At 38.8% G+C, this 71637-nt stretch overlaps 5 protein-coding genes across 9 annotated transcripts; 1 reads left to right on the forward strand and 4 right to left on the reverse strand.

The window, feature by feature from the left end:
* The first annotated feature begins 25685 nt into the window (after positions 1 to 25685).
* On the forward strand, positions 25686 to 27244 carry LOC115976320. Of its 3 annotated transcripts, none has more exons than XM_031097528.1 (3): positions 25686 to 26020; positions 26093 to 26496; positions 26576 to 27244. In XM_031097528.1, exons 2-3 carry the CDS (start codon positions 26095 to 26097, stop codon positions 27098 to 27100), a joined length of 927 nt encoding a protein of 308 aa, XP_030953388.1. In that variant the 5' UTR covers positions 25686 to 26020; positions 26093 to 26094; the 3' UTR covers positions 27101 to 27244. The 3 variants fall into 3 exon arrangements, with proteins under 3 accessions (XP_030953388.1, XP_030953390.1, XP_030953387.1); XM_031097530.1 differs by having other exon boundaries at positions 25686 to 26016; XM_031097527.1 differs by having other exon boundaries at positions 25686 to 26496.
* A 7576-nt stretch (positions 27245 to 34820) lies between these two features.
* On the reverse strand, positions 34821 to 38739 carry LOC115969262 (F-box protein At3g07870-like). Its single transcript, XM_031088876.1, has 2 exons — positions 38734 to 38739; positions 34821 to 35909 (listed from the first exon to the last, which is right to left on the reverse strand). Exons 1-2 carry the CDS (start codon positions 38737 to 38739, stop codon positions 34821 to 34823), a joined length of 1095 nt encoding a protein of 364 aa, XP_030944736.1.
* Positions 38356 to 47610, reverse strand: LOC115976319 (ATP-dependent DNA helicase At3g02060, chloroplastic). 3 transcript variants are annotated; one of them, XM_031097525.1, is made up of 14 exons: positions 46896 to 47610; positions 46188 to 46413; positions 45695 to 45940; positions 45323 to 45457; positions 44798 to 44922; positions 43934 to 44073; positions 43397 to 43467; positions 42479 to 42640; positions 41860 to 41946; positions 41520 to 41693; positions 41103 to 41147; positions 39817 to 40173; positions 38758 to 39163; positions 38356 to 38661 (listed from the first exon to the last, which is right to left on the reverse strand). In XM_031097525.1, exons 1-13 carry the CDS (start codon positions 47477 to 47479, stop codon positions 39062 to 39064), a joined length of 2454 nt encoding a protein of 817 aa, XP_030953385.1. In that variant the 5' UTR covers positions 47480 to 47610; the 3' UTR covers positions 38356 to 38661; positions 38758 to 39061. The 3 variants fall into 3 exon arrangements, with proteins under 3 accessions (XP_030953385.1, XP_030953383.1, XP_030953386.1); XM_031097523.1 differs by having other exon boundaries at positions 38734 to 39163; XM_031097526.1 differs by lacking the exon at positions 41103 to 41147 and having other exon boundaries at positions 38734 to 39163.
* Positions 47611 to 49525: 1915 nt separating this feature from the next.
* On the reverse strand, positions 49526 to 50359 carry LOC115956686 (lipid transfer-like protein VAS). Its single transcript, XM_031074997.1, has 2 exons — positions 50019 to 50359; positions 49526 to 49932 (listed from the first exon to the last, which is right to left on the reverse strand). The coding sequence occupies exons 1-2, from the start codon at positions 50344 to 50346 to the stop codon at positions 49799 to 49801; spliced, it is 462 nt and encodes a 153-aa protein (XP_030930857.1). The 5' UTR covers positions 50347 to 50359; the 3' UTR covers positions 49526 to 49798.
* A 1126-nt stretch (positions 50360 to 51485) lies between these two features.
* Positions 51486 to 57700, reverse strand: LOC115976321 (potassium transporter 4). The gene is made up of 9 exons (XM_031097531.1): positions 57421 to 57700; positions 56243 to 56483; positions 55887 to 56132; positions 55155 to 55205; positions 54775 to 55035; positions 54495 to 54547; positions 54065 to 54179; positions 53713 to 53967; positions 51486 to 52910 (listed from the first exon to the last, which is right to left on the reverse strand). The coding sequence occupies exons 1-9, from the start codon at positions 57463 to 57465 to the stop codon at positions 51823 to 51825; spliced, it is 2355 nt and encodes a 784-aa protein (XP_030953391.1). The 5' UTR covers positions 57466 to 57700; the 3' UTR covers positions 51486 to 51822.
* Positions 57701 to 71637: the final 13937 nt, after the last annotated feature.

A 71637-nucleotide genomic window follows, 5' to 3' on the forward strand; every position in this document is an offset into this window, starting at 1 on the left:
GGATCGGGTTTATACTTTCCTTGACGGACTAGATTACAGATTGGATAAAACTCGGAGTGATGTGCTCTAAATTGAACCATTCCCTATAGTGGAACAGGCCTACGCTTTTGTCCGTAGGGAAGAGGTCAAGTAGACGGTGATGATCTCGGGTGCAGATACTACTCCAGGAGCAGTTATGGCTTCCAAAGGGATCAAGGGAAGTCACCACCATATGCCACCGAAACTAGGGGCTCTTTCTCTGAGTAGCAGAAAATCCAACTCCTCATACAAAACCAAACCACCATCTGATGGCATGAAGTGTACCCATTGTGGCAACTCCAAACACACCCATGACACCTACTTCAAACTACATGGGTATCCAGATTGGTGGAATGACTTTCAAGCACAGAAAAAGCGTGAAACCTCTACTAATGATGACCACACTGGGAGAGCTGCTGTGGTTACTTGTGATCCTTCGTTATTCCTCATCCCTCAAGTAGAATCTTCACATGAACCAGGTACTTCTAGTAAGGCATTTCATATCTCTACTCACAATGATGATGATGACTGGATTCTCGACTCTGGAGCTACAGACCACATGACATTTGATTGAAAGGATTTCTCCAACACAACTCAGCCGAGACGGAGCTATGTTGCAAATGCCAATGGGGTCACTTATCTGGTTATAGGGGCTGGAACAGTGACTTTATCTCCTTCCCTTTCATTATCTAATACATTACTTGTACCCTCTCTTTCAAATAGACTGATGTCTGTAAGTCAAGTTACTGTAGATCTTAATTGTGTGGTATTGATGTATTCTACCTTTTGCCTTCTTCATGATATTCTCACCAAGGAGATAATTGGGTGTGGTACTAAGAGGGGGGGATTATACTACGTGGATGACTTCAGTTCGGGAAGAGCAAATCACATGCACCACATAGTTGGTAACAAGGAAAGACAGATTTGGTTATGGCACCATCGACTTAGGCATCCATCATTTGGGTATTTGAAGCACTTACTGCCTGGTTTATTTTCCAATGTAACACACTTAGATTTTAAATGTGATACTTGTATCTTAGCCAAAAGTCATAGGGCTTCTTATCCCCTGAGTATGAATAAAAGTGTGATTCTTTTTTATTTAATCCATTCTGATACTATGTCTTCTAGTCATCGTTGGTTTGTAATTTTTGTTGATGATTGCACACGAATGACATGGCTTTACCTCCTAAAACACAAAGATGAAGTATTTGCTATATTTCAATCATTTCATACCATGGTTCAAACACAGTTTTCTGCAAAAATTAAGATCCTTTGCTTTGACAATGGAGGGGAATATGTTAATCAACAATTCCAGACATACTTCAACACTCATGGTATTCTCCATGAAACCTTATGTTCACAAACCCCACAATAGAATGGTACTGTTGAAAGAAAGAATAGACATATCTTAGAAACTGCCCGTGCTCTATTGATCAATGCACATGTGCCGAATAGATACTGGAGTGATGTTGTTGCCACAACCATGCATCTACTAAACCGTATGCCCACCAAAGTTTTGCAATTTCAGACTCCATTAAAGGTGCTTTCCGATCATGTCTCATTACCTACTGTTTTGATGATTCCTCCCCGAATTTTTGGTTGTGTTGCTTTTGTTCACCTCCATAAGAATCAACAAACTAAGTTGGATCCATGTGCTGTCCGGTGTTTATTTTTGGAGTATGGAGTACACAAAAAGGGATATAGATGCTACAATCCCATTGCTAAAAGAACCTACATTACCATGGATGTCACTTTCCTAGAATCTGAAAAAAAAATTCCATCATTGGTATCCAATTCCCCTCTTCAGGGGGAGATCTATGGTGAAGAACGGAATTGGTCTGATGTTGAAGTGCTAGACGTTGGTGACAATCTAGCACATCCGAATGATGACAACGACATGGTGGAACCTGTACCTAGAACTGAAGCTGAACCTGTACCTGAACCTCTAAGAACTGAAGCTGAACCAATACCTGAATCATCAGAAGATGCAGAATCTGATGAATCCCTTCACTCTTTAGTACCCGACAACCCTCTTGTAGAGAATATCCTTGAGGTAAGCTCTTCTATCACACCTTTACAAACTAATGCTATAGATACATCTGCGGGTTATGTTCTACCTTTCAAACACAATTGAGGCAAGCCACCAAATCGATACTCCCCAAACATAGAGGAACGGCGATCCAAGTATCCAATAGCCAATTATATGTCTACTCAAAGATTATTTGAACCTCTCAGGGCTTTTGCATATACACTTTCCTCATGTCAGATTCCGAGTAGTGTGAAGAAGCCTTATCAGATTCGAAATGGGCTTAAGCTATAAAAGAAGAATTGGAGGCGTTGCAGAAAAATAACACATGGGTTCTAAGTGTGTTGCCTGAAGGAAGGAAGACAGTGGGGTGCAAGTGGATTTTATCCATTAAATATAAAGCAGATGGGTCTATTGATCGATACAAGGCGAGGTTGGTAGCAAAGGGTTACACACAGAAATACGGTATAGATTATTAGGAAACTTTCTCACCTATAGCCAAACTAAAAACTGTTAGAGTTTTGTTATCTCTTGCAGCAAACTTAGATTGGCCATTGCACCAACAGGACGTGAAAAATGCCTTCCTCCATGGTGATCTTGAAGAGGAGATTTACATGGATATTCCACCAGGTTATACTACTACCTCAGAGGCAAAAATTGCATGTAGTTTACAACGAGCATTGTATGGACTAAAGCAATCACCTTGAGCATGGTTTGGTAGGTTGAGTTTAGCAATGAGGAAATATGGGTTTCAACAAAGCAATTCTGATCGTACTCTCTTCCTAAAATATCGAGTGGGAAAAATAACAGCCCTCATAATATATGTAGACGACATGATCATTACAGGGGATGATGTAGAAGAAATATCCAGGCTTCAATAGCAATTATCAACTGAGTTTGAGATGAAGAACTTAGGAGGGCTTAAGTATTTCTTGGGCATTGAAGTGGCAAGGTCAAGACAAGGCATATTTCTTTCCTAAAGGAAATATATACTAGACTTGCTGGCAGAGGTAGGATTACTAGAGTGTAAGCCTGCTGATATTCCAATTGTCTAAAATCATAAACTTGGAGAATATGTAGACCAGGTACCAGCGGACAAACAGAGGTATCAATGGTTAGTGGGTAAACTCATCTATATATCTCATACTCGGCCAGATATTGCTTATGCTGTGAGTGTAGTGAGTCAGTTCATGCATTGCCCGAGTGAAGACCATATGGATGCCGTAATGTGGATCCTTCGTTATTTGAAGTCCTCTCCTAGGAAAGGGCTTATGTTCTTGAAGAATGGTCATTTGAATGTTGTTGGCTACACAGATGTGGACTGGGCAGGGAACATCACGGACAGGAAATCTACTGCTGGGTACTTTACTTTTGTGGGAGGCAACCTGGTTACATGGAGGAGCAAGAAATAGAAGGTAGTTGCCTTGTCTAGTGCTGAAGCTGAATTTCGAGGAATGGTCAACAGAATATGTGAGCTCTTTTGGCTGAAAAAGTTGCTAGCTGAGATTAGTGTTGCTCCTAGTTTTGAAATGAACTTGTTCTATGATAACAAGGTGGCCATTGCTATCTCCCACAATCCGGTCCAACATGATCGCACTAAGCACGTTGAGGTGGATCAGAACTTCATCAAACAGAACCTTGAAGAAAAGATTATTCAGCTTCCATTTGTTAAATCAGACGACCAGTTGGCTGATATACTTACAAAAGCAGTGTCTGTAAGGAACTTCTACAACTCACTTGACAAATTGGGCATAAGAGATATCTATGCACCAACTTAAGGGGGAGTGTTGGCGTGAGCTGTCTAATTAGATAAGTAGAGAAATCTGTTTTATGTAAATCCCATACTTCAAGGGCCATCCTTATTTTTAGCCACAAAATGTGTATAGGCTAGAATAGGTTCCAAAAATTCCTCTGGCTTTGTATCTATATACGATTGTATTCAACTCTAAATGAATATACAGAAAAATACTTCCTTTTGACATTAACAATGTTCGTTAAACATAAGTTGACAATTATTGTTAAACAATGGTTAACAATTTTCGTCAACAATATGTTATTGTAAATTGGCTAATTTTTTGACAAAATACACTTTATTTGTAATTGGGTAAATCTAGGATGGTTTAGTACTTCAAGGAACAAGAGTTCAAGTCTAGTGTTAAAACCATGCAAGTTTGTCCAAGAAATAATTGAAGAAGTGCTATTCATTAAAGCTCGACAAATAGATATCTATCGAGGTTTAATGTTGTTAGGTTCTAAGAAATTAGGAACTAATGTATTAGAACTTCAATATGTATATGTTGGCAAACCATGATCAAAACGTTTAGTTTAGATTTAGGCTGCTCAATGTGTGTGTTTGTGTAAAGTTGGAATCGAGTAACTAGAGGAAATTAATGTTCAATTTTTGCAAGGCTCAATTGATCGAAAATTAGACTCGATCGATTGAAGTTTGTGCGGATTGTTTTTCTGTAGAATTTTCCAACTCAGCCCAAGCCCATATGACGTGTAGGCTTTTATGTTTTGCCTTAAGTATAAAAAGAAAAACCCTAACCATGTTTTAGAGGTTGTTGATATGCTGTGTGTGCGAATCTCTTATGAGATCTAGAGGTGTTTGCCCTCATACACACTTAGGGTTATCAAGATCAAGATTGATGTCAAGAGCTTGGTGATCACTTCAGTTGCTGTTTAAAGAGCTTAAAGAAAACATAGGTAGGAGTACTTGTGGTCACTGTGGATCAAAGAAAGAAGTAGTTCGTGGACTCAGAGCTGTCACGTGGTCGTGGTAGTAAGTTTTCTACTCGAAGTAGCAATAGGATGTTAGTGGTCTAAGTCACTATTGTAAAACTTCAATTCTTTCATGGTGGATCTGTTTTACCTTGAAGATAGCTAGGTTAAATCCTCCCCAGTTTTTTACCAGTTTGGTTTTTCTGGGTTATCATATCGTTGTATTCTTTATTTTTTGCATTGTTTACTTGATATGATTTACTTGTGTTAACCTAGATTTGAATAATTTACCTAAGTAATCACTTGGCTAAATAACTAGGTTAAACAACTTGTTTTTTAAGGGGTCTAAAAACGAACAAATTGCTTATGCTCGACAAAAAATCTATCGAGATCTACAAAATCAGAATTTTCAAATTTGATTTTCGGCTCATGCTGACATGTATGTGTAGAGTTTCTTTTCTCACAATCCTAGACATATATATATACAAGATTTATTTTAAAGGCTGTCACATATGTATTGAGTGACTATACATGGAGAACACATACAGAAAGTGACCTAGTGCCTTATTCTCCTAGAAAGAAGCTATTGCATCTTTGCACCTAGGGTTTTGTAACCAAGTGCTTCTTGATCTTCATTGTTGATGAAGTGAAGAACTTTGCAGCTAACAACATCTTCAAGTTGCTAGAGTTAATCACGTACTAGGAGCCGTGGATCATTCGTTAGTCATGTACTGGGATTTGTGCAAAAGGGCAGCGTTCATAAATTGAAGAGTTCAGAGATTCTGAAGCGGTAAAAGGTTTCTATTGTAAGTTCATCTATGAGGATTGTAGAGTCTAGGGACAAAAGTTTTGTACTAGATTTGAAACTTTTCTTTATTATAGTGGATTGCTTTTCGGGAAGGTTTCATCCCAGGTTTTTTACTGTGAAACTAGTTTGTTTTATTGGTTTTCCTAGGTCATCATATCTAATCTTATTTACTTTTCCGTTGTGCATGATTTTTACATGATATTGATGTTTGTTTGTTTTAACAAAATTTATTCATAATAAATCTAATTGGATTTAAAACTTGTTAATTATATCAACCAGGGTCTAAATTTCCTAACAGGTGGTATCAGAGCGGGTACACTCTGATTGGATTAATTTACTAAGTCTGATCCTTGATCCCCATTGTCATGGATTGTGGAAAATCTCTTTTGATTCCTCCTTTATTTGATGGCACTAATTGTGCGTATTGGAAAGTTCGTATGAAAGTTTTTTTGTAGGCTCTAGGTGAAAAAGTATGGCACGTTGTTGAAGTTGGCTGGATTAAGCCAAAGGAAGCGACAGTGGATTGGGATGAAGCAACAATCAAAGTGGAAAATTTCAACAGTAGGGCCTTGAATGCTTTGTTTAATGGGGTGACCAATGAGGAATTCAAGAAAATATCATCCACGGAAGTTGCCAAGGAAGCGTGGACCATTCTTGAGACCACCTATGAAGGTACTAAGGCAATAAAGACCGTGAAGTTTCAAAGACTCACTAGTAGTTTTGAAGAAATAAGGATGGAGGAGGATGAGAACTTTGATGAGTTCTATGCTAAACTCAAGAATATTGTGAATTCTACCTTCAACCTTGGAGAATCTATAGCAGAATTCAAAATTGTTAGGAAAATCCTTAGGTCCTTACCTGAAAGATTCCATGCCAAGATCACTACTATTGAAGAAGAAAAGGACATTGATCAAATTCCTTTAATTGAGCTTGTAAGGAACCTCCAAACTTATGAGATGGGATTAGGTTTAATGGGAAAAGGTGGAAAGAGTAGAAACTTGGCTCTTAAAGGTATAGAGGGAGAGATTGATGACTCTGAAGATGAAGATGAAGATGATGATGATGATGAGGATCTAATCTTCATAGCTAATGAGATTATCAAGCTTCTTCAATATAGGAAAAAGGATAAGGACAAACCTCCTAGGAAATCTAAATCCTCTAGGAAGGGTAAGAGTGAGAAATCCCTTATCCAGTGCCATGAGTGCAAAGGTTTTGGTCATATGAGGATAGAGTGCCCAAACTATCTTATGAAGGAAAAGACCAAGAATTCAAAAGATAAAGAATTGGTTGCTACCTGGAGTGATATTGAGAATGAATCTTCTAATGAGTATGTGGATGAATGTGGTCACATTATGGCTTTTGCTACCAAAACCAATAAGGTGATTGTGGAGGGTGCCAGTGACAGTGAGGATTCTTCTAACGATGAAGTACCCAAGAAGTTGACCCTTTAGGAAGCCTATGATAAGCTATGCACTGAATTTATAAAATTTGAAAAGACTTCTCATCTTTGTAGAAAAGAGCTTAATGAGGTAAAAATTGAAAAAGTTGAACTGTTAGTCAAACTAGATGAGACTACCAGGTTAGTTGAAACTCTTGTTGTGGAGAACACCTCATTAGAAGAGAAGGTCAAAAATCTTGAGGTTGAGCTTAGTCAAGGTAGAACTCAAATAAAGAGGATGTCTAGTGCAAAACTTGATGAGGTATTGAGTGCTCAAAAGTCTAGTTCTAATACGACTGGCTTAGGATATGCTATTTCCTCCAACCTCTCCTCTTCCATGGTTTCTGGATCAAAGGCTGTCTTTGAGCCCTAATTTGAGAAAGGTGATAAAGGTATGAAATCCAAAACTGATTTGGCTAATTCTAAATCCTTTGTTAGACCTCTTATTTGTCACCATTGTGGTGTTTTTGGACACATTTGTCCTCATTGCTTTAAGTTGTATCCTCAAAAGCAAGTGTCTAAACGATCATAGGTTTCCTTTCAAGGACCTACACCATTGTTTGGAGAGTTATTAAAAGTTTTGGGCTTTTTAACTCAATTTCAGGAGAATTCAAATTCTTCTATGTCCTTTAGTAGACATACTAGGACATGTGCATTTTTATCTTCACGGCCAAAGACTAGTGCTATGTGGGTGAGAAATGAGCCCGTGACTTAATTGTCTTTTCTGTTTGTCCTCTACTTTATTTCTTTCTATCTAAAGTAGGACTCGCTTTGCTTGATTTCTTATCTGCTTTTGGAATCATGCTTTCATGCATTTGCACCTTTCTTTCATGCTTTCATGTTGTTTGTCTGTTTTTGTTTGGTTGTTTAGTCTTTATATTGTTTGTTTTTCATAAAAAAAGGGGGGAAAAAACAAAAATAGTGTGTTTGTGTATGTTGGTACTTGTGTACCTTGGATGGCTATTGAAACAAAGTTTTCTAAACTTTGTATTTCTTGTATCTTAAATGAGTATCTCAATCCATAACTAAGCAAATGAGCTTTGTGGCTTGTGTTTGTGATGAGTACGATTAAGTAATCTCTTATACTTAATACTCATATCACTCTTTTTGATGGGAAGGACCAAACAATTCTAAGAGAAAGGCATAACTAATCATCTCACCACTAAAGCCTGCCAATCATGTATAACATCTGTATGCTTCAGCATTGCAAAATTGTGATGTTTAAGCTTAACAAAATTGGGTATTTCTTCTCTCTCTTATATGCCTATGCATGATATGCACAAAAGAAAAAAATATGCAAAGAATATCAAAAGCAAAAAGAATCAAAATGCTTTTAAATATGGTTGCAAGCGTGTTTCTAGGAGATGTGGAAGTTATAGGATGTATCTCGAAGGTGATAGTCTCCATCAAGCAGTTATGATTATGTGTGAGTTAAATTGATTTTCTCATATCTCAAATCGTCATAACATGAGACACTTATGTACTCTTGCTATGTTTTCAACACCCAAAATTCTTTGCTACTTTTGATACATGTGCAGGTACAATGTGATTTGGCCATCACAAAAAATACATGTGTTAATGTATACTTACTAAATTGTCTTAACTTGTTTTTGAAATATAAAATTGGTTAGACTTGTTTAGTGTGTGTGTCTGTGTGTGTGTGATTTGGATCATGAATGCTTCGTGCTTCTTTTTTTTTTTTTCTTTTTTTTAATTTTAATTTTTTAATGCTAAGAGATGTGTTGAGAACTTAATATGTTGATTGGATCTTTGGTTGAGTTGCTTGCTTGTTGCATTCATCTCTTTGTGTTTTTCCTCTCTTTGAAAAACCTCTTTTCTTCAAGCTCGATAGCTTCTCGACAGATTCATTTCTATCGAGTCCCTCTTTCTTCTCTTCTCGACAGAAGTTAATGTGATCTCAATCCATCGAGGCTTCTAGATTTCTTCTTGATAGAATCTCGACAACTTCTTTGATCCATCGAGAAACTTTCTGTCTGGTCGATAGATTCTTAACAGATTCTCAATCCATCGAGGTTGGCTTCTGCTTGATAGTAGCTCGACAGCTTCTCGATCTGTCAGGACCCTTTTGCATGCATTGTTTTTCACATGTTTTGCATCTTTCTATTATCTTGTCATCCATAGCATCTTGTTTCATTACATTCATGCATTTATATGGATTCCTTGTGCCCCCTTGATAATCTTTGGTCATCTTTATGTTTCTTGGGTGAAGTTTTACAACTTCTTGTACCCTTTGTCAATCATGACAAAAGGGGGAGAAAATGTGGTTTCTTTTTAAGATTCTATATGTTAAGGGGAGAAATACATGACTTTGTAGGGGGGGGGGGGGGTTGTGTTTCATCTTGTTAGGGGGGAGTGCTTACCTCCTTGTTGTTTTAGTAGCTTCTTGTACACCGGTCTTGTGACCATTTTTACATACATTGTGCTTATCATTCTTTATATACATGATGATGACGATGATGTATGTTTTCTTCACCTACCTTTACATGTGTTGTTTCTTTTCTCTCTTTATACACATGTTTCTTTATGTACGCAATCTTTATTTCTGTTTAACACATGATGCCTTGATGAGTTTTGTTTAAGTGTTTCAGAAAGACAGGTTGTAAAAGTTTGCTGTGCCATGAACCCTCTTCTTGCAAAGTTTTTCAAGAGTTTGTGTTAGGATTAGATTTTATTGTATTTGACAAGTGATTATGAGTTTAGTGATTTATGACTTCTCTCATACTTCATTTGTTTGTTGTGGTTTTATCACGGATTGTCAAAGGGGGGAGATTGTTAGGACATATGTGGAACTTGTTAGAACATATATTATTGTAAATTGGTTAATCCTTTGACAAAATACACTTTACTTGTAATTACGAAGCTTCATGCAAATTTGTGCAAATTAAGAAACAAGTGAAGAAGTGTTATTCATTAAACCTCAATAGATATCTATCTATCGAGGTTTAATACTTGTGCTCGACAAAAAATCTGTCGATATCTACGAAATCAGAATTTCCAGATCTAACTTTCGGCTCATGCTGACATGTATGTGTAGGGTTTCTTTTCTCACAATTCTAGATATATATATATATATATATATATATATATAAGGCTTATTTTAAACGCCGTTACATATGTATTGAGTGACTATACATAGAGAACATATGCAAAAAGTGACCTAGTGCCTTATTCTTTCTAAAAAAGCTACTGCATTTTTGCGCTTTAGGGTTTTGTAACCAAGTGCTTCTTGATCTTCATTGTTGATGAAGTGAAGAACTTTGTAGCTAACAACATCTTCAAGTTGCTAGAGTTAGTCATGTACTGAGAGACGTGCATCATTGGTTAGTCACGAACTGGGATCCGTGCAAAAGGGTGGCGTTCATATATTGAACAGTTCAGAGGTTTTGAAGCGGTAGAAGGTTTCTATTGTAAGTTCATCTACGAGGATTGTAGAGTTTAGGGAAAAAGGTTTTATACTAGATCTGAACCGTCTCTTTATTATAGTGGATTGCTTTTCGGGAAGGTTTCCTCTCAGTTTTTTTACTATGAAACTAGTTTGTTTCATTGGTTTTCCTGAGTCATCATATCTTGTCTTATTTACTTTTCCGTTGTGCATGATTTCAACATAATATTGATGTTTGTTTGTTTTAACAAGGTTTATTCATAATAAATCTAATTAACAACTTAGGTTTAAAACTTGTTAATTATATCAATTGAGGTCTAAATTTCCTAACAAAGCTGAGGATACACATGAAGAAAAATATCATCTTTCAATATATGCAAACTTGACACTATGTGACCCATAAACAGATGCTTGCAAACACTTCAAGCACAATCATTAAGACTATACAATATAGATCTCAATGATATAAAAATTCAGCATGCAAAGGGTTTTCATGTGTCAAGGTATTTTGAAAACTCAAATCAAGCTTAAGAGTAGAGAAAATATTTGCATATTTATTATCCACCATATCTCAATTTTTTTTTTTTCTTTCCAATTTTAACAATTCACACATCAGGAAAAAGATAGCATATGCTAAAATGTACAGAACTCAAAAATTAATCAATCAATTTTTAAATTAAGTTGAGTACCCAATTTAGCAAAGTGTATGCACGTTATGTGTAAAAACAATAAGAGATATGATTGCAAAAAAGTAATATGGATAAAGAAATTATAATGCATGTGAATCCTAACAAAAATGATGCATGAAAAGATAGATTGATCAAGAAACTAAAAACCGAAAATTTTCCAGTTTCAATTGGTCGAAAGGAATCGAGCATCATTTAAATAAATTTTCTTGGAAATTTTTGATCAGTCGAACATCAATTGGACATCAATCAAAGCAGGCAGTGACTGTTGGCCTAAAATCTAAACATTTTTGGTCGGTTGAAGATATGGTTTGATCGGTTGAACAATGCAATTTAAAACTTTTAAAATTTGAAAATTTTATTCAGAAAACACTTTTAAAAAGAAATTTTTAAGACTCAATGTATATGAACATAATCCAGAAAAGTTTTAAAAACATGATGCATTTTAAATGCAGGTATCAAAACCAATCAAGAAGTTAAAAACAAAGATTTTAAACTTCTAACCACATTTTTCTTCAAATTTTCAACCAAAAAAAAAAAAATTTGCATTTACACATCAGTTCATATGCAATTAAAGATGGTTAGATTAGTTAACACACAATCATATGTATAAAATTTAACAAAGATTTGCGTGTAGTGTGTGCAACTAGTATGTGTATGAGATACATAAAAGGTGATATGTAGATAGAAATTAAACACAATTTCTACATCATCAATCACATTAGTTTGAAGTGACTATCACTTAAAAATTTACCTCATATAACTCCCACATCTCCTAGAAAACATGCTTGCAACCATGCATTTTTTTTCTTTTGAAGCATATTTTTCTTTGTTTTTCTTTTTGATTTTTGTTTCTTTTATTTATTTTGAAAGCAACACCTTAAATATCTTGCCATGCAAGTGCTACACTTCACCAAGCACAGCTTTTATAATTTGTACACAGGTGTTCATGATTGACGAGTAACAGTGGTGAAATGGTTATTTATGCCTTTCTCCTAGGATTTTTTTAGTCCTTACAATCAAAAGAATGTGACTTCAAAACCAAGAGCATGTGTTTAAAGGCCATAAACAAGTCACATAATATAAGCACTATATAACACAAACTAGGAAAGTGTAGAAAAAATAGCTCATTAAAGCTAAACAAGGTGCACAATCATGAAATGCAAATTTCATAGGCCAACTTCAATTATACACTTGGTGATGTGTAATACGCAACAACAAAAAAAAAAAAAAAAAAAGAATTTTCAAAATTTTTATGACCAAAAACAAAAAGCACACATTATGCTAAATGAATAAAATGTAACAACAATGCATGACAATGCTCAACTAAGCTATAGAGGGTACACAAACAAGAAATATCAATTTCTTAATCAACCCTTGAGTACATGTACAATCTAGTACATACTCACACAAAATCAGAAATAACTTATGCACTCAGTCATGCAACATACACTTTCTATGTTTCTCCACAATATCAAGTATGTTCTAAATCAAGAGAGAGATATTATAATTCATGTAATCTTCAAGAAAAATAAAACTAAAAACAAAATAAAATATTTTTTTCTTTTTGAAAACTTTCAATGTTTTTGGATTTTTTTAAAAATAACCAAAACAACCTAAGAAAATAAAACAACCAAAAACTAAAAGAAAACATGTCTACAAATAATTGAAAGAATTAAATCAGAGACAAGTAAACAACACTCACCTCAGCAAGTCTATTCTCACCCATATAGCATGAGTTTTTGGATTTGTAGGTGAAAATCCATGAGAAACAAAGTGTATTTGAGGAAGTACACAATTCTTCTAAGACAGTCCAAAAATCTTGCAATTTCCTTTCACAAGCCAACAAGCTTAAATTTTTCAAAAGAATATGAAACAATTTATCATGACTTATGGCAAGAGAAATAGCATCACATATCCTAGATTGAAACACAAAATGCTTAAATTTTAATATATGACAGTTAGCACGGATGTGACCATAGACACCATAAAAGTGATAGACATGAACAAATTTAGGAACATAAGTATTCCTAGAGGGGTTTCCAATCACAGGCTTTGGTTCTTGCCTCAACAAAGAATAATTTGGTCTAATATAACCAACAACACCACAAAGTGACAAATAGACACAAAAAAAGATTTCTTTTGCACTCTAATAGTAGGTTTAGACTTAGGTTTAGAAACTTCAATGTCTATATCAGACCTTTTACCTTTGTCTAACCTAGCAAAATAAGCCTTTTCTTTTTTATTCCTCTTGAAAGGAGGAATATAAATTTTGTCTTTAGGCTTAAAAGGAATAGAAAAAGAAACAAATTTGTTATCAGTGGCAAGTTTGGTACTAGACAAATTTTCAAGTTTAGCTTCAGACTAAGCTAACTTTTGTTCCAAACTTTTCATCTTTTCATCTTGAGAGGATAATTGATTTATGAAAAATTCATTCTTTTTATTAGATTCATCCAATCTTACAATCAATTCCTCTTTTTCAAGATTTGCCAATTTTAACTCTTCCTTTAATTCCTTAGCAATTTTCATAGATTTAGTTAATTCCCTACAGAGAGTTTCACAAGCATCAACAAGATTAACAGAAACAATAGTGTTCTTTTTATTCAACTCATCACAAATATGAGTAGATAGACACTTAAAATTATCCATGATAGCAGGGATCAAGGATCTTACTCAGGACGTTAATCCAATCAAAGTGAACTCACTTTGATACCACTTGTTTGTTTAGACCCCTTAAAACAGATTTTTTAACCTAATATATTAGCTAAGTGATTACTTAGTTTAATTATTTAGATCTAGGTTAGGCAATAAAAAAACATATCATGCAAAGTAGCAGAAAGTAAATAACACCACAATATGATGACCTAAGAAAACCAATGAAATGAACTGTTTCAAGGTAAAAACCTGGGGAGGATTTGACCTAACTATCCTTAAGGTAAAGTAAATTTACTATAAGAGAATCGAAATTTTTACAATCAGATTTAACCCTAAATCTATTGCTACCTCCAGTAGTAACTTGCTGACACAACCATGTGTAAGCTCCGAAATCACGGACTTTTTCTCTTCTTGGACTTATTACAACACAAGCACTCACGCTTGTGACTTTGAGATCCCACTCAAAGGTTTCAGATCATCACCAGTAGTTGATCTTGTATGCAGCAACTTCTACAACATTGTATCTTGAGATTCTTCAAGGAATATTGCCGGTAAAAGACTTTAGAGAGCTTTAGGTACAAAAATCCTAGATCTACAATTGGAAGCACAAGATGCACTCTTTTCTCTCTAAAAACCCCATCTAGGGTTAGCTTATAATGTCCTTTAAATACTGGGAAAAAACAGATTGCAATTTGGGTTTCAAACGGACAAGTTATGGGCTTTTTATATTTGTTGATTTTTTGCTGATATGCAACTTTTGATCGATTGAAAAATTCTCCTGATTGATCAAAAAATTTCTCTCGATCAATTGAACCAGTCTGATTTTAACTTTCTAAACCTGTAGCTTGTATGTTCTTTGAATTTTGACTTGCAGCACTTTGAGCATTGTCTAATATGACGTCATAGACTCTAAGATCTATATTTAGACAAGTTTATGTTCACGGTTTGCCAATTGTTCTAAACTTTTAGAACCTAACATAACCGAATACTTCTTATAAAGTCAAAACATCTATGGGAGTGGAACATAAATGGGAGGTACCTTGGACAAGTTCTCAAAGAGCATCTCAAAGAAGAGATCAATGCCTACATTTCCAACATCACCTGCCTGTTGCTCGCCAAAGATGGTGCCAAAACCTCTAATACCCATGTCTCTTTCTGCAAGTTGAAAGCCTTGGCCAAGTTCACGGCATTCTTCTAGAGCAGCAAGCCTATCCTAAAGCAAAAGCACGAAGTGAAACTTTAGGCAATTACAAGTCAGGAAGCCTCTCCTAAAGAAAAAGCACAAAGTGAACCTTTAGGCAATTACAAGTCAGGCAACACTATAAATTAGGAACTGGATGATGCGCCTAAAAGATGAAGACAATCATGAAAAAAGATTAAGAACAACCCACAAAGCTGAATTGTATAAGTACAGGTTCAGAACAAAAATCATACCAATGCTTGATCATTCATTAGTGACTTATTTGGGTAAAATAAATGTGCATGAGCTTCCTTATCTGCCCACCCTACTCTTCCACGCAACGATGGGGATTAAACAATTGAGGACAATATTAGTAGATATAAAAGATGATAAAAAAAGACAAATCAAGCAAGCACTAGAAGTCCTATATAAATTTAAATATTCTAGGAGAGAGGAGTATCTTTGGTTTCCTTATACACACACACCCTATTAATATGTTGGGTGCTTAGTGCGGTGGTCACTCCACAAGTATTAATGTTTGTGGGGTGTGGGGGGTAAGGGTCGAGATTCAAGTTTTCAGGAGGGAGCTTTACACACATATACACTTAGATTAGGCTAGAGTAGAAATTTTCTATCTTGTATCAAAAAAAAAAAAAAAAAAATGTTGGGTGCAAGTTTTTAATTATATGGCTAGAAGTAGAATTTAGTGTTTTACTTTTGTAGATATGTTAATGTTATGCTAGATATGAAGGAAAAATAGAGTATTGTAGCACAACTATTTCATTGTAATTTTCATTGTTCTTTTTCGGATGTTACATGCTTCATTTTACAACTCACATCTATATATAGATGTGTTAAGAGTTTAGGATGACTACAATCTTCAAAAATACTACAAAAGTTTGCTTCATTTCTCTTTAATTGACACTTGTCCATGAGGTGTCCATGTTCAATTTTGCTGCTGCTGGCTTCTTCATTTCTTGACACCTAGATTTCAATTGCTTCTTTCTTTGACACTTAGGGAGCCACTTGTCAATTACAAATTACATTTTAACATAATATCATACATACATAGGTTACTTTTTTAAAAAGAAAATACCATGTTTTTTTTGGGTCTTGAAAACTATTAACCTGTCATATTTTTTTGTATAGCATTTCAAGTTATTAAGAAAAATACTGAATTCTTCTTAAAAATAAAAAATAAATAAACATACTGAATTAAGTCTCTAGGCTCATAGCCACACTGAACATGAGGAAAAATTCCCTAAAATTTTTCATTTTAGATTGAAAGGTTCTCACTTAAAATGTTCTGATATCAAGAAACATATACAATATTCAAGGAAAGCAGAAAGAACAAGACCTGATACAACTGTGCTAAGCCAAATTGTTGAATCTCCTGAATTATGATGGTGCTTGCGTTTTGAATTTCAAGCCCACTCTCCACAATATTTGTGCATACAAGAAATTTTTTTGGTCCTATTATTATAGTTTGTATGAGTTTGGAGCTTGTAGTGTGAGTGTTTTGTGCCTTGTATTTGCAATCGATATTGTATTTTTCAAAGGGAAACCAATGAACTTTGTAAAAATTTATAAGTTGTGGCGGGTATTTGTGAGGATGTATAAGCTTCTAAATTCTAATGTGGCAGAAAGTTTTATGTTTTATTCAAATTTTGAATGTTCTTTTTTTTTTTAAAAAATTCTCTGTTTTCAGATGCATTTTATTGTTATAAACATCTCAAATCACTTCCTTCTTTGGAGTGAATGCTCCTTGGTCAAAATGGTAAAATTCCTGTCCGAAATTGCTTGCTAATGAGAATTCTTCACAGATGAGTGTTGATAAGGATGCTGCAGGGTGATAAGATTTTCAAATAAGGATATAAGGCTTGTTGCTGCTGCTCAGTTATTTATTTTGATAAGAATTGTTAGTGATTAGCTTCTTAAGGGTGGCGAAATCTAACACAACCTACAAATCCGACATGACTAATCTGTTTATAAATAGGTCATGGGTTAAGGGTCATAAGGTTGACACAGCTAACCCATTTAATAAATTAGTCGCGTTCGTGTTCGACATGCGAACTCGTTTGACCCGTTTGACTCATTTTGCTTATAAAGTTATTAATTACCTTGATATTATTGCTTCTTTGTTCAACATGCGAAGCCTTCTTTGTTCTTTTTAAATAAAGGATTGATAGGATCCAATTAGCTGCTCACGTGACTTTGCCGTCGGGAATTCAGTTGTTTGTTTAGTTGTATTAATTAATGATTAATTTAACGAAAAGTCCTTCTTTTCTTTTCATCTCCTTCCCTAGCTGACCTGTAAAATTGAATTTAATACAAACAGTCATATCTGAGGCTAACAATGTGGGAAGTGCTTGTAAGGTGTGTGGGGAGTAAGAGCCAAGGTTTAATTCTTCAGGAGGGAGTTTCACACATATATACACTTAGATTAGGCTAGAGTAGAATTTCTATCTTGTAAAAAAAAAAAAAAAAAAAAAAAAAAAAAAAAAAAAAAAACAGGGAAGTAGGCCTCTAGTCAAGTTAATGGCTACTTTTTTTCTCTTTTGATTTTTTTTTCTTCCTAAAGATGAAGACTCTGCGGGGATTTTTTTTTTTTTTAAATAATACTAAAACTCAAAAAATTTCGTTAGTTAGCACATTTTCAAAACTATTTAGTAAAATAACATCTCGAGTGTATGGGACTCGATTTTGTTGTGCGAAATCAAGTATAATGAACTCGAGTTCCATGGAACTCAAACTTCAAAGACTCGACTTCCAGGAAACCTAGACAGACGAACGAAGAGGAAGAACAAACCAGAAGACAAAGAAGAAACCCAAACCAGAAAATACGAAGAAGAAACCCAAATAGAAACAGGAAGAAACAACAAACCATAAAGAAGGAACAAACCGGAGAGATCAAACCCAAATAAAAACCACGAAGAAGGTGCCCACGAACCCAGATCTCCCTAACCCAAACCGTTTGGCTTAGACTGAACCCAAGTAGTGATGGCAAAGGTTCCAGAGGCGGCGGTGGCAAAGCTCAAAGCGAAGGTTTGCCGAATTCCTTCATTTTCTTATCTGGGTCTTTGAGTTTGATGATGTTTCATTGTTTTTCTTGTCTGAGTCTTTGGTTTGATGATGTTTTCATCTCTGGGTTTGTTGGAAATTGAGTCTTAAAGACTCAATGGAAAACGAGTTTATTACACTCGATTTAGCACAACAAAATTGAGTCTTTCATACTCGAGATGTTAGTTTGCTAAATAGTATTGAAAACGTGCTAACTAACAAAATTGTTTGAGTTTTAATGTTATTTTGAAAAAAAAAAAATCCATTCTGTGGCCCATGCAATTACAAGTTTGCAACCCACTGACCACTTGTTGACAATCTCTCCTTCCCCTCATGGCTCATAAAAAAGCAACCTTAGAGCATTAGAGTTCTAGCATTGGGTGTAAACACTCTCCAGTTGTTATTTTAACAATCAAATCCTTGAATTCATGCTCCATCTAGGTATGTAAACCCAAAAATTTTTACACCCCAAATACAGTGAGGTTGCATATATGCAACCTCACTATTCATGGGATTGTAAAGAAAAAATTAGTTTTTTAATCTCACACTCTCTTCCTCTCACTTTGTGAGTGTCTTCCTTTTCACCTCTCTTTCTCCCACGCTCTCTCCTCTCTTCCTCTCACGGTGAAAGCTTCTCCTCTCTCTCAATATTGGCTTTGGGGCTTTAGATCGGCGTGGCACAGATCAGCGTGGAGGCTTTGGGTGGGTGGAATTCCAATTGTTGTGGAGGCTTTGGTGGGAGGGATTTAGATCGTTGTGGGCCGGTGTGTGCTCATGGGTGGTTGTAGCTTGTTGTGGATAGGGTGGTCGTGGCTTTTCTTGGCTTGCCATGGGTAGTTGTGGCTCGCCGTGGGTCAGTTGGATTCGATGGGTTGGTTGGGTTGGATTTGATGATGGCTAGGTTGGCTTCGGTGGTCGTGACTCGTTGTGGGTTTTTATGACTCGCCATGGGTTGGTTGGATTTAATGGGTTGGCTGGGTTGGATTCAATGGTGGCTAGGTTGGCTTTGGTGGTTGTTGGGCTAGTTTAGGTGGTGGGTTTAGCTGGTGGTCATTCTAGTGGTTATTGTAGTGTCGTGCAACGGCTATGGGTGGTGGGTTTGGCTGTGTGGCTATAGGTGGTTATTCCAGTGTTTGGCTTTGTGGGTTTGATGGTGTTGGTAAAGGTGCTGGTGGTGATGGTTATTGCTGGCTATGTGTATATTATATTATTATTTGATAGAGTAGTTTATATTATTTGAATAATTTGTATTTAAAAATAGAAACTGAGATATTGTGTGAGTTGTAAAATGAGACGGTAAAATAGATAAAGTAAGTTTTTAAAGTGTAAAATAGAACTTTTTTGGCATTTCGGATGCTGTTGCTCTTAGCATCTGGGAATGAGAACCGGTTGCTATTTTACCATCAAAAAACCTGTTTTATCTATTATACCAACTCACTTTACAATATGCTCTACATCCAAATTTTTATTTTTACATACAACCCAATAAAATAATATAAACTACTTAATAAAATAATAAAAATTACTCCTCTCTCGCTCTCTTTCCTCTGTAATCTCTTTTTCTCTTCACCCATAAACACCACACCCCAACCACAAATATAACCAACCACCACACCCACAATCAAAACTCGTCGCGTCCATCACAACCAAAACCAACCTCCACAGTCACCACAATCAGCATCCATCCAAAAATCAAGCCCATAGCCAAAAAAAAAAAAAAAAAGAGAGAGAGAAAAAATTAAGCTAAACCACAGCATAACAGCCACCACCCTCATAGCTCACCACCACCACCTAAAATCCAACAACAACACCCCCACCACCACTGCCAAATCCATACCCACAAATCCAAATAAAAAAAAAAAACAAAACAAAAACCAAATCAAAACCACAACCCACAACCACCAACCACAAAAAACATAGTAACCACCACCACTAAACCCACCACCGCAATCTACCACCACACAGTCCAGACTTTACCACCTAATGACTAGGGGTGTCAAATGGGTGGGTTTGTGTGGGTTTGGGATGGGTATAATTGGGTTGGGTATATAAAACTCATTTAACTAATTTATTTCTAACCCAAACCCAATCCAATCCAATTATTATGGGTAAACCCCAACTCACCCAATTATTAAAATTACCAAAATACCCCTAAAGTGAAAAACTCAAATCTCACTGCTCCACCCAGCCTAATGACCTTCTTTGGTTCAAAAAGTGAGTTTAGAAAATTTCATCAAATCTCCCAAAAAAAAAAAAAAAATCACAGTAATCCCAAACTCTAATTTTCATCAAATCTCAAACTCCAATTTTCTCAGCAACCAATCACTCCCCAAGCCCCAAGAAATAGAAGTGGAAAGTATACTGCTAGAGACTCAAACTCCCACCAAAAAATCTCTACACTCCTCTCACAGTAGTCCAGGCGTTGACACGTGTCAGAGATCTCGATGATCCGCTTCTTGTCCCTAGGGATTAGCTTGTGCACGTTGATCCACGCACTGATGTGCTAACGAATCGACTTGATGATGCTCCCAGACTTCTCGATCACCCTTCCGGCCTTCAAGTCGTTGCACAGAATCTGGAACGACATTGTCACGGTCAGCGATGGGTCCGGCTGGGGCTTCGTGGCTCTACCCGACTCGCCTCTGTGGCGGTGGTGAGGCGGGCCTTGCGGAGCTGGAGTTGCTGCGTAGTGGTGGTTGTACCAATTTTTTTGCCTTGCTTTGTCCCTTTGTTCTTTGTTTGTTTCTTAGGAAAATGGGATTTTTTTTTTCAAACTTGGAAACCCTAGAAAATGGAAGAAAAGAAGAAAGGCTGAAAGAAGGGTAGGGGCTAAGTTTTTTATTTTTATTTTGGATAGGAAGGGATGGGTTGAATTTAGGTTAATTGTTTTTGGGTTAAATGGGGTTCGATGGGTTTTTACTTAAAACTCAATAATTATTGGGTTTAATTAGGATGATACCCATTTAACCCAAATAATAATTGGATGGGTTTGGATTCAATTAGAGTGGATGGGTTTGGGCGGGTAAATGTGTTTGGGCTGATTTTGCCACCCCTACAGTAATGACCCATCAAAACCCAAACCTACACATCCCATAACCCATGCCAACCAAGACCCACCACGGCCCACCATGGCCCTACGCCCACCACAACCCCAAGCAACCCACTACTCGAAACCCTACAAGTAACCTACAACTCGAAACCCAACACTCTCGATCTACAGCTACCCACCAATCTACAGCTACCCAGTAGCCACCCAAGGCCAATCCAAAGCCCACCCACCCAAACTGATCTGAAGCCACCCCAAACAACCAACCAAAATCTTGAGAGAGAGAAAGAGGCAAGTGTCACCGTGAGAGGAGAAAAGAATGGAGAATAAGGAATCTTAAACTGAAAGTGAGAGGAAGAGAGAGAATGTGAGTGACAAAGAGAGAAAAAGATGAGATATTTGTGAATAAAATATTATTATTTCCTTTATATCCTAAGCTACAGTTGGTTCTCATAAATGAGAACCAATTGTTCATGAATGGTAAAAAAGAAAAAGAAAAAAAAAGAACCTATCTCCGTATGTAGCTTCATTTTGGCTTGTTAGTTGCTAAAATAGCAACTTGGGGTTCCCCCAAATGCTAGTGCTTTTATGGTCCATTAATTAAGGACCAATTTTCCTCTAATTTTTTTTAGAGGATTTCAATCTATGGCGCTCACTCTCGATAATAGCACTTCATCATCAGACCAAGACACCAATCAGTTTTTGGTGCTAGTGGGAATTAAACCCTAAAGGTCTTATTCATGTTTAAAGGTACATATGGAAAGTTGTTTTTTTTGTTAGACTTCATTAATTAATAATCACATTATACAATTGGGAAGAAGAAAATATTGGCATTCTTCAAACCAAGAAATGGCCTTCTCTTTCTCTTTAGCAACACTAGCAAAAGCTAGAGTAACTATTACAATTCAATGAAAATCTAACAAAAGAAATTAAATGAAAATTTTCACAAATTAGATTAATGCCTTTGAGTATCCATGAAAACTAAGCATCAGATTGTTTACCTGCCCCAACCATTCAAGAAACACCCAGAGCATACTTCATTCCCAACCTAGAAAGCATGTGTGTGACTCTAGGGCCGTCGCACCTGCACCGGACTCGTGGCAACAAGGCGACGCTCCTCTGACATACTGATTCGGCCTTTTTTTTTTTTTTTTTTTTTTTTTTTTTTTTTCCGATTTGTGCTGATACGCGCCGATTCGGTGTTGATATGGGCTGATTCCAGCTGATTCAGCTCTGATTCGCGCTGATTTTGGCTGAAATCAGCCGAAACCGACTAAAATTGGCTAAAATCATGGCCGAAGTACATGTTAAAAAAATAAGAAAAATAAAATTCTGAGTTGTATTCTAATTAATGAATATCATGTTTAAGCTATTATCTGTTATTACTCTTAAATTGGTATATGTTTACAATTAAATGAAAAAGTATGCTAAGTAATATATAGAAAATATAAATAAAAACATTTTTAATAATTTTTTAATTGTTGCACACCGCCGCACCCGCACCCACACTCTTCTTTTTCAAAAATTGTCGAGTCCTGCACCCGCACTTGCACCCGAATCCGAGAACGCACCCGTACTTCATAGTTCCCAACTTCAGCTTCAGAGATTCAACTTTTCAAAGAAACAAGTTTAGTTTTTGTGAGAAACACAACTTGGGGATCTAAATCCTTCGCCAAACATTGAAGGTCTCTAAGATCCCAAGCCCACAACAATTTAAACTAAAAACTTTCATGTTGGGAAATGAGGCAGAAAGATAGCCCCAGTAGAGGAAATTGGAACATGATTTTTATCCAACTCCACTGCTCTCTTCTTTACTAGATTCATCTCATTGTTGCCGTCACTAATCACTTTGATAGAGGATGAACGTTTTTTCGAAATAGGTGCATCAACTCCCTCATCAAGCGAAGGAGATATATTTTTAGCCTCTTGAATAAGTCTTTTCCATGTTTTCAAACTATTAGCTGCAGGTACCTTTCCAGAGTTTTAAATTTTTGATATGTCTGAAACCTTTGATAGAAAATTACCATCAACTACCGACATCACACAATCCTCATACTCCATATCATCTACGTTCAAATTTGTGGGACGTATCCATTATCTTGTGCCAAGTTTTTAAAATCCATGGGCCCACCTTCTTTTAACCCAAAATTCTGTTCCTTATTCCTTTGATCCTCGTAAAAAAAACTCTACAAATTTTTCCAATTCATTAGAAGGCTCCTTATCTTTTACATTATCCACCAAATCCTTCAAATCCCGCCTAATAGAACTGCCCTCATCCATATCACATCTTTTTTGTTTCCTCTCCTTTGAAATAGGCTGCAAGTTTTCCCCTTGTTGATAGGGATTAACTTCGGCACCAATTTCTATAACTGAATTTCGAGAATCCTAGAGATCACCCTTCTCTCTCATTGGACTGTTGCTCACTGGTGGCGACAGTAAGCCACGATCAGACAACGGAATCCCAAACCCAGGCAATGTAAGTTCAACAAAAATAGAAATGGTTCTAGCATCTAATTAAGAGCTCACACAATAAATATAGAGAAAATAACTTGGCAGTAGGATCTAGAAAATTCCCTAGTTCTATATGCGTCCATCCTGGATAAATATATCAATGGATTGGAAAAAAAAAAAAAGGGAAATCTTCAATGCCTCCATGGAAAGCAAACCATTTTACTCAAATTGTTTTAAAGGAAAACTGTAGCCATTTTATTCAATATCAACATTTCTAAATATTTCAGAATATTTGAGAATTGATCTATCTAATGAGACCTATTATTTAATCTACTACCACAAATAATTAATTCATGAAACTTTTTAGCCTGATGAAGCCGAAAATAGTATCACCAGTGAATCACACGTTCCTCGTACGATCAAACGGCACCTGCACAACGAAAAGGAAGAACCTAGCAGAGAGTACCGGTGTGGTACCGGCCAAACACCCTCCGAAGGTCAAGTTAGAACTACTCTCACTGCTCTAGAGTGCTAGAGAGGGTCAATTATGCGTACCTTGTTTTGTGAGGGTGCTTGGGTTTTTATAGTAGTAGATGGTTGACCTCTCTTCCTTGGAGTAGAAGTCTTTTCCTTATAGGAGTCTTCTTGGGCGTATTTTACGGGATTCTTTCCATATAGGAGTCTTTAGGTTCCTTGAAACGCGGAGAGCAAGTTATTTTACTTATATACGTAAACGGGCAGGTCAATCAACTTGTAGACCCACGCCGTCAGTTTAGGATAACCCCGTCTGCCCAAGTTTTACTCCCGTCTGCCTAATTACTCCTGTCAGTCTAATTTTACTTCCGTCAGCTTCAGGATGCCCGGTTACATGTGTGCTCTTCCTTTACTCCCCCGTCAGTCTTGAAGACATGCTGACGGTACAGTTCCCTCTCGTCAGCTTTGTCAAGCTTGCCCGTCACCCTTATCTAACTAGTTTTATCCTCATCACTTGCCCCCTACTCCATACCTCCGTCAGACTTTGTACTGACGGGTTGTGGAGTTTGTTTTACTGGGATATCGTTCGCGTGGATTTTGTGCATTTAATGCCTTGGACAGGTGGCTTGCTCCTATTGGCTTTGCATTCGACGAGACGTCGCTTCGTCTTTCGCGCCATTTTTTTTATATATAAACAGCACCTCCCCTCATTTTTCACTATTTCATTCTTGCTGATCTTGTGGAGAGAAAGACCGTCGCCCCCCTTTCGTCAGCTTTACTTCCGTCGGTTTATTTGGCGCTGTCTTTTAGAGTCGTCCAGAAAGCCTTCATACCGGTAAGTTTTCATTTTTTCTTTCCTTCCTTCTTCTTTTCCCTTTGTTATTTTGCCTCATTAGTATGGTCGTCAGCCTAGGTACTTAGCTTAAGCCCGTCACTTGTAGGTAGTCAGATGTCGAGTAACGCGTCTTGTGAGGAGTCGTCAGTCCGCGAAGGAGCGGGCTACGACGAAACCTTTGGCTCTGGAGATGAGTCAAACTTCTCCCTTCCGTCAGAGAGAGGGTCGTCAGCCCAATCTCCTGACGACGATGAGAGTTTTGCTGAGGGAGATGAGGATGAGGGAAGAGGGGATGGAAATGGCGAGGATGGAGTGGATGTTGACGGAGAGGACAGTGACGGGGATGAGAGATCCAGTGAAGGGACCTCAGAGGGTCCCGGAGATAATCGTCCCTTCATTCTTCCTGAGGATTGGGCCGTCAACAAATTTTCGCCTGGGATGAGTGACAAAGTTTTTAGGGAGTTACGGGTTCGTTATCAAATTCCAGACCACATTCCCCTCCGTCTCCCTACAGAGAATGAGAGGTGTTACTCCGGGAGGACAGCTGACGTTGGCATGTATGACGCCATGTTTGCTGCCGGTCTGAGATTACCGTTGACGGCTCTACACCGTCAGCTTGCTGACTTCCTTGGAATATCCGTCACCCAGATCGCCCCAAACGCCTGGAGGACTTTTATAGGATCTGAAATCCTTTGGGGCAGTCTTAGCGGAGGACACCGTCAGCTCACTTTAGAAGAATTCTTTCATTGTTATAGGCCTCACCACATCGCCTCGTCTAAGGGGACGTATCATTTTAATGCCAGGGAGAAAGGCCTAAGGCTAGTGTCAGATATGCCAGACTCAAACAGGAACTGGAAGAGTCGGTACTTTTTTGTTGAGGGGACGGATTGGGTTTGCCGTCAGGAGGAGTGGGCGACGATGCCCCGTGGTTACTTTGACAATACCTGGGCCTTCGTCAGGGATTCAGGTTAATCCCGTCAGCTATGAGGCTCGTGTGTTTTCTGAGGCGATGCTAACAATACTTTTTATTTCTTTCAGCTTATACCCGTCCTCACATAACTGACGAGCAGGAGGAGTTTATCCAACGGATTCTGGAAATTCCTTTGGAAGAACGTAAGTGTAGGGATTTGATCACCCTCGACACCCTTCACTTATACTGTGGGGGTCCAGATCCGTCAGCGGAAGCTCGAAAGTTGGAAGAATTTGCACGCCGTCGTGAGTAGGCTTTAATTTATCCCGTCAGTTTTTTATTCTTCCGTTACCTACCTTAATGGTGTTCTTTGTGTTGTAGAAATGGACTCTGCGAAGCAAAGGATAAGGGCCGCCGCAGCCCGTCAGAAGGAGGAGAGAAAGAATAAGGAGGCGGCAGGGGAGGCCTCGTCAACTCCAAAGGTCGTCGCTAAGGCGACGAAGAGGAAGCCTGACGGTGATGACAGCCGTCCCTTAAAGAAAGCTGCCGTCACTCCAAGGGACGAACCACTGAAGGAGAAGTCCCTTCCCAAGCCTAGTCATGGTGCGGGCAAGGGGGTGATGACTTCTGCCGGTCCCGTCAGCGAGGGCCCCTGCCGTCTCCTGACCCACAAGGATTATGCCGTCGGGGAGGTTGGGTCCCTGATTAAACCGACGGATATTGAACCTTGTGACCAGGTGGGGACGGAGGAACTAGGGGCGTCAGCCCTTTTTGACCTTACCAGGGTATGTTTACTAAAATTTTGTTTGGGGAAGCTTTGCTTTGCTTTGGTATACTTTTCAACTGACGGATGTGTTTTCTTAGGCCTTGGTTCGTGTCAAGGCCCTTCAAGATCGTTGTGTGGCGAAGGAGGGGGTCGTCACTCGAGTCCGCAGTCACAATAAAAGCCTGATGAACCAGCAAGCTCAGTACAAGGATGCCGTCCGTACCCTCAACACGGAGCTGCAAGAAGTTAAGGAGAAGCTGACGGAGAGCAGTAGTCGGAGTGATAAACTCCAGGAAGAGGTGACGGCTCTGGGCGAAAAGCTGCAGACGGCGGGGGCTGACGCGATCAGAGATTTCAAAGCGTCGCAGGCTTTCTTTGACTCGTGTGGCGAATATTATGGCACCGGGTTTGAAGACTGCCTTCAGCAAGTCGCGTCGGCCTACCCGGAGTTGGATTTATCCGGGATCACCATGGGTGATGGAGACGACAGCCTCCGTCAGTCTACTCCGAGGCGCGACGACAGCGTGGTCCTGGCCCAGCCTGCTGCTAATCCTGCTGCTTCTGATTCTCCTGCTGTGATTGTGGATGCTGACGGCAAGAATGCTGATGTTCCTGCCCCTTAGCTCTTATTTTGTATTTTGGCTATGTATAAAACAGTTGTAGTTGTAATTTTCAAACAATCTTTAAGTGTTCTCTTTGTTTCCCTTGGGCTTTTGTTTGTGTATAGTTGTGTTTAATTTCCGTAACTTTTATATCCCTTTGTTGATGGTGGCCTTAGACAAAATTTTGGTAATTATTCTCGTCTACTTGGATTACGTCAGCTATTTTGCACTGTTGGAAGCCCCCGTTGGCATGAATGTCATGCCTAGGCCTTAAGCTCCGTCGGCTTGATGACCGTTGGTCTACAGCCCTTGCTACTGTTTTAAGGTCGTCAATCTCTTAAATCCGTCATTTTGATGACTCATTATTGTATGTCTTGGTTTGAGGGCTACGTCCATACGATGATTGCTTCATCTAATGGTCGTCAGCCTTTTTAGCTTCTAGCTTCGATGTTTTTAACATCATTTTAGCTCGTCAGTTTCTTAGGACTTGATGTTTTTAACATCCCCCCCTTTTTTTAGGACCTTGTCCCTATGATGATTGTTTCATCTTTTAGACCGTCGGCTTTTTAGAGATCTTTTGGACCGTCGGCCTTACCTTTGATGTTTTTGACACCTTTTTGGCCCGTCAGCTTTTTAAGCCTTGATGTATTTTAACATCTTTCATGGCCCGTCAGCCTTAGCCTTGATGTCTTTGACATCTTTCTTGGTCCGTCAGCCTTTTAAGCCTTGATGTATTTGACATCTTTCATGGCCCGTCGGCCTTTAAGATTTCCCGGACCGTCGGCCTTAGCCTTGATGTCTTTGACATCTTTCTTGGTCCGTCAGCCTTTTAAGCCTTGATGTATTTGACATCTTTCATGGCCCGTCGGCTTTTAAGATTTCCCGGACCGTCGGCCTTAGCCTTGATGTCTTTGACATCTTTCTTGGTCCGTCAGCCTTTTAAGCCTTGATGTATTTGACATCTTTCATGGCCCGTCGGCTTTTAAGATTTCCCGGACCGTCGGCCTTAGCCTTGATGTCTTTGACATCTTTTTGGCCCGTCAGCCTTTTAAGCCTTGATGTATTTGACATCTTTCATGGCCCGTCAGTTTTTAAGATTTCCCGGACCGTCGGCCTTAGCCTTGATGTCTTTGACATTTTTTTTGGTCCATATGTTATGGATTTAGTGGTTTTGGTTGCGGACTTACTAGATCGTAGAAGAAATACACTAGTAATTTCTGAAAAAACTCCTCTTATTACCATGCATTCAAAAAGTAATTAAAAGTAAATCCTGCCCCTTGGGCTAAAAAGAAGAATTATTGCAAAAAATTAAAGTAAATGATAGTTCTGAGGAGTGAGACTAAAGTCTTGCCGGAATGTAAAATAAAATAAGAAAAAGTTCAACTTCGTGCTGTCGCTCCTACTGGTAGTATTTTCGTAAGTGCTCGGTGTTCCATGGGTGCGGCAGTTTCCTTCCTTCCAACGTCTCTAGATGGTACGTGCCTATCCTTTGCCATGACGTGACTCTGTAGGGTCCTTCCCAATTGGGGCCGAGTTTCCCTTGGGTAGGGTCCCTAGCGGCTCCCATGACCTTTCTAAGAACAAGGTCTCCAACCTGGAAGTCCCTGTGTCGAACCCGGGAGTTGTAATGTTTAGCCATACGGTCCTGGTACCGAGCGAGCCTTTGTTCTGCTATTGCCCTGATTTCATCTATCAGGTCCAACTGTAGTCGCATAGCTTCGTCATTTTTGTTCCCGTCGTGGTTGTGCACCCTGTAGCTTGCGAGCCCAACTTCTGCTGGAATGACTGCTTCGCCTCCGTACGTCAGCCGGAATGGTGTTTCTCCTGTGGGTGTTCTTGCTGTCGTCCTGTAAGCCTATAACACGCTTGGCAATTCATCGGGCCATATACCCTTTGCCCCCTCGAGCCGAGTCTTGATAATCTTGAGCAAGGATCGGTTCGTTACTTCGACTTGGCCATTAGCTTGAGGGTGGGCGGGGGAGGAATAGTGGTTCTTTATTCCTAGTTGCGAGCAGAAATCTCGAAATGAGTCGTTGTCGAATTGCCGTCCGTTGTCCGAGACGAAGACTCTAGGAATGCCAAACCTGCATATGATGCATCTCCAAACAAAGCTTCGTACGTTTTTCTCCGTAATTGTGGCCAAAGCTTCGGCTTCTACCCATTTTGTGAAATAGTCGATGCCTACCACCAGAAACTTTAGCTGTCGTGCTGCTGTAGGGAAGGGTCCCATAATATCTAAGCCCCACTGTGCGAACGGCCACGGGGCCGTCATTGGGGTCAGCTCTTCGGTTGGTTGCCTAATAATGTTGCTGAACCTTTGGCACTTGTCACAGGCCCTGACATAGGCTTCGGCGTCCTTCTGCATGGTGGGCCAAAAGTACCCTGCTCGCACCAGCTTGTGTACCAACGATCTGGACCCTGAGTGGTTTCCGCAGATTCCTTCATGTACCTCTCTCATGACGTAGTCTGCCTCTTCCGTACCCAAGCATCTTAAATATGGTCGGGAGAAACCTCTTTTGTAAAGGACGTCTTTTATTAGGACGAACCTCGCCACCTGGACCTTAAGTCTCCTTGCTGCTTCCTTCTCGTCTGGTAAGACCCCGTTTTTCAAGTATGAAACTAACGGCGTCGCCCAGCTTCTGTCGGAGCATATTTCCTGCATGTTGCTGAGGTTTATTAGTGGAGAAAGCTGTATGAAGGAGAGTACATTACCAGGGATGACCATTTGTTCTGCTGAGGCGGCTTTCGCGAGGCGGTCGGCTCGCTCGTTTTCTTCTCTAGGAATTTGGACGACTTTAGCTTCTAGGTCATCCACTCTCGCCTTTACTTCACCAAGGTACTTCTTCATCTTTTCGCCCTTGCACTCATAGTCTCCATTTATTTGGTTAGTGATGACCTGTGAATCGCAATAGATGACTACCCTCGCAGCTCCTGCCGCTTTGGCAAGGTCGAGCCCTGCTATCAGAGCCTCATACTCTGATTCATTGTTAGTGGCAGGGAAATCAAGACGGACCATACATTCAATGGTGTCTCCTTCGGGCGATAATAGCACAATGCCGGCCCCTGCGGCTTGTCTGTTAGATGACCCGTTCGTATATATGCTCCATTGAGGGGACTCTGCTGCCCCCTTGTCTTCATCATGAGTGAACTCAGCTATAAAGTCGGCGACGACCTGTCCTTTGATGGCAGTCCGTGGGCGGTATTGAATATCAAATTCGCTCAGTTCTATGGCCCATAGTGCCAATCGTCCCGCGGCCTCGGGACTGCTCATTGCTCGCCTTAAAGGTTTGTCAGTCAGGACGTTCACCGTATGGGCTTGGAAGTATGGTTTGAGTTTGCGGGCTGCCGTAACCAATGCAAAGGCAAGTTTTTCCATGGGCGGGTATCTTTCTTCGGCCCCATGAAGCGCGCGGCTTGCGTAGTACACGGGCTTTTGCACTTTCTCTTCTTCTCTGATTAAGGCCGCGCTAACTGCTGCGGGGGAGACGGCTAGATAGAGAAAAAGCTCCTCTCCTGGCTGCGACGGGCTTAGTAATGGTGGGGAGGAGAGGTAAGCCTTCAATTCTTCGAAAGCTTGTTGGCATTCGTCAGTCCACTCGAAGGATTTCTTCAATGTTCGGAAGAAGGGTAAACACTTGTCCGTGGCCCTTGACACGAACCTGTTTAGTGCTGCTATCTTTCCGTTGAGGCTTTGCACCTCCTTCACATTTCTTGGTGGTGCCATATCCAGGATGGCCTGGATCTTGTCCGAATTTGCTTCGATGCCCCTCTGAGACACCATGAATCCTAAGAATTTTCCTGTCGTTACCCCAAAGGCACACTTTCCTGGATTGAGCTTCATATTGTAGGAGCGAAGTGTGTCGAATGTTTCTTTGAGATCTCCCAGATGATCTTCCTCCCTTCGGCTCTTCACCAACATATCGTCCACATAGACTTGGACATTCCTCCCAATCTGCTGCGCGAACATTTTGTTCATGAGTCTCTGGTACGTTGCGCCTGCGTTTTTTAGGCCGAAGGGCATCACCTTGTAACAGAAGAGGCCTTGGCTGGTTACGAACGACGTTTTCTCTTGGTCGGCTTCATGCATTCGGATTTGGTTGTACCCCAAGAAGGCGTCCATAAAGCTCAGCAGCTGGTGTTGAGCCGTGGAGTCTACTAGGATATCGACCCTCGGGAGGGGGTAGCTATCCTTGGGGCAGGCCTTATTGAGATCGGTGAAGTCCACGCACATCCGCCATTTCCCGCTTGCCTTCTTGACCATCACCACATTTGCTAACCAGTCGGGATAGTATACTTCTCTAATAAAACTTGCTTCCCGTAGCTTTCTGACTTCTTCTGCTATGGCTCGGTCTCGCTCGGGGGCAAACACTCTCTTCTTCTGTCTGATAGGTGGAAAGGCAGGCGATACGTTCAACCTATGCACCATGACTGAAGGATCTATTCCCGGCATATCTTCATGATCCCACGCGAATACGTCCTGATTGCGTCTGAGGAAGGTTATGAGCTCCTGACGGATCGTGGTGTTAGCGAGCGTTCCGATTTTGGTCGTTCGACTAGGATCGGAATTGTCAAGGGGTATCTCTTCCAACTTCTCGACCGGCTCTGTTACCGTCCGGCGCTCTTCTATGCTTAAAGCCTGAACCTGATCCTCCATTTCCATCATGGCTATGTAGCATTCGCGTGCGGCCATCTGACTCCCGCGCAGCTCGCCTACTCCGTAATCAGTCGGGAACTTGATCATTAGGTGATAGGTGGAAGTTACTGCCTTCCATGAGTTGAGCGTGGGTCGCTCGAGGATAGCGTTGTAGGCTGATGAGCAATCGACCACCAAGAATGTCACGTCCCTGGCTATTTGCTGAGGGTAATCGCCTACAATGACGGATAATGTGACTGCGCCTAATGGGAATACCCGGCTCCCGCCGAAGCCAACAAGCGGGGCGTTGGTTGGGATCAACCGCTCTCTGTCGATCCTCATCTGCTGGAACGCTGTATAGTATAGAACATCCGCTGAACTGCCATTGTCGACCAGCACCCGGTGCATGTTGTAGTCCCCCACACGCAGGCTGACGACGAGCGCATCGTCATGTGGATGGTGAAGGCGTCGCGCGTCTTCCTCTGAGAATCCGATTATGGGACCTTCTCTCCGTGCTATTTTTGGCACGACTCCCGTCAGCTGAAAATTTTGTACCATCCGAAGATAGGTCTTGCGGGCTTTCTTGGATGACCCGGCGGCAGCCGTTCCTCCTACGATCATCCTGATATCCCCGATCGGAGGCCTCGGTCGCTCATTGTCCCGTCGGGGGTGCTGGTCTTGTGCGGGGGGATCCGCTCTCTCCTTGCTAACGAATCTCTGCAGCTTTCCTTGTCTGATGAGGGCCTCAATCTGCTGCTTGAGGTCATAGCAATCAGCCGTGTCGTGGCCGTGGTCGCGGTGGAAACGGCAATACTTATCCCTGGAACGTTTGTTAGGGTCGCTCTTCAGTTTTCCTGGGAACGTCAGAGCCTCTTCGTCCTTGATTTGCATAAGGACTTGATCCACCGGGGCTGTTAGCGGAGTGAAGCTCGTGAATCTTCCCCCCATTGGTCTAGGGCGTCTTTCTTCCCTCCGGTCTCCTGTTCTTGTCTTCTTGCGGCCTTGGTCCTGCCGATTGTCTTCCTGTCGTTCTCTTTTCCTGGGCTTCTCTTCCCGAGCTAGTAGGGCATCTTCAACGTTCATATACTTCGTGGCGCGGTAAAGAACTTCCGACATGGTCTTAGGGTCGTTTTTGTATAGGGAAAACAAAAACTTTCCCTTCTTCAAGCCATTCGTGAATGCCGCAACAAGGATCTTATCGTCGGCTTCGTCGACTGAGAGTGCCTCTTTGTTGAAGCGGGAGATGTAAGCCCTTAAAGTTTCATCTTCTCGCTGTTTCATGCTCATCAAGCACGCTGTAGACTTCTTGTATCGATGGCCTCCAATGAAGTGTGCGGTAAACTGAGCGCTGAGCTCTTTGAAGGTGCCGATGGAGTTTGGTGCCAGTCGGCTGAACCAAATTCTCGCTGCGCCCTTCAATGTTGTGGGGAAGGCCCTACTCATGATGGCGTCCGCTACTCCTTGAAGGTGCATTAGGGTCTTGAAGGTCTCCAAGTGGTCCAGCGGGTCCTTGACCCCGTCATAACTGTCTATTTGTGGCATGCGGAATTTGCTTGGTAAAGGGTAGGAGTTAACGGTGGCGGTGAACAGCGAGTCAGTTCGGTTGACAAGGTCGTCCAGGTCACTTGATACTCGTCCCTTGAGAGCATTCATCATAACCTCCATTTGTTCCTTCATGGCCTGCATCTCCGCGATAACAAGTGGCGGAGCAATCTCTGCGAGGGAGGGGATGCTCGTGTTCTGCCGTTCTGGTTTGCTCGGGGCGTTGCTGGCCTGGGGGCCTTCCTGATTTCTCCTGTCGGCGCTAGTTCCCTCTTGCTCTGCTCCTTGGTTGTTGGGGGCTGCATTCTTCTGTCTCAGCTGCTCTTCTAGGTCGTGATTTTGTTTGGTGAGGCGCTCTACGGCAGCGGCGAGTGTCCTCACCTGTCTTTCAAGAGCAGTCGTAGGGGCTTCTTCTTCTTGAGCGTCGTTGGTTGTCGCCATTGAGCGAGTGAGTACCATGTAACTCTTTTGTCTAGGAAGCGAGAACGCGCTACGTTTCCCACAGACGGCGCCAACTGATGAAGCCGAAAATAGTATCACCAGTGAGTCACACGTTCCTCGTACGATCAAACGGCACCTGCACAACGAAAAGGAAGAACCTAGCAGAGAGTACCGGTGTGGTACCGGCCAAACACCCTCCGAAGGTCAAGTTAGAACTACTCTCACTGCTCTAGAGTGCTAGAGAGGGTCAATTATGCGTACCTTGTTTTGTGAGGGTGCTTGGGTTTTTATAGTAGTAGATGGTTGACCTCTCTTCCTTGGAGTAGAAGTCTTTTCCTTATAGGAGTCTTCTTGGGCGTATTTTACGGGATTCTTTCCATATAGGAGTCTTTAGGTTCCTTGAAACGTGGAGAGCAAGTTATTTTACTTATATACGTAAACGGGCAGGTCAATCAACTTGTAGACCCACGCCGTCAGTTTAGGATAACCCCGTCTGCCCAAGTTTTACTCCCATCTGCCTAATTACTCCTGTCAGTCTAATTTTACTTCCGTCAGCTTCAGGATGCCCGGTTACATGTGTGCTCTTCCTTTACTCCCCCGTCAGTCTTGAAGACATGCTGACGGTACAGTTGCCTCCATGGAAAGCAAACCATTTTACTCAAATTGTTTTAAAGGAAAACTGTAGCCATTTTATTCAATATCAACATTTCTAAATATTTCAGAATATTTGAGAATTGATCTATCTAATGAGACCTATTATTTAATCTACTACCACAAATAATTAATTCATGAAACTTTTTAGCCCTTTAAAGTTTTATACCGTGGATTTAGGCCATTAGGCCAAACTATATTCTCTTGCTATCGCTTTGTATCTTCTTTAATTTATTTAAGAGAAAACATAAAAACTTCATAGTTCATAAGCCCCACAAAAATAAATAAATAAGAAGATGTAGTCAAACTATCATTGTTTTTAAACAAAACATTAATGAAGAACAAAAAAGAAACACTTTATTTTTATTATTCTTGTCACATTGAGAATTCTGCTTAATTGTAATATATCTAAACAAAGAAAATAGTTTGGTTCTTTCAACTTGAAGATACATATAATTCATACCTCTTATTGATTTAGCAACTACAAATAGGGGTCAAACTTTCCTCATAAGGACAAATTAATAGATCAGGACTTGTAATCATTTTCTCATTAGCGTCACCAACTTGAATAGTTTCAATGGCTCTACTCTTGATATCATAGAAAATCCATTTTTGCATCAATTTTGACCATAGTGTCATTTTCCCTTTCTTGAGACATATGAATACATAACCACAAAAATAGTGGTTTGCACAATGTGGTTCAAAATCATTTATAGAGACTCTATATTGAGATATCCATTGAAAATCCTCTAGCATGTTGTATATCTCAAAATATTCCTTCTCGCGGTCGAATTTAACTAAACACAACCTTCCTTCCTGTTCTGCCAAGCAATTCAGATTACGACTTAAAACTTTTGGAGGTAGACGGATAATTCGGAATGTTTCATCACTGACATCAAATGCTGTAATGGCAAGTTGCATAATTTCTTCAGTACAACTCAACCAGAATAGAGTACCATTCAAATAGATTGCTCCCCCATCGCATTTGTATGGTGGACTACTTTCAATGATTCTCCATGAATTAGAAGGAGCACCCATGGTTATTACTGCAGCCTTGATTGGAGTTCCGAATTTAAAAAAATCTTGAAAAATTTTGACCGCTTTATATTGCTTTGTCAAAGGACAATATCCAAACCCAGTTATATAAGAATATCCAAACCCAATTACATAAGAACTGAGATGACAAGGTGGAAGAGTAACAAACTCTCCGGTGGTGGGATTAAATACATGAATATTGTGTTTGGCATCGTCCAAGCAAATCAAACCGTTTATAGAACTATTGAATGCGAATCGGGGAGAGATAGACAAGGTTTTTGTCACCAAAGTCTTAATATCACCTCTTATTTGTAAAGAAGATATGTCAAGGGAAAACACACCGGAAGAAATACAACGAGAGTTACAGCAAAGGATCCCAAGAGAGGTTTCCTTTGAGCGTTTCAAGTATTTGACCGCAAATTCAGTGATTAGTGCATACCAAGCCTTGCAAACCAACCTTAGTCTGAGGACAAGATACAGTGGAAGCAGTGAGAATATCCGTAGAGTGATATCTCCAGGGAGAGAATCCTATTCCTGCCTCCTTCCATCGTTGTTGTTGAGACTGATCAGGTGTATTCTCTATTCGTAGAACTGCAATATAAGAAAAGGCTAAACTAGGGTTTACCAAAGTCGGCCACAAAGGTATAATGTATAAACCCTTTTTAGGTTATTATACTGAATGCCGAAACCGACTCTCTAGACTTTTTACCAAAGTCAGCCACCGACCTTTTATTTATTTATTTATTTTTATTTAACAAAAGACCTATATATGTTTCTCAATTAAATTCAAATATACAGTGGCAATGAATTTAATTGTGTTTCACGCTTGCTATGATTATTTTTTTCAAGATAAGTGTCATAATTTTTTATTTATCCTAATTTGAGATTTATATGTATAATATTACACATTTTGGTTTTTCTAAAACATCCGAGAACATTTAAAAAATTGTTTCTCAAAAAGAGAGAAAAAGAGAACATTAAAAAAATGCTGTAAAAAATAATAATAGAAGTGCTATTGTCTTCAAACTTTTTACTCAAAAAAATAATATAAAATTTGATATCAACGGTAATTAAGGCAAGACAAAAGATAGTGAACCAAACATCCATAAGCAAATTTTCTATGACATCTTTTTTATAGTTCACTTATCACATAATGTTATAGAGTTATCAATTTACAATATATGTAGTTGAGAAAGTACAATACACAATATAATTCAATTAAGAAAGTAGTATATAAATTTTGTTCTGAGGCTTACTAATTTTGATAGGAAAACATCTAACAATTGAGAAGAATTCAATATAAGAAATAATCAGCGTGGAAGAAATAGTGTCGGTTTAAAAAATAGGACAAAAGAATGAAGAAATTGAAAGAATATTGTGGGTTTGGGGTTTGTGGGATTTAATGTTAATAGAATTTTCTTTATGCATTCCACAATGTTGGAAAGGGGAAGAGATGAACAAATGAAATGAGAAGTTGCGATTGGTTTTTGCATTTTTTTTTTTTTTTTTAAATAGAATGTGGGAAATGGATAGTTATTTATTTATTATTTATTATTATAGGAATGTGGGGTTTTGGGAACTTGGAACTGGGATTATTTTATTTTTTTTTTTTCATATGAACGTTGGGTAGGTTTTTTGTTTTTAATTTTTGCAAAAGTTAACTTTTCGAATTCTCTTAATATATAGAAAAGAGATAACAAATTTATATTTTATTGGGCAATGCAACCATTTGTTTAAATTTAGACTAAATTGTAAATTGCATCCCTAAAATTTGCAGTAATTTTCATTTTTCCTCTAAACATTCAAAATTTTTATTTGCTCTCCTAACATTAAGTATCATTTGGATTTGCTCCATTCCATTGATGTGTCATGTCTAGCTATTCGTTAAAGTGCTAAATTAATCAAAACATTTTCAAACATATAGGGTGTAATATCAAAACAAATACAAATATAGAGGGTGTTGTTGGTCTACTTAACAAACTATTTGGCAAAATGCACTGGCGTACGAGAGCAAATTCAAATGATACCTAACATTAGTGGAGAAAAATGTTTAGGGGAAAAATCAAATTACCAAAACTATAGGGATGTAACTATCAATTTAGTCTTAAATTTAACTAAAGAACCTAATATACTACACCTACGAAACTATAACTAAACCAAATATACATACATATAATTGCTTTATTTACTTTTGTGTATTTTAAAATAATATGGTTTTTATTATTATTGTTATTAATTTTTGTATTATAACTAAAATCATCTTCATTAAAAAGCACTTATTAGAAAGCATGGTACGCCAAGAACTTTTTAGCATAACTGGTTAACACTTTTTAGTGTTTCAATGGAGACATTCAAGGTTAAAAAAAAAAAAAAAAAAAAAAAAGAGAAAGAAATAGACTTTATAATGTTCCAGCACATATTGCTGCTAAGCATGCTTTACCTTCTTGTTGTTTTTTTTGTTTCAGTGATGACAATCTGCCCCCTCCCCTAAAATTAGCTTGTAATGCAGATTGTCTTGCTTTTCCATCTTAATTTAATACAATTGCAGCTTTAAAAAAAAAAAAAAAAAAAAAAAAAAAAAAAAAAAAAACGAGGTTCAAATTCCCCCTAATTCATTATCACTATCCAATTATTAAAAAAATAAAAGAAAGAAAGAAAGCATAGCACTCCTATGTGTGTATAGGAGTACAATCAAGTTTATTATGACTAGCTTGTTCTTCAATACAAGGAGTCTCCTTAATCCAACTTATTTGGTATATTTTTATTAGACCATTTATAAATAATGCATCTGGCACTTAACGGACACATATCATTGAATATGGACAAAATGGCTTATTTCAAAATGCCAAATAACATTCAGGGTCTAAATCCAAATTTTTTGAACGAGGGGGCATAATCAAATGTCCCTTAACTTTTATGGGTGCATATCGTAATTTATTAAAAAAAAAATTAACTACAACTGTACAACAATGAATTACACCATTGAGATTATTATATACCTTATTATTTTCCAGATTCCATGTATCCAAATTTTATTAATCCAATACATCATAGATAATCTAGAACAAAGCTTCTATACATTAAAATCATGACAAAAAGGGAGCATAAATACATATGCTTCTTTCAATGTGAAAGGCTATATGCCTACATCTTACAGAGTCCAGGATGTGTTAAACTTCTAGCCTATCTACATTCTTTTCACAGTGAAGTTATTCCCTTTGAAGTAAAAATTTAAAGCAGATCAGGTAGAGTCCCATCCTCAGATATTCAGACTTGAGTCCTGCAAATTCAATGTAAGCCAGTCAGAAGCACTAATTATTGGGGAAAAAAAATGAAGAGTCTGCTCATTTACCTTCATTTGACATAGAAGAATCACCTTTGACTTAAAAACACTTCTTAGTTCTGTTCTGGCTGCGGTAGAAGGAATATGTTTATAATTTAAAGTATTATATTGGTTTTGCATTAATTAGTCCTGACTTCGTACACATTTATGTGATTTATGCAAGGGCACTACTAAATTGCAACACTAGGTCGCAATCCAGGGTAAATGAGCAGATTCTCAACTTCCTTTTCAGTGATCCCAATGCATATATCTAAATGTGATGCACCCATTCCGCGAAGTTTCAAAGACTTCAGCAAGTCAAAAATTGTATGTTTTTCTTCCCTAGGAAAAAAAAAAACTAGTATTTTATTAGGGCTGGTAGCGAAGCATGAAGTTCGGCCAAGCATTGAAAAATCCAATTTAGCAGTTGTTCTCTTGGTAGCTCTAAAAGTAGTTCTGCCTGCACAAAGGAAAAGATTTCAAAAAGAAACAGATTGTAAAACTAACCTGTCAAATCCAAAGAGCACTTCAGATGTAAAATTTTAGCATTAGTGGTGATGCATAGCAATATAGTTGGACTCTGTCAACTTCATGCATGTCAAAACTAATACTAGCAAGGAGGATAGGAAGAGTGAGGAGCCTCATGTCACCAACACATTAGATGCATGGAGGAAAGTTGGACAATAATTAATTATGGGATATCTGCAAAGTCAACCATACAGCTGGATGATAACATCTAAATGCAAACTTTTTTTTAGTCATCAAATCCTTCCTCTAATTGGGCAATTGAATAAAATTTATCATCATAGACTAAAGATGTTGGTCAAAATGCAATGTTGGCTTCTATTGTAGACTCTCAACTCTTTTATAGAACCCCCACCCCCCCCCCCCCCCACACCCCCCAAAAAAAAAAAAAATTATTGCAGTTATACCAAATAAGATCCTTCAAAATATAAAGTGATGGTTTCTTCATTTTTTTAGTGATCAAAACAAAAGAATTAGTGACATTGGGAATTATCCTTGATTGGGGATTGATTGCATGGAAAGGCAAGAGTATTAACAGAAAAACCACACATCACAAAGCCAAAAACCAAAAGAAGTAGCATAAATTACCTTAATTAGGTCATCCTCTAGAACCAAAGAATTTCGGTGAACATCAGACACCATTGACTCTGTAATCAGCTTAAAAACCAGTTTAGTCATGTTTGTTTTCATACCGACCATCTTTCCTGAAGCATAGATTCTTTTTATCCCTAGATCTGCTGCCATCCTCCTCACATAAAGCTTCTTCAATAGAAGCTCCATGGAGTAAGGCTCCTTTCCATATTGGCGACGCAGATTTTCTGTAAATTGCATCAAACTCCAGATTTCTTTCTCAGCAGCTTTCTCAGCTTCATTAATTATTTCCATAGGGTTCTCCAAATAATTTATGTACTCAGAAGGAAGATGAGGGTTTATATTTATATCAACCTGGCATGAATAAATAAATACAAAAGGTATTATAAACTAAAGCTTTAATATGCATCGATTCCCATTAGAGACTACTAGTAGGTTTGATTTTTCATGAGTCCATAACAGAAATTGAGCTTATGATGAAACCTAAATAGCTCTTCTTTCTTGTGGACAGTTAGGCTGTTTATAATTAGAATATTTAGGCAACCATTATTTCACTTAGGTGAATCAAAACCAACCAAAATGGATATCCTAAGAAAGAAGATATAATACAGCACTGACTTCAGATGGCACAACCCTACTGCTACATGTGCTTTTAATCATGAAGGATGAAGCTGTTACTCTGACATCTGCTGGGACTTTGGTTTTAATGGCCTTCCTGTGTATCATTTAATGTTGCAATAATAGTTCTTACCGATTAATCATGGAGGATAAAGGGGAAACAAAATTCACTTTATCTTGTAGAAAATCTCTTCTTCCATAACGAGGCAACTTTAGAATGAAAATATGCTCTCTGAAAAACAGGAATAGGGCACTGTTTGAAGAACAGCAAGAGGCCATTGTGCAGTCTGTCACCCTCAGTGATCGATCCACTGAGGAGACTAAGGAATTATATAATTTCAATATATTTCCAATTAAACTCACCCCCAGGTGAGCTTGGACTCAACTTCTTTTAAACAGAAGACCAATGTAAGAGTTCCTGGGAAAAGATATTTAAACAAAAGAAATCCCAGTTATATTTCAGAACATCTTAAAAGTTACTGAGCTTCATACTATCCGTGGCCATTCAACACAACTTCAAAATTTTCGAAGATGAGCTGAAGACCCATTAAGATATGGTTTCATGTTTTAATCTAAATCAGAAACCAAAGTAGAATCGACTTCAAAACCTTTGTTATTATGCTACAAAACAAAGTTTTATGAGTTAAGAAGATGGATTTGATTACCCGTACAGACTGGTAAGGAACTGAAATAACACAATGCTCTTCAACCTGGGAATCAATGGAAACAGTATAAGTCCTACATTAGAGGCACAGCAAGTGAGCTGAGTGTACTAGATACTTAGAAAGCCCAGCCAACAAAAATAGTCATTCTTTTTAGCACACACACTCCCAAATATCCATGGACGCACCCACACAAAATTATAAAACTAGCAGGCTTGTCTGGTCATTAATGAAGTTGAAAAGCATTCTGATATACCATCACTTAGACATTTAGATGAGCAAAGCATAGTGGATATGGCAAAGCAATTAAAAGACACTAAAGTGGAAGCAAGAAGCTATTATTATTCACACAGCACATCAAACCGAATACTTCTTATAAAGTCAAAACATCTATGAGAGTGGAACATAAGCTGGAAGTACCTTGGACAAGCTCTCAAAGAGCATCTCAAAGAAGAGATCAATGCCAACATTTCCAACATCACCTGTCTGTTGCTCACCAAAGATGGTGCCAAAACCTCTAATACCCATGTCTCTCTCTGCAAGTTGAAAGCCTTGGCCAAGTTCACGACATTCTTCTAGAGCAGCAAGCCTCTCCTAAAGCAAAAGCACAAAGTGAACCTTTAGGCAATTACAAGTCAGGCAACACTATAAACTAGGAGTTGGTTGATGCACCTAGAAGATGAAGACAATCATGAAAAAAGATTAAGAACAATCCACTAAGCTGGATTGTATAAGTACAGGTTCAGAACAAAAATCATACCAGTGCTTGATCAGTCAGTAGTGACTTATCTGGGTAAAATAAATGTGCATGAGCTTCCTTATCTGCCCGCCCTACTCTTCCACGCAACTATGGGGATTAAACAATTGATGACAGTATTAGCAGATATAAAAGATGATAAAAAAGCAGAAAGTCAGTCTCTTCTCTAGTGAGTGCACACCATTGCAGAAATACATAAATGACAAATCAAGCAAGCACTAAGAAGTCCTATATAAATTTAAATATTCCAGGAGAGAGGAGTATCTTTGATTTCCTCATACACACACACCCCCATTAATATTCATACATACATACATAGTTCCTTTTTCAAAAAAGAAAAGACCAAGTTTTTTTCTTTTGGGTCTTGAAAACATAATACCTGTCATATTTTTTCATCTAGTATTTCTTGTTATTAAGAAACATACTGAATTCTTCTTAAAAATAAAAAATAAATAAACATACTGAATTAAGTCTCTAGGCTCATAGCCACACTGAACATTATATTGGTACTATGAGAAAAAATTCCCTAAAATTTTTCATTTAAGATTGAAAGGTTCTCACTTAAAATGTTCTGATATCAAGAAACATATACAATATTCAAGGAAAGCAGAAAGAACAGGACCTGATACAACTGTGCTAAGCCAAATTGTTGAACCTCCTGAACTATGATGGTGTTTGCATTTTGAATGTCAAGCCCACTTTCCACAATATTTGTGCATATAAGAATTTTAATTTCACCTTGTGCAAATTTCTCCATGGTTTCCTCAAGCTGCTTTGAGTATTGCTGCAATAAGAGCACATGGCATGGTGCATGAACAACCAAAAAGGCAAAAACACTAGTTAGCCACACTAAGCAGGTATGACATGATTAGGAAAACATATACAGAGCCATACATTATCCCCAAATGTATAAAGTTTCAATGCTGTATTCAAATTCTGGAGTTAGTGATGGTCAAAATTAATTTTTTCTGAAGTTAGACAGCCACATGAGCAACTATGACAACTTTCTCAATAACAAACAAGATACACAATTATTGAATATTTGCCCGAGGATCACTGGAAACAAGCACTATTTATGGACTTGTGCTGCAGCTTTCCACACACAATTCATAAGGTTGCTCATCAAGTGTAAATAAAAAATAATATAAAGAACATTCTTGGGTAAGTTCCAAGATTGGTTGCAGCTCTTGATGTGAAAAAATGAAAATGTTTGAAGGTGCATTTAGATATAAAAGCTATTAAACTTGCTTTCAGATTATTCATATCTGCCAATGGCAAGTTATTACAAAAGTCAGCAAACTTCGATCCTAGCAATGTCTACACTTAAATATAAAACTTGAAAGCAACCTTTAAATGTGAAACATTATTTTCTAAATATTCATGATGATTGAGGCATAGTTCAATTGTTTTTTATTCCATTATTCAAAATTCAAAAGTGTGCTACATAAATTGTTAATAATATATAGTTCTGTCTTCAGAACCTGACTTTCATATCCTACTAACTCACTTGAAATATAATATGTTATAAAAATGTGACTACCTTTCCATGTGCAATAGCTATTTCAACAGTTGGAAATGACTGTTCAAGAAATTCCATCACTTCTTCCAGTCCTGTTAGATTGTAATAGTCAGAAAACTTGTATAATGAACTAAAGCATAAAGCAAATGTAGAAGTATTGTTGGAGAAATTAACTTTTGATTTCATGTCTATGTATTCCATTGATTCCAAAGTTTGTTATTAAGTATAAAAATTTATAGAAAGAATTTTTCTCCTTTTGCTTGTGGCCTCTCTTTCTATAATTTAATAAATAAATAAAATGACTCTTAACACATGTATGGTAGAGTTCCCCACCGTATTGAATGGTCTACACAGAGTGACATATGCATATGATTGATAATGGTAACAACATAACAATAATATACACATTCAACTGCCACTCTGCCAGGCACCCAGATGATAGAACAGAATAATTTTACCACCCAGGAATTGATTTGAAAAATAAACAAAGAAATGTTATAGTTAAAAAAAAGAATCTGGCAACAACAAAAAAATCAGAACTGACTTGTCAGAAATCACCTTTGATACGAGGTAGAACATAAAAAACTTGGCCCCCGCGGTCCAGCTCATACTTGATGGCTGATATTACATTTTCCTTGCTATATGCTGAAAGGTGAGTTTTTATTGGTACTCTTTCTGGAGGTGGAGTTGAAATCAAACTGAAAGAGGAGGAAATGAACTTACAACACTATCATTTAGAGAACCAGAAAGCTGTTATCCTTGACTGTTAAAATATGTTTTTAGCAAGGTTATGTCTAAGTCACAGAAAACAACCATATGAGTGTAATATCCACCTGAAACACATGCTGTACACCAAATATGCCCACATTGTCATATACCATTCATTTCTTCATTTTCAAATCAAATTCAACCATTACCATGTAGTAGAAAGTATCTAAATTCCTTCATAAAGTTTTCAAGAGACAATAAATTAATCTCATCAGGGTTTTCTTAGAGAAACAACCCATCTTAACAAAGCTTAAATCCCAACTACCTCTAATAATTAAATTGTGAAAATATTACTTATGTGAATAATTCAAAAGGGTAAGAATGTCCATAAGATAAATTGTGATCTAAAATATCACGAATTTGCTGAATCTAATACCTCATTCTTGTATCAGTGCCCTTACTCATTGTCCAGTTGTACAAATAAATGATTAGATTCACACTGCATGAATGTTATTAAAATAAACGAGGGTTCTAGCAATCGCACAGAGAGAGAGAGAGAGAGAGAGAGATGTCATCCAACTACATCAGCTACTCAACTGCCTTAACTTACATCAAAACAAATAGAACTCTAAACATCTGGCTTTAATATCAGAAGAAGAACCACAATGCAATCAAATATCTACTTATGATCTATATCTTCAACAGGCTTGGTACCTTGCATCACGAAACCCAGTCAATGCTAAATAAAGGGTTCTTGGTATAGGCGTTGCTGAGAGCGTAAGAACATCAACTGAAGTTTTGAATGAAGCAATCTTCTCCTTCTGCTTGACGCCAAACCTCTGTAAAGTAAATAAATATTGCAAATTAATCAGGAATGTAAATAAACATAGGTCAACACGTAGAGGGTTTGTTGTAAATTGAAATTATTTGAAACTTGCAATGTTATTCCATTATTTCTTATATAGTGTAAAGGTAAAGGAATAACTGCAGGCTTCCTGCTACAAAAGTAGAGTTCCTTTTTGTGCAATTTTGTTCAACTGGATGGCGTCTTTGAAGTGATTCCCTTTTCATCTTTCCTAAAATTCCTTAAAATTTTAAAATTCAAACATGACTCTTGTCCTTTTTTTTCTGTAGGCACGTCATGTGTACTTCCCATGTACTTTGGTTCCTCCTTCCCTTACAATAAAGTTAATTTTCATAAAAAGAAACAGACAACTGCAAGAGGATTGAAAAGAAGACCTGTTCCTCATCGACCACGAGAAGACCTAGATTATTATACACAACACGATTTCCGAGAAGCGAGTGAGTCCCAACAATAATGTCCAGTTGACCATTTTTAATCATGTGCAGGTGCTCCTCTTTCTCTGCTTTGGTCTGCATATTATTATAGTTCTGTTAAATCTCAAACCTAAATGACAATGGCATATTATTCACGGAAATTTTTCCTAATGCTGGTCATGATTGCTTCACCTATAGAATAGATTAGGTAATGCAATTCAAGGGTGCAGCTTCTTGTAAGTCATCTATGCTACTATTTTAAGGGTTGAATATTACATAACAGTAATCAAAGAGTATCAAAACTGCTTAGTGTAAGAGACAAATTCCACCAACCTGAAACCTGCTCATGAGTCCAACCTTCGTTTCAGGATACATAGAAAATCGCTCCGAAATAACCTCAAAATGTTGTTTGGCTAATACAATTGTAGGTGCTAGAACCATAGCTTGCTTCCCTGCTGAGACTACACAAAAGATGGCACGTAATGCAACTTCAGTTTTACCAAAGCCAACATCTCCACAAATTAATCGGTCCATCGGAGTTTCTCTCTCTGTCAAATCCTTCCCCACATCAATGAAAGCCTGTTATGAGGAAAACATTTAAGAATGGAAGGAACAGAATCCATCCATTTTTGTCAATTTCAGAACTTCTAATCTATTATTCTATTGTGACACAAGAGGACTTCAGTTTTAATTTAAGCACCAAGAGGGGAAAAAAAATTAATGATAACATAATTCCAAACCAGCCAATCTCTGCAGATTGCCATTAACTACAAACCAGATGAAGATCTATAGCAAAGCAAATTAACACAAAAGATAGTAGTACTACCTGTTTTTGATCTGGTGTGGGTTCATAAGGAAATTGAGCTTCAAATTCAGCCATGAAAGGACTCTTTGGGTAGGCTGGCCTTCTTTGTTTTAGCCTATGTAGATACAGCTCCATCAAGTCAACAACCATTTTCTGAATCGCAACCTTTCCTTTAGTCTTTCTCCTCTCCCATACAGTCGTGTCATTCAATTTACTCAATGTCCGGGGCCTCTTTGTTTCATTCGGGCTGGAAATATAATGATATGGTGACACAACAAAAGCAAAAAAATATACAGAGATTGCCACAATATTGTCCAAACAATCATCAAAGTTCATAAATACTTCATTCATTGGGAAACTTTCCTAGCAGGCAATGACTCTAATTTCATGTTCAAACATACGATTAAATGTTCCACTGGTCTAGTAAGTAGATTCAACATAAACCACTCATTTTCTTTCTTTCACTCCTTTACAACTACTTGCATCCAAGTTCATTCTATACAACTGACAAAACAGTTTAGAAAGATACACGGAATCAATATATTATAGGACAAAACTAGGATACATGTCCCTCTAATTAAATTCAAACACATAACTGTATCAAATTTAATTCTCCTTGCAAAAGATAACACTGTTTGTATTGTGCTATATTGGTCAATGCAGACATATATTTGAATTTAATTCGTGAACCTAATGTGCTGCACCTAAAATGGATTAAGGAAAACGTACAGATTATATCGATAGAGCAAACGAGAAGCCTGGGTGAGAGGAAGCTTAGCCATTCCATCTGCATATTCTATGAACACATACTCAACTGGGTTTGGAGAATCTTTAGGAACATCGAATTTAATACCCACAAATCTTCCAACACCCACTTTTTTATGCACAACATAGTCCCCGGAACGAAGACTATAAGGGTCCACTTTGTAACTGAACCCACCATTCTTTTTGGGCTGTCTATCTCCCTTGAGTTTTTGCAAGCCCCTCTGTTGCTGCTCCTTCACCAGCTGAATATACTTCTCGGCCTCCTTCGAGTCCATGACAGTTCTCGAAGCGTCTCGCCTGTTATAGTCACGGCGAATCCTCTCGTTTAGTAAAGAAATGGGGTCTTGGTCGGGTTCCATTTTGTCTCTGGAGAGAGGGAGAGAGAAGTTTTGGGTGTAGACAGCTTTGGTGAGTGAAAGTGAAGGTTTGGTTTTGAAGTGGCAAGGACACCTGAGACCCAACAGTGTCCATAGCTTTGGAGATGAGCTGAGCTTCTTCAAAACCAGAGGCCTGGAAATGTCGGGTACTGGGAGAAGAGAACAAGCCATTGAAGAAGAAGAGTGAGGTTAAATGGAGAATTTGGACATTGGAGAATCTGGATAAATCAGAGGTGGAGGTTTTGGAGGGGTTTTACTTTTCAATCAAGAGGTGGCGTTTCAGTTATCTAATGTAAAAAAGTAGCAGAATTATCATTTATTATGTAACTTTGTTTATTGTTTTTGTATGTGTGTGTGTATTTTTTTTTTTTTTTTTTTTTGTGGTTGTGAGCAAATTTTTCCTAGGTTGTTAACATGTGGGTATTTCCTCAAAATAAAACATTTGATTTGAGAAATTGTATATATCCGTGTGTATTGGGCCTAAAACTAAAGGTTCGGCTTAGTTTTCGTATTTAGGTATGTTTGAGAAAAGCTTATTTAACTGAAATTGAAAAAATTTTGCTGAAAATATTGTAGATGAAGGTAAAAGTTAACTGAAATAGTACCGTAAGATCTATGAATAGTATCAAAAAGTGTAATGAGACTTATAAATAGTAATAAAAATAAGCTAAATAGTAAAATAAGCTGAATTTATAATCTGTCCCCAAACGCAACCTCAAAGAACAAAATTAAAAAATAAATAAAGAAAGAAAGAGTTTTGTTAAGCCGTGATGAAATAAGGGGTGATACCTAATTGGAATGGAATTTGTCAACCATTTCAATTGGAATGAAACAAAATCAATAACTTTGTTGCATTTTATGGACAACAAAAATTTATAATAATTTCACAATATTTTTAAATTAGTTTTATCAACTTATAGATGAGCTATTAGAAAATTCAAAATTGTAAACTGTGGTGGGCTGAGCTCACATGTGAGGTGATAGATTAATTAAAAAATATTATTTTTTATTGAAATAAGAATGAGGTTGTCTCTCCAAGCTCTTACTACGTTTATCTAATTCGTAGTTGTACGTTTATCCTTAAAAATTTCATATATTAGTTGTAAAAATATATTGTCTTCCTCTTAATTGCTTAATATTCACTTACCATTTTTAAAGCTTTTCTTGATTATAAAATGGCAGGTGCTTAATTTATATGTTTAAACCAAAACGGGTTGCCAAAAATTTATAGCTCAAAACCTTAAAGTGTCAAGGGCGATTGTGGCTAGGGTTGTCCACCGAAACCCATAACCGACCAACCCGATGCAATCGTCCAATCAATACCCAAAAATCGGCCGACCTGACATTGGTGATGGTCGGCGGCAGGTCTCAGCCTTTAACAACCGAGACCGGCAAGTCGGTTGACGAGTCTACTTTTCAAAATCCAATTCAAACCAATCTAACTGGCCTATATATTGAAAACACGCCAATTTTCGCAAGTATGTGATGGCAAGTTCTTTTAGAAATCTTGCTAGATCTAGCCATGTGTCGACCAAATCTAGCAGATTTCGACCATTCCAACACGTTTTGGCTATTTTCTTCTACCCCGAGTCCAATCGACCACCGACCGACACCAACTGATATTCAACTCGAATGAACCAACTTATCTTATTGGTTGGCGGTGGGTCTAGATTTTGAAGACCTAAAGTGGTCGGGTTGGTTCTAGGTTGGACACAAACTTGACCCGGACCGACTCGTGGACAGGCCTAGTCGTGGCTTAAAAATTTATCTCTAAAGGGTCATTTAGGTTCCAAACCTCTCATCTCACTTTGTAGTAAAAAATAATAATAAAATAAAATAAAAATATTTAATTTCTTTTTTTAATTTGGCATGGTAAAATTCCATTGGGCCTTGACCAGCACTCATTATGTGCATTCTCTTTGGCTCACTCCGCCCTTAGTTTTCTATGGGCTTTTTTTTTTTTTTGGGTGTGTTTTTAAATAATTCAATAGGTATAATGGATGAAGGAGTACTTAAATTTTGAACAATTTCAGTTAAAAATATCTGAATGTGCTAACTGACCTATAAAACTTTAGCTTTTCCCTACTAATTTAAGCACAAATAAAGATCATGTTACAAGAATAATAGGTGACTTACTGTAGATGGCAAGCATGGATATAACCTTAATGTTGGCATTTGATTTAAAAATAATAATAATAAAAACCAATTGGCATTTTGCATTACTCATTAACATTTTTTTTTCTTTTTTTTTTTGGTTGAGAAGATACATTACTCATTAACATGGCACACACAAATTTCAAGGATCTAATAGTTTTACAAATAAATAATTCTCAGACTAGCTTATAGAAACACATTTTGTTGTGAGAAAGAAGATGAAACAATAAGAAATCACTTGTTCATAGATGAGAGAGCTGAAGAGTAGAAACAAGTTTCTTGATCTAATATAGCCAAGTGATCAAACTTCTTGTTATACGTGATCAAGTCACCCTTCTACATGCATGGTGCCCACAAAATCTGAAGAGCTATTGATAAAGCTGTGATTAGTATAATGCACTTGGACTGGAAAGAGGATATGCTTGCAGAGTTTGAACTTGAGCCCCTGGGACTAGGTCCACTAGGAGAACCTGAAACACAAGTATATTAATAGAGATCAGAAAAAAGTTTGCTCAAAATTTTGATGAAGTAATAGAAAACATAATGAGATGCATACTTGAAACTGAAAGGCAGGAGATGGGGTTGACATTTTGTCCACATCTTCCAGGTAACATCTGGGCCTGGTTCACGTTGATACCAGCCTGCTCAGCTTTTCTGCTGCTCTTGATGCTTATCAAATTACACAAGCATTTTGGATTGGATTTGATCACAGATTTCAGAGGGTTACAACAACTGTCAGGTGGGTTTCGGGTTCCATTAAGGTAGTTTAGACAAGGAGCAAGCTGGTTTAGGCATGAAGTGTCTTGAGCCCATCCATTTGGCATCAAAATGGCCAAGGCTAGGAATGCAATCCCAAAGTACAACCAAAGCAGCTTCATCTCCATGTTTGCTTCAATTTTTATCAACTCCAGCACATATATATGTATGAGAGAGAGAGAGAGAGAGAGGTTTGAATATGATAGAAAGTTGGTGATCCAACTGGTTGCAGACTATTTGACTCTTATGATTCGGTGACTGCTTTTTTAGGGACGTGGAGGCTGACATTTGATAGAGGCGGTGATTGTGGCTGTTAGATAGGTTAAGCTACTTTTCTAGATAAATTAATATGCCTAGAAACCAAAGCTCATGTAAGGAGTGATTTGGTTGAGAGACAATACCATTTAGTTCTATCATTCCAAGACAAATAAGTGAAATTACTAAATCGAGTTCTTGCCTCTTCGTTCTCACTTCTCACAACATGATTGAATCCTCTAGAATTCTTAGGATAACCCTACCACAAAGTTTATAAAATTCTATCTATCCATTTTAAAAAGAGAAAATTAAAATTTTCTATGTCATCAATATTTAAGGAAATGACTACTATCACAATTTTAGTATCATGTAAATTATTGGTAATGTGGTAAAAACAAATCCCCTAATTTTGGTAATGTGACAAAAACAAATCCCCTAATTTCAAATGAACTGGTAAATTTTTGGGTAAAATACTATTTTGATCTCTAAATTTTACTAAAAGTTTGTTTTTCATTCTTAAATTTTAAAAAGTTCTTTTTTCAACCCTAAACTTTGTAAAGAGTTTTTTGAATAATATAGAGACAAAAATAAGGATGAAAAAAGAATTTTTTTTTTTTAATAGTTTAGGGATGAAAAACAAACTTTTTGTAAAGTTTAAGGATATAAATAAAACACTTTCAATAATTTTAGGACGAAATATGAACTTTTCAATAATTTAGGGACGAAAAATGAACTTAAAGTTTAAGGATGAAAAATAAGCTTTTAGTAAAGTTTAGAGACCAAAATATTATTTTACCCTAAATTTTTTAGAACTCCATGATGGATTACTCTAAAGACTCAATGGGAGTTTAATCCTCATTGCACACTTTGGTCCTAGGCATAGTTTTGTTCCGTTAATGTCTGAAGTTTGAACCACACATTGTATTGAAACTACAAATCTTTCTTCAACATATCGATCCACTTGTTAGTACATACTAATTGATATGAGGCATGGTTTCCCAGTGACACCTAGTTCAAAAATGGCTTTTACAAATTTCAAGAGAGGTCTCACACCAAACCTTCCTGTTTTTGAAGGAATTACATCTATTCACAGATACATCATGCAAAATTGGAAGCCTAAAATAACTCATAAAGCTAAAACTCAATATCTCTTTATATCAGCTATACAGATTGAAGAAGGTGCAACAGAAGCAAGAAATGTTTGTATTGAAATACCAGCAACCTAAGATCCTATAACTTGCATTAAGCTTACATTCCTTCTCCCAAGATCAAGGCAATGGCTACCTCCCTATTCATCCATAGTAAATACATAACCACCAGGATCATATTGATTAAATTTCTTCAAAGGACTAGACATAGTATATCATGCCAACTTCAATAAGACTAATGTGGGGAATGTTAAGCGCCACAGCAGGGCCCCTGCAATTCTTTCGAAGAAATGAATACCCAATATCAATCACAATCTTTTTTAAGTACGAGGAAGATCTCCTGGCCTTTACATAAGAGTGCCCCAGTATATATGCAACCCCTGCTTCCTTTGCCTGAATCAAATCCATTAGCTCTTCCCGAACTGCAGGATCTATCCCAGGGCTTGAGGGTAACTGAAACCTGACATGGCGCTTCCTGATTTGCGGGTTCTCATCATCATAAACCAATCGCAAACTCTGGAGGGTTGGAGACTTGCTGCTTTGGATAGAGATGCCCACATCAACATCCTCTTGCTCAGATACCATTAGGCTTGAGCTTGATTGCAAAGTTTTGGTGCTTATAACAGCCATCCGCCCATCAAATGATGAACTCTCAGAGGTCGAGAACTGTGGTTCTACTGCTTCCCTATGGATGAACTCTGCAATGCTTTGTATGAGCTGGCTCTCAAAGTCTCCAATATCCCGATGAATGTCCTTATACCCATATCTCACTATGCACCTGTACATACGATATGGTCTTGGGCAAACCCTGCCTATGAGGAAACGTTCATCTGGTGAGACATAAGGAACAGGAACTGATTTTACACAAACAAAAACTAATACGTTGTGAAATGCAGGGAGGTTTGTTACAAAGTGAGAAAATATTGCAGGGACTCCTGTTGCCAATTCAGAATATATGAGGCCTATCCCAGGCACACGGACAATACCAAGACTAGGGCCCAGGCCGAGTAACCATTTTAATGAAACTTTGTTGTGTAGGTCAAAAGTGTACTTCTTGCGAGTACCATAGTGCCAGACATACATAACAATCGTAAAAACGAATGAAAGCACAAGGGGGACCCATCCTCCCTGAGGCACTTTCATTAAAGCTGCTGACAAGTATACACCCTCAATGAACCAGAATAAAAAAAGGAATGCTGCAGCAAGAAAGACACTTTTCTGCCAAACGAATATTATGACGAGCGCCATGAGAAATGTTGTGACAAACATAACTGTCATGCAAGCAAGTCCTGGAAACCAAAAACCAAAAATGAATCAAAATCACATACAAGACAGTCATGGGGCTAATATAAAAACAGAGAAAGCTTCAAGGTATATATGCAATAAACACATTTATTCTAGTCCCTTGAAATCTCAAATAAATCATCAAAACCTATGGCTTTGGTCTGGATCATTATCTGAGCTAGAGCTTGGCAGCAACAAAGAAATCTTCATGGTATATATGCATGCATATAATTACTTCTTCTTTTTTCTTGTTTTGTATTTTTAATGTACATACAATTGTATCATTTCTTCTGCTGTATATGTGTTTGGTTATATGTATACTATTATTATATTAAGCCAACCTTCTTTGTGAAAAATACACGGGCACATACATCCACAAACAATTCAACAGCAACATCTATTGAATGAAAATTAGTCATACATACAAATCACAAATCTAAAGCCACGTCCAATGAAGTCCCATCCTAATGGCTGAGGTAACTGACCAATTGACCACATACTGGTACCAAGAATGTATTTCACCAATAAACACATTTCGATGGTGCCTTTAGTGAAGAGAGGACGGCTGTTGTCAAGAGGACTTAATCAACACTAAGTTCAATAAAATTCTTTGTTATGACTAAAAAACAAAGTTATGGAGCAAATTATATTAGGACATTACAACTAAAATAAAGAGGACAATGCACTCTAGCTCAAATAGCACCTACTCCCCCATAAGAACAAGGTCGTGGGTTCAAGACTAATTAAATTTACATTTAACTTGCCAATCCAGAGAGAGAGAGAGAGCTCTTTCAAATAATGACTTACCATAAGCATTTCCAATCATGGTTGTGTCCTGAAATCCAATAGTTATGGCAAGAGTAAGGATCATGAGTATCCAGTTTATTTCTGGGATGTAGATCTGCCCATATATATGTTTTGAGGTGTGCACAACTTTGACTCGGGGAAAGCAACCAAGGGCATGGCATTGTTTGATGATGGAGAAAGTAGCAGTAATAACAGCCTGACTACCAACAATTGCTGCAAGGGTGGCAATAACAAAGACAGGCCAGTATACAGGATCTGCAAGATAAGAAAGGATAGAAAACAAAATAAGACCAAGTCGAGTTTAAAAACAGAATTCTGGTATTAGCATCACTTCTTGTCAGAATGGACTAACCGGGTATTGACTCAAAAAAGCTTCTAGGAGTTTGGTCCAGATGTTGAGATAAGAAAGCAGCTTGACCCATGTATTGCACTACCAAACAGGGGTAAATAACAAATGCAAATGCAACCTGCACAGGCAAATACAAAATTCAAATGGCTCAACTATACAAATCTGTATGAAGAAGAGGCCTACAAACTAAAATGAGTCGTGGTTATGTAGTCATATTCCTAGACTGAGTGCATCATTTTTCCAACCATTATACAGAATGCTTTAACAATTGAATGTGAAAGTTATTTGGGTTTCAATAAAGAGATCTGGCAAGTTCGAAAAGATCAAGTGAGCCCCTCACTCATGCAATCAAATTGTAAAACCCATTTTTACAACTTCCCATTCATGCCAATTTGTATCTTTGCATAAAACACAGATCGAATCATAAACTAACCCTTATTGACAAGGCAGTGAAATGACCAAGATCTGCAAACATAGCTTCAGTACCTGGTGAGACCCAGAAAAGCTAAGTCGTTAGTAGTGCATTAAATTTAGTGACATCCGACAATTAAAATGGCATTTTGAGGTAGCAAGAACTACTTTTCTAATAAACAAAAAACACAACTTCAACTCAACCAGATTCACAAAGATGAGTTGCACCATTTGTTGCAAAAACCCAGTGAATATATCACGCATGCCATATAATATTCTAACAAATACCAGAACCAACATACCAGTTATAGATAAAAGAATCCCTCCCAGAGAAATCCAACCATCTTTACCAGTCTCCCTAAAGAACTTGATAATATAATACGGGGATAATGCACGTACGACCTTTGGGTTCCAAGATATTGTGTTGTACAACCCAATGGAAAAAATCGATACCAACCAAATGATCACAACTGGTGCAAACATAAATGCTACCCTGTGGGTGCCAAAATGCTGCAGAGCAAACAGGCCCACCAATATTACACAGGCAATCAAGAGAAGTTCACCTACAAACAATAAGTAGCATAGCATGTCACAACCAAAAACTGTACATGGCACCATAAGCAGCATTGATCAATAGGCATCATGAATTCTATAGTCGCAATATGTCAAGACAACTACTTACCATTATTTAATTTCGATTCTGCAACTTTTAGTCCTGATACTGCTGATAGAACTGCAAAACATGTGCAACACTCCTTAATTTCACAGGGAAAAAAAAATCATGACTGGGTTTAATATATAGTTTCATTAATCCCAGACAAGAAGTTTTCATAAGATATAGCAACAAACCAGTGGAAGATCCTATCAAATACTTATTTATCAGAATTAAAGCACATGTACACCACTTTCCACACTGAGAAACAATGGAAAAGGCAATTAGCAATGAAATATAACCTGAACTCTAGATCTGATCATTTTTCTATGAATCAGAGGAATGAATAAATCAGAAATTCAATGAAGCCCACAACCATCAATTATAGCTGTTTAAGCAATTACTAATCCCCATAATGAGATTACACCTAATATGAAAGAATTGGACATTTATAACCAGTATTCACCTGAGTTAGAATCAGCTCAGTGCTAGCCTTGGTCCAAGTCATCTATATCCGTATGATAAATTCGATAACTAAGTCCATGATATGGGGGAGTTTTCCAGGGGAACATATCTTTCCCTTGTCCATAGCAGAGATACCATGTAAATGACTTCGTGAAAGGTTGCAACATAAACTACATCTATTGTCTCTCTTATGCCTAGAAAATGCATTTATGGAACCGAAAATACATAGAATCACATTCAACATCCAGAATGACACTGGACATGAAATGACATGTGGGGACCACTTCTGTAACTTACCTGAAATTGCAGGAGTAAGCACTCCATCACCTATGACCATGCAAGCACCAAATAATACCACAATTAGAAGGGCTGTTCGTAGCCTTTTATACTTCTCCAAAAATCTCTTTAGTGGGGAAGATGCTATAGTATGTGATGATGGGCCATATTTATAGGCTGAGAGCTCCTCATCGGCTGCTTGTTGATTGGGAAGTAAGCTCAGCTTTGCATGCCTGCAAAGCAGTGAGTAAAGAGCAAACGTCCCACCTGAAATCAGTTATAATATAATTAGAATTGGTGGAGGCTTGATTCGTAGGTATTCAAATTAGATTTAATGAAAGGATTACATCCAGTTAAAAGTTTAATAATCACCACACCTTCACCATTATCATCTGCACTCAGTACGATAAAAACGTACTTGAGCAATGGTATCAATGTCAGCGTCCAGAATATTAAGGAAAATGCACCAAATATGGCATCCTCATTTAGATGTGTCTGCAACTTCCCTTTGAATATGCTTGTATAAACATACAGAGGTGAAGTGCTTAGGTCTCCATATACTACACCAAAGCTTTGATAAGCTAATATTAGATTCTTGGAGAGATTCACCCATGAAAGCTGCAAGGGCACAAAACTTTTATAAAGTTGAGTTGAGTGAATTGCAGTTATAGAAAAAGAATCAGGTCATGATACAAGTGATGCCATATACAGTGGTATTTGAAAGCGAAAACTAATAATTTGGAAATCCAGTCATAAAACTTGTGGTGAATGTTAACTCTATATTGACAACGGCAATGCTAAAAAAACTAGAGTTGGGTTTAGTCTGTATGATAGAGACGTCAGAGCCAAGTAGTACTTCACTACACAATACAGAGCCAATAGTCAAACGATCACTGAAACAAATCAACAAGAAGATAGTTAAGTCTTTAGAATCAAACCCCAAATACCACCTTAACGCATATAGCATTTAAGAAATATTTATAATAGGTCATTATGCATCAATAATTGTACCAAACGCAATACATGAATTCAGCAATCCACCTAGAAAATGTAAAAAATAAGAGGATAATTAAAGTCAAACTAATTATAACCATATATTATATTTGAAAGCTAACATCAGGGCAAAATATAATACTATAAAACTAACATCACCCAATATGATAATTACAAAATTTATAACAACAGAAGATGAAGAAACTGAGTTGAAATATACATTTAAAAAAAAAAAAAAAAGGTTTATACCTTGTCAGCAAAATCATCATTATCTCAAAAAATTTCGATCAAATACAAAACACACACGCACAATCAATCAATTCAACAAAACTTAACTCTGCATCCATTAAATTTAGCCACACAACAACGAAAAAAAAATGACCATGAAAAGATTTAACGAAGGAAAGCACGTAACAAACATTTTGGTCTGTGAGGAGTTTGTATTTATGCGAAGCTCAGAAATTTACAACAAGAATCCCAGATTTCAGGACCAAAAAACAAAAACACAAGTAAACTAGGAATTGGGATTTCAGAGGAAAAAAAAAAGAGAGAGAATACTAACCGAGGAGGGATTCCGAGGAATCGGAATTCCGGCTTCTGGCTCCATGAAGAAGAAGACAGCCAAACCTCGCTCTCTCTGTGTGTATTTACGTGGGAGGAGAGAGTCTCTATTCAGTTGCTATGTGTTTGAATTTATGTCAAGCTGAGAAAACAGTTTGAAGTTTCCGAAATCCTCTCTCACATCAAATCTAATCCTTTCAATTAACTTATAGCATATCCCGCTCTCTCTGTGTGTTAACTTGGTACTACCAAAAAAAACTAGTTAAAACAAGTTAACAACAGCTCTACCTTATAAAATTTCTAATAATAATTAAAAACCTTATTGTATAAATATATAATAAAATGTCTATCAATCTTATCCATGTCACGCGTACGAGACGCGCGTGTTCGTATCATTTTTCTCACGTGCTTCTCGCCCTTCTTTTTACTTTATATGACGTAACTACTTTTTTGACCATTCTATTTTACTCCCAATATTTCTAAACACCCTGTTGACTCAGTGATTATGAATTCGAACGTGGATGTGGTGATTTTTTTTTTTTTTAAACGAAATTGTGATTAAAAATTGTGACTTTCAAATCTTTTAAATCCATTAAAAGAATGTATTTATAGTATTTGCATTGTTGTGCAAAAATTCGTGTCTATTTTAGTATAAGAATTTACTTTTTATATTTTACATGTTCACTTTTCAAAACACCTCTTATCAAATTATCTATTTTACACTACATTTCATTAATTTTTTTTAATTGTTTCTCTTTCTTCACACACAATAACATTATTCACTATTGAAGAGGATAAAATATAGCCTGACGGGCTTGTTGTAATGGACCTGACGGATCTGATTCTTTGGGCTGATATGGAGCTGGTCCAACACTCGTTAAAGCCCATCACTGATGGATACAGTAAGAGCCCTTGATCTAAGGTTTCTATTGCTTGCTTCAGAATCACCCTAGAATCTAAAAATGGAAATCCTAGCATAAGGTGGATTCTAGAAGATATGCACACTAAAAGAAGGTCTCCTCCACAAGGAAAGACCTTGCTCACCACGCTCGGAAATATTCAAGTAGAGTTCTATAAGAAAAAGACTTCCACACTAAGGAGGAGTAGCCGATCATCTACTACTATAAAAATCCCAAAACCCTCGCAGAAAAAGTACGCATAATTTACCCTCTCTAGCACTCTAGAGTTGTGAGAATAATTCTAACTTGACATTCGGAGAGTATTGGGCCGGCACCACACCGGTGCTCTCTAAGGTCTTCTGTTATTTTGTTGTATAGGTTCACTTTGAGTCGTGAGTGCTATGTGACCTATTGGTGATATTTTCGGCATCATCAATTGACGCTGTCTGTGGGAAACGTAGCACATTATCGCTTCCCTGACAAAAGAGTTACATGGTACTTACTCGCTCAATGGCGACCACTAATGACGTTCAAGAAGAAGAAGCCCCCACGACTGCACTTGAGAAACAGGTCAAGATGCTCGCCACAGCCGTGGAGCGCCTCACCAAACAAAACCACGACCTGGAAGAGCAGCTGAACCAGAAAAATGCGACACTCAATAACCAAGGAGCGGATCAAGAAGGAACCAGCGCTGAAAGGAGGAATCAAGAGGGACCACAGGCTAGCAACGCCCCAAGTAGACCAGAGCGACGGGACATGAGCCTTCCCTCTCTTGTAGATACGGCTCCGCCACCTATCATCGTGGAGATGCAGGCAATAAAGGAACAGATGGAAGTAATGATGAACGCTCTCAAGGGACGAGTGTCCAATGACCTTGACGACCTCGTCAACCGGACTGACTCGCCATTTACCACCACCGTCAACTCCTTCCGCCTGCCGAGTAAGTTCCGCATGCCACATATGGATAGTTATGACGGGATCAAGGACCCTCTAGATCACCTAGAGACCTTCAAAACCCTGATGCATCTTCAAGGAGTGGCGGACGCAATTATGTGCAGGGCCTTTCCTACAACCCTAAAGGGTGCGGCAAGGATTTGGTTCAGCCAGCTAGCACCCAACTCCATCAGCACCTTCAAGGAGCTAAGCGCTCAATTTACTACGGACTTCATCGGAGGACATCGGTATAAGAAGTCCACAACTTTCTTAATGAATATCAAGCAGCGAGAGAAGGAAACGTTAAGGGCCTACATATCCCGCTTCAATAAGGAGGCGCTCTCGATCGACGAAGCCGACGATAAGATACTTGTAGCGGCATTCACGAATGTGCTGAAGGGGGGTAAGTTTTTGTTCTCCCTATACAAAAACGACCCAAAGACCATGTCAGAGGTGCTTTATAGGGCCACCAAATATATGAACGCTGAAGACGCGCTGTTGGCCCAAGAAGAGAAGCCCAAGAAAAGAGAGAGGTAAGAAGACACCCGACAGGACTAAGGGCGGAAGAAAGGAAGGGTAGGAGACCGAAGGGAGGAGAGACGCCCTAAACCCATGGGGGGAAGATTCACAAGTTTCACACCATTAACCGCCCCGATAGACCAAGTCCTAATGCAAATTAAGGACGAGGGGGCCCTAACGTTCCCTGAAAAGCTGAAGAGTGATCCCAGCAAACGATCTAGGGACAAATATTGCCGCTTCCACCGTGACCATGGTCACGACACAGCCAATTGCTACGACTTGAAGCAGCAGATTGAAACCCTTATCAGACAAGGAAAGCTGCAAAAATTCGTCAGCAAGGAGAGAACATATCCACCCCCACAAGAACAGCACCCTCGACGAGAGAACGAGCGACCAAGACCCCCCATAGGGGACATAAGGATGATAGTCGAAGGGATAGTTGCAGCCGGGTCTTCAAAAAAGGCTCGCAAAACGTACCTCTGGATGGTATAGAGCGCTCAGCTGACGGGTACCATGCCGAAGATAGCAAGAAGAGAAGGCCCCATTATCGGGTTCTCAGAAGAAGATGCACGCCGCCTACACCATCCACATGACGATGCGCTCGTCGTCAACATGCGGGTAGGAGACTATAACATGCATCGGGTGTTGGTCGACAACGGCAGCTCAGCCGATATCTTATATTATCCGATGTTCCAGCAAATGAGGATTGATAAGGAGCGATTGATTTCGACAAACGCCCCGCTCGTTGGTTTCGGAGGAAGCCGGGTATTCCCTTTAGGCGTGGTCACATTATCCGTGACGATAGGCGGTTACCCCCAGCAAATCACCAAGGACGTAACATTCCTAGTGGTCGATTGCTCGTCTGCCTACAGCGCTATCCTAGGACGACCTACGCTCAACTTGTGGAAGGCGGTAACCTCAACTTACCACCTGATGATCAAATTCCCTACGGATTATGGAGTGGGAGAGCTGCGCGGAAGTCAAATGGCCGCACGGGAATGCTATGTAGCCATGATGGAGATGGAAGACCAAGTCCAGGCCTTGAACATAGAGGAGCACCGAACGGTGACAGAACCAACAGAGAAACTAGAGGAGATAACTCTTGATAGCTCCAATCCGGACCGAACAACCAAGATCGGAACGCTTGCTAACCCCGAAATCCGTCAAGAGCTTATAACTTTCATCAGGAGCAATCGAGACGTGTTCACCTGGAATCATGACGACATGCCAGGAATAAACCCCTCGGTCATGGTACACAAATTGAATGTGTTGCCCTCCTTTTCACCCGTCCGACAGAAGAAGAGAGTGTTCGCCCCAGAACGAGACCAAGCAATAGCGGAAGAAGTCCGCAAACTACAAGCGGCAAGCTTCATTAAGGAAGTCTACTACCCCGATTGGCTGGCGAACGTAGTAATGGTTAAAAAAGCGAACGGCAAGTGGCGGATGTGCGTGGACTTCACCGATCTTAACAAAGCATGTCCCAAAGATAGCTATCCCCTTCCAAGGGTCGACGTCCTAGTAGACTCGACAACTCAACACCAGTTACTAAGCTTCATGGATGCTTTCTCGGGTTATAACTAGATTCGAATGCATGAAGCTGATCAGGAGAAGACTTCGTTCGTGACCAATCAAGGCCTCTTCTGCTACAAAGTAATGCCATTCGGCCTAAAAAATACAGGCGCAACGTACCAAAGGCTGATGAATAAGATGTTCGTGCAGCAAATCAGAAGAAATGTCCAGGCCTATGTCGATGACATGCTAGTGAAGAGCCGAAAGGAGGAAGATCACCTGGAAGACCTTAGAGAAACATTCGGCACGCTTTGATCCTATAACATGAAGCTCAATCCGGGAAAATGCGCCTTCGGTGTGACGGTAGGAAAATTCCTACGATTCATGGTATCTCAAAGGGGGATTGAGGCCAACCCGGACAAGATCCGAGCCATAATAGAGATGGCTCCCCCGAGAAATATGAAGGAAGTACAAAGCCTCAACGGCAAGATAGCGGCATTAAATAGATTCGTGTCGAGAGCCACAGACAAGTGCTTGCCCTTCTTTCATACGTTAAAGAAGTCTTTCGAGTGGACGGATGAGTGTCAGCGAGCATTCGAGGAGTTAAAAGCCTATCTATCTTCCCCACCGCTGCTAAGCCCCTCGCAACCAGGTGAAGAACTCTTCCTCTATCTGGCAGTTTCCCCTGTTGCAGTTAGCGCGGCCTTAATCAGAGAAGAGGATAGGGTACAGAAGCCCGTATACTATGCCAGCCGGGCGCTTCGCGGTGCCGAAGAAAGATACCCACCTATGGAGGAGCTTGCCTTTGCATTAGTCACGACGGCTCGCAAGCTCAAGCCATACTTTCAAGCCCATGCGGTAAACGTAATGACCGACAAGCCCTTGCGAAGGGCGATGAGCAATCCTGAAGCTGCAGGTCGACTGACGTTGTAGGCTATAGAGTTGAGCGAATTTGATATCAAGTACCGCCCACGGACAGCCATCAAAGGATAGATCGTAGCCGACTTCATAGCAGAGTTTACTCATGACGAAGACAAGGGGGCAGAAGAGTCCCCTGAGTGGAGCATATATACTGACGGATCATCGAATAGACGAGCTGGGGGAGCCGGCATCGTAATGCTATCACCTGAAGGAGACAGGATTGAATGTATGGTCCGTCTTGACTTCCCCACCACCAACAATGAAGCGGAATACGAAGCAGTAGTAGCAGGCCTCGACCTCGCCAAAGCCGCAGGAGCCGCGATCGTAGTCGTTTACTGCGACTCTCAGGTCATGACCAATCAAGTGAACGGAGACTATGAATGCAAGGGTGAAAGGATGAAGAGATACCTTGATCAAGTAAGGGCAAGAGTCGACGACCTAGAAGCCAAGATCATCCAAATCCCCAGGGGAGAAAATGAGCACGCCGACCGTCTAGCCAAAACCGCTTCAGCAAAGCACATGATAACCCCGGGTAATGTACTCTCTTTTGTTCAACTTTCTCCACTAATAGATCCCGGCAACATGCAGGAGATATGCTCTGAAAGCACCTGGACCACACCGTTAGTTTCATACTTAAAGAACGGGGTATTGCCAGGTGAGAAGGAGGCAGCAAGAAAACTGAAGGTCCAGGCGGCAAGGTTCGTCTTGATAAAAGACGTCCTGTACAAAAGAGGTTTCTCCCGTCCATATCTAAGATGCCTGGGTGCCGAAGAGACAGACTACGTGATGAGGGAGGTACACGAAGGAATCTGCGGAAACCATTCGGGATCGAGGTTGTTGGTGCACAAGCTGGTGCAAGCTGGGTATTACTGGCCAACCATGCAGAAGGATGCCGAGGCTTATGTTAAAAGTTGTGACAAATGCCAAAAATTCAGCAATATTATCAGGCAACCAACCGAAGAACTGACCCCGATGAAGGCTCCATGGCCGTTCGCTCAGTGGGGACTAGACATTATGAGACCTTTCCCAACAGCAGTACGACAGCTGAAGTTCCTGGTAGTGGGTATTGACTACTTTACAAAATGGGTAGAAGCGGAAGCTTTGGCCACCATCACGGAGAAGAACATACGAAGTTTTGTCTGGAGGTACATCATATGCAGGTTTGGTATTCCTAGAGTCCTTGTCTAGAATAACGGGAGGCAATTCGACAACGACTACTTTTGGGATTTTTGCTCACAGCTAGGGATAAAGAACCACTACTCATCCCCCGCCCATCCTCAGGTTAATGGCCAGGTTGAAGTCACGAACCGATCCTTACTTAAAATTATCAAGACTCGGCTCGAGGGGCAAAGGGCATATGGCCTGAAGAATTGCCAAGCATACTATGGGCATACAGGACGACAGCGAGAACCCCCACAAGAAAGACACATTCCGACTTACATACGGGAGCGAGGCAGTCATCCCGGTCGAGGTTGGGCTCACAAGTTACAGGGTTCACAACCATGACGAGAGCAAGAATGGCGAAGCAATGCGGCTACAGCTGGATCTGGTAGACGAGATTAGGTCGGCGGCGGAACAAAGGCTCGTTAGATACCAGGATCGCATGGCCAGACACTACAACTCTCGGGTCCGACACAGAGACTTCCAAGTTGGAGACCTCGTACTCAGAAAGGTCATGGGTGCCACTAGAGACCCTACACAAGGAAAGCTCAGCCCCAATTGGGAAGAACCTTACCAAGTTACGTCATGGCAAAGGAAAGGAACCTACCACCTGGAGACGATAGATGGAAAGAATCTGCCACATCCATGGAATGCCGAGCACTTGAGAAAGTACTACCAGTAGTAGTAACATGGCGAATAGCAACAATCCCAATTGCCCAGTTTATTTAAACTTTTTACTGCAATTATTAGTTTCTCTTCAACTATTTTTGCTACAATCTTTTTGTACCTTTTTAAGCCCAAGGGGGCAGGTACTTTTCCCTACGCATTTTCTTTTAAGAAGAATAATCAGATATAGCTTTGATTTTCTACACGGATTTTTTATTATATGACACGAAGTGTCCACAATGTGGACGGATCATCCCAAGAGGATGAAAGTATGAAGTCCAAAATGGACGGATACAAAAACAAGTCCACAAAGTGGACGGATCATCCTAAGAGGATGACGATTTGAAGTCCAAAATGGGCGGATACAAAACGAGTCCACAAAGTGGATGAATCATCCTAAGAGGATGATGACTTGACGTCCAAAAATGGACGGATACAAAAACAAGTCCACAAAGTGGACGGATCATCCTAAGAGGATGACGATTTGAAGTCCAAAATGGGCGGATACAAAATGAGTCCACAAAGTGGATGAATCATCCTAAGAGGATGACGACTTGACGTCCAAAAATGGACGGATACAAAAACAAGTTCACAAAGTGGAATCATCCTAAGAGGATGATGATTTGAAGTCCAAAATGGACGGATACAAAACGAGTCCACAAAGTGGACGAATCATCCTAAGAGGATGATGATTTGAAGTCCAAAATGGACGGATACAAAACAAGTCCACAAAGTGGACGAATCATCCTAAGAGGATGATAATTTGAAGTCCAAAATGGACGGATATAAAAGAGGTCCACAAAGTGGACGGATTACCCTAAGAGGATGACAATCTGAAGTCCAAAATGGACTTCTACAAGACAAGTCCACAAAATGGACGGATCATCCCAAAAGGATGAGAGTTTGGAGTCCAAAAATGGACGGATACAAAACGAGTCCACAAGGTGGACGAATCATTCCAAAAATGAACAGACTCCTAACCGTTCCACAAAATGGACAAGTCTCCCATAAAAGGACGGATAAATTGTTCTGATAAAAGTGGACGGATGAAACATCCACACGCAAACGGGTACAAACAATAACGGAATCCAAGTGCAAAATTAAAAATTCACAAGTAATAACACTCAGCATGTAAAATGGAGTAAACGGATCCATTCAACAAAAACAAAACCAATGATGTTAAGCCCTTAAAAGGCAATATTTACATAACATCCACAACGGACGAAAATTGTTCTCCGAGTACATTAAAAAAAAAAAAAAACTATCTAAGTCAACGGCTGAACAGGAGCCTCATTAGCAATAGACTGAGGAACCGTCTCCACCTCGGGCTGTACCCATGCATTTTTGTCTGGCCCTGACTCCCCGTTGCCAGTAACATCGTCACCAACAAAGAGGTCGTCAGTATCATCTGAAGCAGTAGGCATGACGGATGTCTGGGGTGGATCCTCAACCTTGATTTTTGAAACGTCCAAATCAGGGTAAGCCTTCTTGACTTGACGGATGGCGTCATCGAAACCCTGAAGGAAGGAGTCTCTGAGCTCGGAGATCAGGGCGTCGGAATCACGGTACTCGTGTATTGCGACATCCTTAGCCTGACGGACCTCATCCTTCAGGTCTTGTATCTCTTTGTCCTTACCCTCAAGGGCCTTTTTTGCCTCCTCTGTCACCTGTTCAAGACTTTTCCTTGTCTTCTCTAAAAGTTCAAGCTTCTTCTCCATCTTGGGTTTCCAATTTCGCAACTAGTTAAGCTCGTCCTCCGTCTGCTCCGCTTTCGCCCGTACACAATCCAGGGCCGTCTCATCACTAAGGCACCGTCCCATCAGCCCCTTCATCATAACCATTGCCTAAAAAATAATAATAGTGATAGTTATGAAATGAAGTGTGTGGACAAAAAAGGAAAAGTATTGGTAAAGTGGACGGGCTGTCTTACCTGTGTAATCGCAAACAAGCCCGTCTCCGCCATGGCCTCCGTCAAATGGTTGCCTAGATCTTCATAATCCTCCGTCGACATAATGGAGGAAATCTGTTCTAAGGCATACTTAGAATCCTTACAAAGGAGGACGGGAGGCTTCTCTTGATCCTTTGACGGCCCCTTCATGAGGCCCTTGCCGACCCCATGCTTGATTGGAGTAGCCGTCTTCGCAGCCTCAGTCATAAGCCCTACGACGGGCTCCAAGGATACTTTGGCCTTCTTGGCCTGACGGTCTCCTTTGGGCTGTGGTTTCCTCTTGACAGACGGATTACTTAGGCCCGTCCCAGGGGGAGCTACATCGCCTGTGTCTTTCTTCTTTGCGGCTTTGGACTTGATCAAAGCTCTCCTCTTGGCGTTGTCCATTTCTAAAAAAGTGGACGGACAATGTTAGCTATCAAAATAAGATATAGATTTTGTCAAGATTAGGACGACGGACTTACGCCTTCAAATCTGTTCCTCGTACTTAACGGCTGCGGGCGTTGGTTCTGGACTGTCACAATACCAATTGATGGTCTTAAGCGACACCAATTTCGCCCAAGTCCTTTCCTCCAGCTGGGTCTTTGAGAAATTTTTTTCAAGAAAGGCAAACTCCTTAATATCCACTTGGGGACGTCGCCTAACTGCAAAGGAGGAAGGACGGTTAAATTGGTCAAAAAAAAAAAAATTTATGAGCGGTTATATATTAGGGCGGGTCATACTAGATGGGTGTAATATGCCCCAAGTCGTGTCGACGAGCATATAATCTGTGTCTCCTAGATGACACATCCAACCGTCACCCTTTAGAAAGAAGTAACGGCTCTTCTAATCCCTATTCGAGTCCGGCGTGTCGTAAATAACCTTCAGTAACGAACTCCTGGGAACAAAGCTATATATTCCCCTGGACCTATCAATTTCGTCTGGACAATAGCAATGGAGGAACTCCCTAACCGTCAGCCTCTTGGCACCGTCGGACATTGTGCCATACAGGATTTCCATTGCTATGAAGACCCTCCAGGTATTAGGGGAGATCTGGTTCACGGATAGTCCCAAATATCGGAGGAGCTCACGGTGAAGTGAACTCAATGGAAACCTGAGTCCGGCTTTCAACATTTGCTCGTATACCCCGACACCCTCTACCCCGTCATAATAACATCTCTCTGACTTATATGGTAGACGGATGGGAATGTTGTCCGAAATTTGATAGTTATTTCTAAATGTTTTGAAGTGCTTTTCTTTGATAATAGACGTGAAATAATTCACCGTCCACTCTGGTAGCATGACGAACTCCCTGAGCCCATCAGCACCGACGACGACTCTAACTATCTGTTCCTCACTGTCATCGAAGCCCTCTCCTTGTTCAACCACCTCCGTGTCCTCATATGTTGAGGATGAGGAGGAGGAAGACAAACTCCTATCATCGCCTGGACTCTCTTGTTCTTTGTGACCGGACGGATATACTTCCTCGTAATCCAGCCCGTCACAGACAACCGATTGATTACTGGACGCACTAGACATTTCCTACACGAAACGACAAAAACCTAAGACTCTGACAGATCTATGTATTCGTGACGGGTGTGTATAGTTAAGTAAATTAAAACAAATTTGGTCTTTGGAAAAAGAGCACTTACCAAATTTGTGGGTGATAGTAGAAAAGTACGACGCTGACGATCGAAGCAACTAGACGGTTCAGCCTCTGGTAATTATGACGGGTGAGCTCTGACAAGTGAATTTTAGCTGAAAATGGAGAAATGAGAAGGATGACTCTCTTATTTATAAGGAAGATGCACGGAAGCCGAAGCAACGTTTCGATCTGAGATAAAACCCAATCAAATTACGATGCATGTCATCATCATTAATGACTTTCTTACAGCCTGTCAGTAGTTGGTGTGGTCGACGGTTTCCTCATTTGCACCGTCACCTTAGCCGGCGTGAATCCGTCAACCCATTACAACGGTAACCTCAAAATCCTTCGCTTTAATACTCCTTGGTCTCATCCCGTCATCAAAAACTATCCGTCACGCCCTTATCCTAGGATCGTCACCCCATGGTTCCTTTGTTTTAAGATGACGGACCCATGGGGTGAAGGGGGCAACTGAAGAGGATAAAATATAGCCTGACGGGCTTGTTGTAATGGACCTGACAGATTTGATTCTTTGGGCCGATATGGTGCTGGTCCAACACTCGTTAAAGCCCATCACTGATGGATACAGTAAGGGCCCTTGATCTAAGGTCTCTATTGCTTGCTTCAGAATCACCCTAGAATCTAAAAATGGAAATCCTAGCATAAGATGGATTCTAGAAGATACGCACACTAAAAGAAGGTCTCCTCCACAAGGAAAGACCTTGCTCACCACGCTCGGAAATATTCAAGTAGAGTTCTATAAGGAAAAGACTTCCACACCAAGGAGGAGTAGCCGATCATCTACTACTATAAAAACCCCAAAACCCTCGCAGAAAAGGTACGCATAATTTACCCTCTCTAGCACTCTAAAATTATGAGAATAATTCTAACTTGACCTTCGGAGAGTATTGGGCCGGCACCACACCGGTGCTCTCTAAGGTCTTCTGTTATTTTGTTGTGCAGGTTCACTTTGAGTCGCGAGTGCTGTGTGACCTATTGGTGATATTTTCGGCATCATCAACTATCTTTCTTCATCGTCAAGATACGTAAATAAGGAATAGAAAAACTAAATGCAAAATAAATAATGTTGGTGTAAATTTATATGGTTGCTGTAGTAACCATGTATTTTTACATAACTTTGTATGACCTGATATGGGTGAATTTTAGGTCCAGTTGGTTACAATGTGGTACTTTTTTTTATTATACAAGCACTTATAGGAGTTCTCTTAGAGTTGTAAACGAGCCTAGTCTAATCAAATATTAAAAGTTCATTCTTGTTCTTTTAATTTTATTTTGAATGTGAACTGAGCTCGAGTTCATCACTATACAAGATTACATGTTCAAACTTGATTCATTTTGTTATAAAAAAAAACTCAAGTTTGTTCATAAATTACTTGCGCTCCATTTGTTTTGAAGTAAAATATTTTTCCATAAAGTGTTTTTTCATTTTCAAGTGTTTGTTTGCATGTAAATGTGATCAAACTTATAAAATATTTTTCGTTGACCGTAAAATCCTTTGTAAAAAGTTGTAAACGTTTTACCTTTAAAAACTTTGTAAAATATTTTACAAAACACATGGTAGTCCAATCACCGAACTTCTGGCATTGACAACTCTGATGGTTGAGGGCCTGTGTAGTTGGAGATTTTTAGTATCATTGTTTAAAATGATGTGAAAACTATGGTTTAAAAATTTTTGTGAAAATATGTGTTTACAGTATTTATAAAACAAAAAATGTGTTTAGTACTATGTTTCAAATAACATGTTTCATGTGTAAAAAAACATAATTGTGTATTTAGTATGTGTGTGTGTGTTTTTTTTAAAGCTGACAAGCACAATACAATTTAATATTTTTTGAGGAGAGAGAAGTTAGTTTATGTGTTGTCTAATGAAGTAAGCCACATAGTTTTCAACATATTTACAAAAGTGTTATTGAGTAACGTTGTTTGAAAACTGAAAACTGGTAAGAGAAGTTTTCTAAATTCAGTGTTTAAACACCGTAAATTGGGCAATGTAACTCAAACACTCCAGTAAAAAATATCTTTACCAAATGCGTTGTTTTTTTGGGCCCACAGTTTTCAGCGTTTAAACACTGAAAACTATTGTTCAAATAACCTAACCAAACAGGCTTGAGCAGCTAGTTTTGGTGATTTGTACTTGAAAAATTTTACACTATACACCAAACATTAAAATATTTTACTTAAAAACAAAAGTGGACTTAACTTCTTCTTTTTCATATATAGAAAAATTAACAATGACTAAAATATGTTGACTTCATTTTCAGCTTATTCATTTACAATCCTACATGTTCTCAAAACGACAAAGTGGAGTCGTCTTGGTGTACGATGCAATCACAACCTTTGCTATTTGGCTATTGCTACCAAGCTCCACCAGACAATGGAAAATTAAATTTGGCATCAACCTGACCTCCCATTGGGCATTGGTGAACTATTTTTTTCTTCAAGCCCTATCATAATAACCCATAAAAATATATTAAAACAACATTATCAATAACGCACAATACACAGTAGCCCGCCATGACCACTGATGCCTTTGGTTTCAATGCACCTCCTTTCCAACATTCAATTATTTCACCATTGACAGACAATACAGACACATAGTTCTTTGACATTACACATAACTTCCACTTTCACTTCCTTTCAATCTATCTCCTTTCCAATTACAAATTCAATCAATTTCTTTTAGGACCATAATTGAATCGATACACATCACTTGTTAGGTATCAAATCCAATAAGTGTCGTATCATATTAAAAAATCGTACAATACAGACATTTGTATCATACAAATACAAAAAAGGGTATTTAAATGTAAGGACGTAATGCTCAAAAAATTATTATCAAACAGGTTATAAATAGAGACTGGCTACTAGATAATTATTAAGACCAACAAAAAGCAGTATTCCCCTGTACATGGTTTTTTTTCTTTCTTTGATGCTTTTTCCGCGTCTCCATCTAATTATTTTTTTTGAAAGGGCGTCTCCATCTAATTATATGTTCTTATCTTCATGATGTGGAATTCAAGCATCAAATACGATATAAAGTTCAATAATTGCGGATCCTTGGAGAAAATCATGTTTACTTCAATTTCAATATATTATCCTGTCTCTATCTTTTCTCCCAAATATTATATATATATATATATATATATATATATAGACACACAACAGCCTCATCACACGCGTTTAGCGTGTGCGATGAGGCTTTTTTTTTTTTTTTTTTTTGTCTAGTTTCATAATTTTTCTTAAATTTTTTTTTGATAAGTTTGTTTTAAAGACATTGATTAGTAGGAGAGTGGTTTATTTTATAGGTATTTTAAGTGAAGTTATAAATATATTTTTATGGAATTGTCCTCAAGTTTTTAAACGTAAGTATATTATCCTGTGGAATTCATAGAGCATAGTACTGTTGGACCTATCATAGTCATTGAAATTTAATCCATAAATAGTGGCGGCTTTAGGATTTTTTCCGTAAAAAACATAAATTATAAAAAAATCCATAAAAAAAAATTGGAACATATCAAGTCTCAATGTTACCAAAGAAAAATGCAAATACATAAAATATTACAATTTCATTCATCATATTTTGAAATCATTGCAAGATATAAAGCTTCATTATCAATCTTACCAGTTACATTTTTTTCAAATTTGTTAAAAACTTAAAATCTAAATGGGCTTTTTCTAAAGTTTAAGACCAACAAGTTTCTATTTTTGTTGTTAGGCTTACTATTTTTTCTTCTAGATTTTATATCAAATTGGTTTGTTGTTGGGCTTTTTTTTAATATTTAAAAAAGCCAAGCTATTGTTAATAGTATTTTCAAGTGGTAAAAAAATAAATTAGGGTCAAGTGTTTAATATATATATATATATATAATTATTTGTGCTGCGGTAATTTATATACAAAAATAAAAAAGAGTTTATATCAGTTTCTTTTTCTCCGTAGAACTGAAAATAGTAGATATTTATAAAGTTAAAACAGTAGTTACATAGTGACACTACTAGTTATATTCAACACGGATGGGC

This window comes from Quercus lobata, chromosome 2 (assembly GCF_001633185.2).
Source record: "Quercus lobata isolate SW786 chromosome 2, ValleyOak3.0 Primary Assembly, whole genome shotgun sequence".
Classification (NCBI taxonomy): Eukaryota; Viridiplantae; Streptophyta; class Magnoliopsida; order Fagales; family Fagaceae; genus Quercus; species Quercus lobata.

Coding starts and splice junctions, on each gene's coding strand:
- LOC115976320 (XM_031097527.1), top strand. CDS start 26,095: ATGGACTCTGCGAAGCAAAGGATAAGGGCCGCCGCAGCCCGTCAGAAG. Junction 26,497..26,575: donor CCCTTTTTGACCTTACCAGG/GTATGTTTACTA, acceptor GTGTTTTCTTAG/GCCTTGGTTCGTGTCAAGGC.
- LOC115976319 (XM_031097525.1), bottom strand. CDS start 47,479: ATGGCTTGTTCTCTTCTCCCAGTACCCGACATTTCCAGGCCTCTGGTT. Junction 42,641..43,396: donor TAGCTATTGCACATGGAAAG/GTAGTCACATTT, acceptor CTCTTATTGCAG/CAATACTCAAAGCAGCTTGA. Junction 41,148..41,519: donor TCTTTGAGAGCTTGTCCAAG/GTACTTCCAGCT, acceptor ATTGATTCCCAG/GTTGAAGAGCATTGTGTTAT.
- LOC115956686 (XM_031074997.1), bottom strand. CDS start 50,346: ATGGAGATGAAGCTGCTTTGGTTGTACTTTGGGATTGCATTCCTAGCC. Junction 49,933..50,018: donor CTCCTGCCTTTCAGTTTCAA/GTATGCATCTCA, acceptor CTTGTGTTTCAG/GTTCTCCTAGTGGACCTAGT.
- LOC115976321 (XM_031097531.1), bottom strand. CDS start 57,465: ATGGAGCCAGAAGCCGGAATTCCGATTCCTCGGAATCCCTCCTCG. Junction 55,206..55,886: donor GCTTACTCCTGCAATTTCAG/GTAAGTTACAGA, acceptor CATGTTTTGCAG/TTCTATCAGCAGTATCAGGA. Junction 53,968..54,064: donor CTTTTTTGAGTCAATACCCG/GTTAGTCCATTC, acceptor CTTATCTTGCAG/ATCCTGTATACTGGCCTGTC.